Raw genomic sequence first — 71,943 nt, forward strand, 5'->3', positions numbered from 1 at the left:
CCTGCAGCTCCGGTTAAGTTGATAAAGTCGGAGGCGGAACCATTCTGCATGTACGAATAAGCCGTTCATCAGTAGGTGCCTCTTGGCAGTAGTGCACTGGACAGATGGTACTGATTATGTCCACCAAGATGCAAACTCCACCTGCTTCCGTATCTGCACTCAAAATGGAGTCAACAGCTGCCTGTAAAATGGAGTGTCTCAGAGCACGGCATAGCTGGAAAAACCTCTGTTTTGCACAATATGGAGTAATTTAGGGCAGGGCACAGCCCCCCTTGCTCAACACCAGGGGTGCAGGAATTCACATTGAGCCCAGAGCTAGCAGTACAGAGAAGAGAACTGTTCAATCAGTGTTTGATGTCTCAGGTTACCTATTTCTGGATTGGTGCATTTTTCTATGAATCATGTATTTACAATGACATGGCATATTTGCACTAATGGAAGTCATACATGAGATGGGATTTCTCCAGGGTCATGCACCGAGCTGTCTACTACCCTCATGCTATCTGTGTCACTTAACACCCAGAGCCCCTTTTCCTCATCTCCCTCTTATGCATGAGGGATTTGTTAGCTGTCACTTGGCAAATACGTTTTGCAGCCAGCTTCCCACAGAGGATGAGCCCAGCAGCCATCTTGGACAACCTGAATGCTGGGATTACAAGAGTGTTCCACTAAACCCAGTTCATTTGATTCAGACTTCATGCATGCAACCACTTTATCAACTAAGCTACCTCCCCAGCCAGGACTTTGGAGAATAGCTTCATGTAGCCCAGGCTGGCCCCAGGTTTCCATTTCGAGTTTGAAGTAGTAATAACTTGGAGAAAAGGAACGACTGCCTGAGGGAATTGCACGGGTCCCTGGGGCAGGAAGAATGATGGGGAGAAGTTGTGATGACAATCTAGATGCTGGACATGGGAGCGACTAGAGCTAGGACTGGCTTGAGCCTTCCTCCTCCCACACTGCTGTGGCTAGAGCGTCTCTAGCGAGTTCCAGCCACGTTTGCACAAACCTTTGTTACTCCTCTCTGAAATGGGTGAACACATTGAGAATGGAAAGAAGAAAAAAAAAAACCCACCTTCTTTCAAGCTCAAATCCTTCCTGATGCTTTTCACATTTTAACGTGTGCTGAGGATTTACACATGACGACCCCAGACACCATCCTGAACCCAGAAGAGAAGCCGAGTGTAATAATTCTCCCTGTAGACGTCCTCTCAGAACACGGTGGTGCAGGACAGTTTGTAAGAATGTTTTCTAAGCCAGGTTAGACTGAGACAAAGCCATCATTCTGTATACTCTGTTTGAGAAAATGACTTGAACATTGCTGTTGGGTTACTGATATCATAACCAACTAAGAGCAAGAGTTATATTAGGAACAAAGAAAATGATTTAAACCTACCCAGCCAATAAATATTATGAAAATACACTTATGAGGCATATACTGCATTGTCACCAAATTAATTTGTTTTCCAAGTTCGAATTTAATTTAAAAAGAGATATTTCTCTAACTGCCTCCAACAGCAGACTGTAAAGGGATTTTTGCATAGAGAGCACAGGAAATAAATATAGTAATGTTCAAGTAACCAACACAATGGCTGTACTCTTTTGCTTGTTGCTTTTAGCAACTTGCTGGTGAATTGGCTCTGGCTGGTGTGAAGTCAGGCTGGTGGCTGGTTCTCACCGGCTTTTATTTATTTTTTTCCCCCACTCTGGTCACTGTGTCCTATGACATATCTATCCGTTACTAAGACCTGCTAGATACTGGCCTGGGTTTCTCATAACTGGCCTTCATTTTTACTGACACGAGGTTAGGGTTTCTATTCCTGGCTTGCCGAAAGAGCCTTTTCCTTAGAATAACCCACAGGGCAGAGCGTCTTCCTAAACTAAGGCTTTCATCTAGCCACTTCTGTTATTAAAGCTTCAGGGATCCCATTGCAGATAGCCCGGCGTGGACACCGGTCTCGGAACTCCTGTTGTTCCAGCCAGACAAATGCATTAGCTTTCTTTGCAGTCGCTAATCTTTCGCATCTGGCATCTGCTCCCCGGAATCCTTGGCTCCTTCTGCCAGCACCTCCTTCCATTCCGTATTGAATTCACTTCCTTCAGGATGTTTTCCTCGCTTAGTAGCTACTTAGCAGATAAATAACTCTTGTTTTTGAGCTTTTAATCACATTAAGTGCTTTAAAAAATAAATGATTCAAGTCTACGGATAAACAGCTTAGAGAGATTTTCATTCTCTAAGAACCACCCAGGGTGACTTTGTCAGAAACAACTCAAATTTGCAGGCGGCTGTGTTTTCACATCTACCCTAGAACCAGAGCAAATGGCTCTTTATGGTGACCTCTAGCGGGCACCGGGCAGTCCTACAAAATTATGAAAGTGGAGGAGAAAGTAAAACCCTTCCCCAGGTACTCTGTCCCACCCCTCCGCCCTCCTTATTCATTCTTATATCCAGTGTTTGTTTTGCATCCAACATCGTCTCCCTTATATACAACTCACCTGTTTCTTGCCTTTGACGGGCTGGGCTGCCGGTGTCGCATGTGTGAACTGCTGTTTAAAATAATGCCTGCCAAGTCCCACTCCTCCAAGCCTTAACACTGCCTCTGCGTTTGGAGGGCCGGTGCCGCAGTCGCACCGGGGTGCAATGGGGAGGGAAGGAGTGGACATCGAGATAGCATGAAAAAGAAAATGCAAGATCGAGGCAATGAGACATTCTGGCCTTGCCAGTGAAAGAAGATTCTCTTCAGATTGCCACCCCACTCCACCGGAGGCATCGTGAGAGCGGTGTAGGACCCCGAGGCTGGGAAAGCGGGGGACTAGGGCGAGTCCGCTGGCCCATAGAATCCCTCAGGGAGCGAGGGGTGGGGGAAGCTTGGTGCGCGGCCGCCTTCGGAGCGCACTGCACGTGGGGCGCCCCACGCGCGGAGAGGAAGCGCAAAGTCGGCAGGCAAAGCCGCGACTGGGTTGCTTGCTTTGAGAAATCCTTTGGGGCGGCCTTAGAAGCCGACCAGGGTTCCCAACAGTCTCTGGCAAAGTCTTATCCAGACGCCGTCTGCTGCCTACTTCAAACCTCGCACCTAGGTCCTCACCTCTGCACCCCTCCTTCTCTCCTGTTTCGTCCCTTCGGGGACTGTTCAAAGGAGCCTGGGGGAGGTGTGCCCACCATCCCGATGGCTCCGGGGCTCCCCGCAGCTCGCATCACGCCCCGCGCACCCCTCCCGGCCACTGCGGGCGGGGGCGCACGGCGTCACGAGGCGGGGAGCCCGAGGTCCGGGGCGGGGCGCCGGGGAATCCCAGCCTGAGCGAGCCGGGAGGTGCGGGCGCGGGCGGGCAAGGAGGTGCGCGCGGAGGGAGAGGAGCGCGCGGAGCCGGCGGGCGAGGAGGAGGACGGCGAGGGAGGCCCCGCCCCCGCCTCCCGGAGCCCGCTCCTCGCCGCCGCCGAGCCCGCTCACTTTGCCTTTCGCCTCTGGACGGCGGCCGGGCTGCGTGCAGCGGGGACCCGGGAGACCTGCCCACGGCGCCTCGGCTAACGCTCGCCCTCCGGGAGACCGGCGCCACCTGGAGCTGCGGATAGCCACCCGGACTCCGAAGGGCGAACCCGGGAGCGAGGGGCGGCGGCGCTGACACCGCGGGGGACACGGGCGGCGCGGGGCGCGAGCCCCAGGGGAAGCGCGGGCCCCGGACGGCGCGGGCCACCCCGTGCGCGCGGCGGGCAGGCCCCCGGGGCGGCCAGCCATGACCTTCGGGCGCGGCGGGGCGGCCTCGGTGGTGCTGAACGTGGGCGGCGCCCGGTACTCGCTGTCCCGGGAGCTGCTCAAGGACTTCCCGCTGCGCCGTGTGAGCCGGCTGCACGGCTGCCGCTCGGAGCGCGACGTGCTCGAGGTGTGCGACGACTACGACCGGGAGCGCAACGAGTACTTCTTCGACCGGCACTCGGAGGCCTTCGGCTTCATCCTGCTGTACGTGCGCGGCCACGGGAAGCTGCGCTTCGCGCCGCGGATGTGCGAGCTCTCCTTCTACAACGAGATGATCTACTGGGGCCTGGAGGGCGCGCACCTGGAGTACTGCTGCCAGCGCCGCCTAGACGACCGCATGTCCGACACCCACACCTTCCACGCGGCAGACGAGCTGGGCCGCGAGCAGCCTCGTCCCACCGGGCCCGAGGCGGCTCCCTCCCGGCGCTGGCTGGAGCGCATGCGGCGGACCTTCGAGGAGCCCACGTCGTCGCTGGCCGCGCAGATCCTGGCCAGCGTGTCCGTGGTGTTCGTGATCGTGTCTATGGTGGTGCTGTGCGCCAGCACGCTGCCGGACTGGCGCGCGGCGGCCGCCGACAACCGCAGTCTGGATGACCGGAGCAGGTACTCCGCCAGCCCTGGGAGGGAGCCCTCCGGGTAGGACGCACAGCTTCTTTGCCCGTCCAGTCCGTCCAGTCCCGTCTCTCCGTACCGTCCGTCCGTCCGTCCGTCCGTCCAGTCTCCGTCCTGTCTGCCTGGCAGCTCAGCTAGGCTTTTTCTTGCCCCTGGAGGCCCCTGGCGCTCCAATCCAGGGATGTGAGGGATGTGTGGGTCCCAACCCCGCCCCTCTTTCCCAGGCATAGCCAGCGGGGTGTGCTTGGGTCTCACCTTTTATAGGAAAACCCCCAGGCGGTATAGTTTAGTTCTGACCAAATAGCAACCTGCTAATTAGATTTTCCAAACTTTTATTGCTAACATGCAATAATTTGCACGATAATTCAGTTTGAGCTAAGAGCTCTTTGAAATCTGTGCCAATGCTGGCGGTGTTTGAAAAGATGAAGTCTCATTTCGGTGAAATGTGGTCTGCTTCAGTGCCCACACATTTTGCACACCCTGCCCCTGGCGTAATGTGTGCTGGGATGGAGTTGCCGTGTTATAAAGAGGCTAATTTAGCGATAGACTCTGAATAATGGATGTCGGTGCCCTTTTTCTTCTCCTTTCCGACCAAGTGTGGACCTAGCAGATTCCTTTCCTCAGTGTGGTATTAAAGATTTAGGGTTTTATTCAGAGGGCCTTCAGTATGGGGAAGAAAACAAAAACATCTATTGCCCTGGGAGAGAAGAAAAAGCGAAACTTCCCCAAACCCAGAACAGGTTTGGGTCATTGAAGTGTCCCCACCCCCACTTTACTAGGGTGAAAAGAAAATACTTTAATCTCTCCTGAGATCCTGCTTACCTCTTAATGGTGATAACACTCTCCTGTTTTTAGAACGAGTGAGTTTATTTTGCATATTTGGTGGGAGGAATAAGCAGACTAAAGTTGGACTTACAGAGCAGACAGCCATTTTGGGCATAAAACCCCAACTGTATCTTCCCTTTTGCCATTTGTTTGATAACTCTTCTAAGAGTCCTCCCCCACTCATTTTCTGGCTTAATTTTTTTTTTCTCCATTCACTTTCAAGTCAAGGCTGTGCGCTGTAATCTCTTCCTGATGGGCCTGGGTATGCTAGGAACTGTGGCGTGTATAGATACAGCAGTGCCTGGCTTCCACAGAATATTCCTCTCTGTATAAGTCTTAGGTGTAACCACAGTGGACTGGTGGCACAGAATTCATTGCCAGCATGCCATCTTGGAGTGAAATCTCAGATCTATGCTTGGAAAAGAAGAGAATTCGGAAACATCTTGTTTTGTGTGTTGGGTTGGGTCTCCACAGATAGGAATTGCTTCCTTGGTGCTCCAGTCATACAATGGAATTGACTTCCCTATATAAATAAAGTGACCTTGATCATCTTTTTTTTTGAAAGTGTCATAGAAAAATGAGCTGCGAGTGACCGGCTTTGAAAGGACTCATCAGTAACTGTAGAATTCTAAGGTTAGTGATGGCCGGAGCTCATTAGCCAAGGCAACAGGAGAATTGACTGATAGATTTAGATTTCGAGAGAGTTGATCACAGGGAGTCAATCGAGTGGTAACTTTATGGAAGGAAGGAGGGGGTTTGGGGAGAAAAATGGTTCATGTTAAAGCGTTGGGATGAATACTAATTTTAGATAGAAGGAGAAGCTGGAGAAACCCAAAAGGGAGGGGACAGAGATAAAAGAGAGGCTGAGGAGGAAGTGAGGAAGACAGAGTAAGGCTCAGTGTGTGTATATGTATCTTAAGTATGTATATAATTATTCAAGTCAGACTGTTTCCTGGATACCCAGATATTTCAGGCATATGCACGTTTTTCTTGGCTTAATGGCCCAGTTTTAAGCTTCTTTCTATGAGTAGGTATACCAAAGCCCGTGTCTGTAATCCCAGATAAACCAGGGCAGGGCAGAATATTGAAGATGTCGTCGCATAGGAAGCCCCTTGCTGGCCTCCTTCCACAAGATCATGGCAGCTGGCATTTTATAGTTGCTCAGTGCCGGCCAGCCTGTGCCCACTAAAATGAGTCCACAGCCCTCTGATAGTTGAGAATTCCTTCCGTCCCCTTGGAGACCTGCCACTTACTTGGATCCCCAGCCCCAGAGCTCCCCATCGTGATTCACCTCAGCACAGTTTCCCGAGTGTCCGTCCAGTCACTGCTGCTGTTCCAAACACTGTAACTTTTTCTCATAAAGAAAAGTTGACGTAGGACTCGGCGACACAGTGGGTCCTCAGGAGTCGAATTATTCTGAGAAAGCCTGCAGGGTCACCGAGGATGGAACCAAGGCATCCTCGAAAGGCTGTGCCCTGTCCAACACTGGCAGGGGGCGTCACTTACATAAACTGGTTTATGCAACCCGCACAATCCTGTGTCTTGCTGAAGAGCAAAATAGGAGAGTCTTCTGGATAAAGGAACAGCGTAGGCAAAGGCATGAAACTTGTATGTTATGTTTAGGGACTGAGAACCGGTGGTAGAGTGAGTGGTGGCTGGAAAGCATATTTTAGTGATATGAATAACTGTTCTGCGGCAGTGCCTACCGATTGGCCGGTTTGTATCACTTGTACTGAGACGCTTATCCCTAGAAAGGAGAGAGTGTGTTAAGCGTGTACCACGATGGCAGAGGGAGGAGATGGGGCACAGGAAAGATGACCCAGCATGGAGGCTCACACCTGCCATTCTACCAACTCAGGCTCAACGCCCAAGGGTCAAGAGAGCCTGTCCCAAGCTATGTCACAGTGAGACCCTGTACCCTACCCCCATGCCCCCCAAAAATCGGGGCTGGAGATGTTAGCCCAGTACTAAAAGTACTCGGGCAAAAGTCCTTAGGTTTGATTCCCAACCTTGCAGATGTGAGCGTTGGAGGTCTTCGGCAGGGTCTGGGAGCTTGTATTGCTCTGTGCTTGTGAACACAGATACTCAACAACTCTGGTCCATACTAGGGAGAACTGAAATTCCTTCAGAGCAACTTAAAGACAAACAGAAATATAGACAGACAGACAGGCAGACACTCACACACACATGCCTGGAATCTCAGCAAGTGGGAGATAAAGTTAAGTAGGAGGATGAGTAAACCAAGGTTATCCTTGGTTACCCATCGAATCTCAAGCCACCGTGGGCCATGACACTCTGTCTCAACCCCATCCCCACCCCCACCCTTCTCACCCCCATCCCCACCAGAGAAAGGGAGAGCTTGTTTCGAGCTGGCGTGGTACTACACACCTGTAATCTCAGGACTGGGGAGGCCGAGGCAGGAAATTTGTCAGTTTGAGGCTGGGTGGTGGTGGCTTAAGCCTTTAATCCCAGAGTCCTGGAGGTAAAGCCGGGCCTTACCTACCAAGTGAGTTCCGGGACAGCCAGGGGTATACAAAGGAGGAAAAAAAAAAAAAAAGACTGACTCAAGAACAAAACTGGCGGTGTGGGGGATTAAGAATGAGTTCGCCTGCCTTCGAGGGCTTTTCATCAAGGCCTCAGTGTGGTTATGAGGAAACGCCATGGAGGAAGGCTACGACAATAGCATATAAATAGCACGAATCTGCAATCCCTCAGGTTTGGGAGGAGATATCTCATTCACTAGGGCAGCCGGAAAAGGCTGAGAACTGAGCCTGAGCTGAGCATGAATGATCCAGTTCATTAGGTTAGGAATGCACAGTGAGGGGCACGGAGGTGGATTAGGAACAAGAGAGGGGTGTGTGTGTGGAGAGCCTGCAGGTGGGGCTGAGTATTCTCAGCTCCTGCAAATCCACCTGGTTAGACACTACTCTGTGTGTGTGTGTGTGTGTGTGCATTGCCTGTGTGGGGGTGTATGTATATTCATATGTAAGAGTGTTGCATGTGTGTTTGTGTGCATGCAGAGACCCAAACTTGAGGTCAGGTACCTTCTTAAGTCACTCTCTACCTTTTGTGTATGTGTGGAGTGCAGCATGACTTTTATCGATGATGTTCAAAAGAGTAGGGAGGGCTCCCCAGGCCCCTCCTGTTATTATGGGGGTCTGGGATGGAAATTGTGAGGGAGATGCTCAATGTTGGGGGCCAAGTTGGATCAGGGACTACTCAGTAACCGACGGCCTCTCTCTCTTGCTCTCAGTATCCTTGCTGGGCTGGGGTGGGTGGTCCAGGGTTTCTTACTCCTTGGAGGTCATGTAGGCCATGAGGTCCACCACCCTGTTGCTGTAGCTGTATTCATTGCCATATCAGGAAGTGAGCTATAAAGTTGTCATTGAGAGCAATGCCAGCCCCAGCATCAAAGGTGGAAGAGTGGGAGTTGCTGTTGAAGTCGCAGGAGACAACCTGGTCCTCGGTGTAGCCTAGGATGCCCTTTTTTTTTTTTTGGGGGGGGTTCTTTTTTTCAGAGCTGGGGACCGAACCCAGGGCCTTGCGCTTCCTAGGTAAGCGCTCTACCACTGAGCTAAATCCCCAACCCCCCCAGGATGCCCTTTAGTGGGCCCTCGGAGGCCTGTTTCGCCACCTTCTTGATGTCATCATACTTGGCAGGTTTCTCCAGGCAGCATGTCAGATCTACAACGGATACACTGGGGGTAGGAACCCGGAAGGCCATGCCAGTGAGCTTCCTGTTCCGCTCTGGGATGACCTTGCCCATAGCCTTGGCAGCACCAGTGGATGCAGGGACGATGTTCTGGGCTACCCCATGGCCATCACACCACAGCTTTCCAGAGGGGCCATCCACAGTCTTCTGAGTGGCAATGATGGCATGGACCGTGGTCATGAGCCCTTCCATGATGCCCAAGTTGTCGTGAATGACCCTGGCCAGCAGGGCTAAGCAGTTGGTGGTGCAGGATGCATTGCTGACGATCTTGAGTGAGTTGTCATATTTTTCATGGTTCACACCCATCACAAACATGGGGGCATCGGCCAAAGGGGCAGAGATCATGACCCTTTTGGCCCCACCCTTCAAGTGAGCCCCAGCCTTCTCCATGGTGGTGAAGATGCCAGTAGACTCCATGACATCCCAAGCACCAGCATCACCCCATTTGATGTTAGTGGGATCTCATTCCTGGAAGATGGTGATGGGCTTCTCATTGATGACAAGCTTCTCATTCTCATCCTTGACTGTGCCATTGAATTTGCCATGGGTAGAACAATACTGGAACATGTGAACCATGTAGATGAGGTCAATGAAGGGGTGGTTGATGGCAACAGTTTCCATTTTGCCAGATGCAGAGCAGAAGGCAGATGCCCAGTACAGCCAAATCTATTCATATCCGCCTTCACCATTGTGTCTACAGGACGAGGCTGGCACTGCATGAGAAGATGGGGCTGTCTCTGGAACAAGGAGGAGCAGAGAGCCCACTCTCTATCTTTTTATCTGAGAATTTGAAACAGGGTCTCCCACTGAATCTCCTGGGTGTGAGAGCCTGTAAGCTTCAGGGACTTCCCTCTCCCATGTTGTATTACAGACCTGTGCTGCCATGTTCTGCTTTTTTTTTTTTTTTAAAGATTGTATTTATTTACTTCATGTAAGTGAGTACACTGTTGCTCTCTTCAGACACACCAGAAGAGGGGATCAGATCCCCATTACAGATGGTTGTGAGCCACCAGGTGGTTGCTGGGAATTGAACTCAGGACCTATGGAAGAGCAGTCAGTGCTCTTAACCGCTGAGCCATCTCTCCAGCCCCCCCATGTTCTGCTTTTATGTGGATGCTAGGGATCTGAACTCAGGTTCTCAGGGCTTTATGTCAAGTACCTTACTAAGAGCCATCCCTCCAGCTTGACATATGTCTTTTTTTTTTTTTTTTATAGCTTTGTTATAGCTGTTTGGGTAACAATGTAGATTAATTCTTTATGAATTGAAATACTTTGTTCCCCAGTTTAAAACCTCCATTAAGAGACGATCACAACTGCCTGGTGTTCTAACAGAATGCTGCCCAGTGTTCTAGCATATTTTGGTGTTTATTGAGAAAAAAAATATGATAGTTAAGAAATTATGAGGCTGGGGCATGGACCAACCTGGGCTACATAGAAAGAAATTCCAAGCATTCATCACCTAATAAGTTTCTGTGACTGTGGTAGGCTTTGTGGGTACACAAGTTCATAAGATGGAGTTCCTACTCTTTTCGGAGCTTTTAATTTGATAATAGTGGAGTGGAGAGACAGAACTCACCGTAAACAAACAAATACTTAAGAGTTTTCTATTGTAAAAGGAGTCCTTGAGAGCCAGCTGAAGGGACCTGCAGGGAAGTGCGTCCAGGCAGGAAGAACAGTAGATGTGAAAGCTTTGAGAGGGAATGGGCCCAGCTTCCCTGTAGAGTAGAAGGACCACCATGGGGTAGGCTGGCATTTATTCCAAAGACATCTATGGAAGAAGTTGACAGAGAACAGAGGACCTTTGGTGTAGCAGGAGCATGCACTTCCTTTCAGCATGACACGAACTTGGGAAGTTTGTTTATTTTTATGTACATTGGTGTTCTGCCCTAATGTATGTCTGTTTGAGGGCGTCAGATCTCCTGGAACTGGAGTTACCGTCAGTTGTGAGCTGCTATGTAGTTGCTGGGAATTGAACCTGGGTCCTTTGGAAGAGCAGCCAGTGCTTTTAACTGCTGAACCATCTCTTCAGCCCCAGAAAAGTGGATTTTGGGTGTTTTGTTTGTTTATTTAATATATGTTTTACCTTCGTAGATGTCTGTACCACACACATGCCTGCTGTTTGTGGAAGTCAAAAGAAAACATGGATCCCCTAGAAGTGAAGCTATGGATAGGTTTTGAGCTACTAGGTAGGTGCTGGGAATGGAGCCTGGGTCTTCTTTAAGAACAAGTGCTTGAGATATATGTGTGTTTATGTGCATATATGCACATGTATATGCATATACATGTGAATGTATATATATATACGTGCATGTACATATATATGCATATATGTGTATTATATACACACACACACATATATATATATATATATATATATATAAAATACACACACACACACGTACCCCACATACACACATATTATATGTGAAGACCATGCCAGGAAAAGGGTGGGCCTTCGGCATAGGGGTGTGGTTGTAGAGAAGGTAAGAGATTGGTTCAGCCAGTGATGGAGTTTAGGATATCTCCTATAACAGGTGCAGTACCCTTCCATCATTGGTAAAATACTGGAGAGGAACAACTTGAAGGATTGGTTTGTTTTGATTTATGGTTTCTAGGATTCAATCCAAGGCCATTCGGTCCTATTGCCTTGGGCCTGTACCAATGTAGCCCATCATGACTGGAACACAAGGCATGGGTCACTGCTAGCCTCATGTCCAGGAGGCAAAGGGAATAGGTTGAGTCCAGGTTTCCAATATCCCATTCAAGGGTACTACCCCAGTGGCCTAATTGCTTTTTCATAGGCCCTGCCTCCCAATGGCTACCCAGAGTATTCTAGGCTATGGGAACCAGTCCTGTAGTCCCTGGCCTTGGGGATCTTCATTATGTAGGGTGCACTGGGCTAGGAAGGTGTGATGTATTACTGAGGTCCTTGGCCTGTAGGCACTGGGGTGCTTCTGACTTGACTACTTTAGCCTACTCTTGAGTACTGAATAGAGCCCTCTTCTATGGGGTCTGCTTCCTGTTTGATGATATTGTGAGGAGGACCCCTCAGGGTTGGTGAGAAAGAAATCAGAGAGTGTTTCCCATACCGTATGACTGAAGCCATCTCGTCCAGAGGACTGTGATGTCACGTTGGTAAAGATCTGCCATGAACGCACTCACAGGCTCCTAGACTAACACGTGTATTGTCAATCTTTGGGTGGGCGTGTGGATTGATGAGATAAGCAGATTCTTCCCACTGGGGAGTACCCTTGAATGGGATATTGGGACCCTGGCCTTTGCTTCCTGGACATGAGGACATGTGTTCCAGCCATGATGGACTGCACCGCTACAGGTCCAAAGCGACAGGACCAAAAGGCTTGATTGAATCCTAGAAGGCAGTGTTGCCTCCTGCCCAGAGTCTCCTGACTGCCAAAGAGATTTGGGTTCTTTTTGCAGCTTTAGCAGGCAGACAGATTACTAAGCGTCCATCTGGTGTGGGGGCGCTTGGACGGCTGAACCAGGAAACCTGCAAATTTGAGACCACCCTGAACTATGTGGTGAGACCCTGTATCAAAAAAAGGGACTGGAGAGACGGCTCACTGGTTAAGAACACTTGCTACTCTTGAAGAGGACCTGGAGTCTGTTTCCAGCACCCACGGAGGCTCACAAACATCTACAATGCCACTTCCGGGGGATTTGCTGCCCCCCTTTGGCTTCTGATGGTACTGCATGTATGTGGAACACCAGCGATACATGGAGGCAAAACACTCATACACACAAAATAAAAGTAAATCAATCCGTTTTAAGAAATAAAAAATAGTACTAGACATTGTTGTCTAGTTTAGGAAAACGTGCCCTCTGATAGCTGCTCGTGACGGGTCGGCTGCTGTCGGGATAGAGCTGTGTCTTGGTCCTTTACCTGTGGACTTGCCTACTCTCCGTTGGTCTCAGAAGTGTCCTGAGATTTTAATCAGACATTCACAGCCTTACGATAATTCTGATCTGTTCTTTAGCAGTTCTTTGTTACGTGTGGGGATTTGAATCTTTAACCTGCATTACTTTGTTGCGGTGATAAGAGTTCGAGGAGAATGTAAAATGTTTAACTTTCCTTGTTGTGTTATTTTAAGCAGGCGTTAAGGAAATTTAAATAATCAAAAAACGGAGCAGCAGGGTGATGGAAATTTAAAAATCAATTGTGTTATTTCCATTGCCTTTGTGTTCAATATTACATAAACCCAATAGGCTTTGCAGCGTGTTAGAAATAAGAGCAGTATTTGAAATTGCAGACGGAAGGGCTACTGGCTTTCGCTTGGCAGATAAGGTGGCTATTTGTAGAAGTCGGTTAATTAATAGATCTCTGATAAGATTGGACGGGAGCTGGGACCTCAGTTAAACCCTGGTCTTTCATACTGGACTTCGAAGTGTGGGTGGGTCGTATGCCTGCTGCCAGGTTTACAGTTCTGTGGAGAATCTGTTTTGTCATCACCTTCTTCTCTAATAAAGTGCTCTTTTACTCATCTTGGGGAAGAAGTCATTTTAAATACTCCCTTTATTCATGTATTTTTAATGAGAACTGCACCCATTGGGGAACGTAGAATGACAAGCTGTATCATACCCCGCTCTCCTTGGACCCCATGCAGTTTCTGGGCTCTCTTCCTGGCCTCGGGTTTGCTGTGTAGCTGAGGATGACTTTGAACTCTTGATCCTCCTGCTCCGCCGTCAGTATCTGAGTGTTCAGGAATGTTCCATGTACTATAAACACAGACATGCACACATACGTGTGCACACATGCACGGATAGAATTGTGTATTATATACATGTTAAACGTATGTGTAACTGGATTTGCTCTTTAATCTTGCTGAATAGTTTACCTTCATAAATATTTCAGACTAATTGTGTGTGTGCCTGCGCGTCTCTGGGTGCCTGGGCGTGTGTTTCTGGGTGTGGGTATGGGCACATCTGCAGAGGCCAGAAGCATCAGGTCCTCTGGAGCTGGAGTTACAGGTGGTTGTGAACTGCCTGGTGTTGGTGCAAGGAATCATACGTGGATCCTTTGCACCAGCAGTGCACACTCTTAATTGCTGAGCCCCTAAGAATTTCTTTCTCTTTTTTTTAAAGATTTATTTATTTATTATATATGAGTACACTGTAGCTGTCTTCAGACATGCCAGAAGAGGGAATTGGATCTCATTACAGATGGTTGTGAGCCACCATGTGGTTGCTGGGATTTGAACTCAGGACCTCTGGAAGAGCAGTCAGTGCTCTTAACCACTGAGCCATCTCTCCAGCCCTGTTTCTTTCTCTTAATGATGCATCTTGAAACTCTTTCCACACCAGTTCATTTTTTCCTTTCTTTCTTAACAGGATCTGGCTGTAGATAGAGCCCACGTTGGCCCTGAAATTCTGATCTTCTCTCCTCTTCCTCCCTAGTATGGGGTTATAGGCATTCGACACCATGCCTGGTTCTCTCGTTCTTCTAATGGTTGTACAGTATTCCAGTGCATAAGGAAGCCAGGATCCACTTAGAGAGCACGGAGACTGTCTCATCCAGACCGTTTCAGTCATACAGTGTGGAAAATGGACTCTAACTCTCCTCTCACCAACCACTGCCTGGGCTTCTCTCTGCTGCACACTTCTCATAAAACCCTAACACGGGAGGCAGATCTCATAGAAGAGAATTGTGTTCTCTGTTCAATACAAGTAGCTGTACCAGAGGGACACTAATACCTATGGGCCTGAGAACAATTTCACTAATAGGAAGTAATAGCTGTAATATCGTGTGTGTGTGTGTGTGTGTGTACACCAAATCCTTAAGTAGATTTTAAAATTTCTTGACTTTAATTTTTTTTGTTACACTATGTCTTAATATTTATCTGTCCTCTCTCTCTCTCTCTCTCTCTCTCTCTCTCTCTCTCACACACACACACACACACACACACACACACACACGAATGACCGAATGATCGTTTTCTACTGTGGAGAAAGTAGCGACCCATACTATTTTAATCATATGGTTTGGTTAGGAGTTTACAGACGTATAAGTCGTGCCAGAATGGTCTGTGTGCTTCACCACACCCAGCTCACTGGTTGGACTTTTTACATAGCAAAAGAAAAAGAACTAGGTCTGTTGGTGTATAAACTTGTAAGTCTCAGGCAGGAGCATTGCATCAAATCAAAAGCCGTAAACAATTTTAAAAATGAACCAAAGCAAGACCGATGTGCCTCGTGACTTAATGCTGTACGGCATTCAGATTTCAGTATCTGTGTTAGGTTTTATTGAAAAGCAGCTACAACGATTCTTTTATATGGTGTCTGACAGGATCGAGCAGCCGTCATGTCATATGGCCTTTAGCACAGCATGGTGCACGCATGCCTCTAGTCCCAGCGCTTGGGAGACAGAGGCAAGAGGACCAGGAGTTCAAGTTTGAGGCCAAGCTGAGCTACATGAAAAACATTAGAAACAACCCCCTGAAAGAGGCAGTTCATACCTCAAAGCCTGGCTGGATAGAGAGGAGGACACTTGCCGGCCCCTGACCTTCTGAATAAACTCAGATCTGGGTTCACATGTTTTGGTGGTTCAGGGGGCCTAATCCTAGGAGCTTGCCCATGCTCGGTTCTACCTTTTTTTTTGGGGGGGGGTTCTTTTTTTCGGAGCTGGGGACCGAACCCAGGGCCTTGCGCTTCCTAGGCAAGCGCTCTACCACTGAGCTAAATCCCCAACCCCTCGGTTCTACCTTTGAGTTGTATCCCTAAATATTTTTTGGACATTTATTTTGACCCAGAGTTTTACTAGGTTGCCTCAGCTGGTCTTGAACTCACTCTGTAGCCCACTCGGGACTTGAACTTGTGGTCATCCAGCCTCAGCTGGGGTCACACTCTTACCCAGGCCTGAGCCAAGCTTGATCTATTCCTCTGTGTTCCGTGGAGTCCTCAGGCTCAGCGGTTCTCTAGGCCCAAGTTTTCTACTTTGTAGAAATTAGCATAGCAGTTGCACTAGTAATAGTAGGGTAGGTATTAATATACACAAACCCATGCCCTGTGGTGTTTTCTGAAACAGGGTCTTGCTATTTACCCAAGCTGGCCTCAAACTCATGATTTTCCTGCCTTGGCCTCCTCAGTGCTGAGAATCTAGGAGGGAATCACCACAGTACGTTCCACTTCCTATTTCTTAAACATACTTAATATTCATATAAAATCATAAGCATTTTTTATTTGTCTGTGTATGTGTGTGTACCCATGTGTGTGTATGCATGTGTGTGTGTGTACCCGTGTGTGTGTGTACGCATGTGTGTACATGTGTGTGTGTGTATGCATGTGTGTGTGTGTGTACTACAGCATGCATGTAGAAATCACAGGCCAATTGAGGGAGTCAGCTGTCTCCTTCCACTGTGTGGATCTCAGGGATCAAGCTCAGACATTCAGATCTTAGCATCAAATGCTTTTTCCCTTTGAGGCAGTGGTTCCCAACCTCTGGGTCACTTTCACAGAGGTCTGCCTATAAAATATTTATGTTATGATTCATAATAGTAACAGAATTGCAGTTACAAACTAGCATGAAAATAATTTTATGGTTGGGTGGTCACTACAACGTACGGACCTGTAGAGAGTCGAAGCATTAGGAAGACTGAGAACCATAGCTCTAAGCCAGGTCAGTGGCCCCAAAATCATAAGCTTCAAATATAGTGCTAAGGGGCCTGGCCCTGATTTAACAGGACCTAGCTCGTGAATCCAAATTTGGTTTTCTGTGCCCTCCCAACTCACCACAGGCATTTACCAGTACAGAGTATGTGATGGCTGAACTATGGGTGCAGCCTCTAACAGCAAGAGTCAATTTCTTTCTTTCTTTTAAGATTTATTTTATTTAGTTTACATATGTGAGTACACTGTCACTGTCTTCAGACACACCAGAAGAGGGTATCAGATCCCATTACAGATGGTTGTGAACTATCGTATGGTTGCTGGGAATTGAACTCAGGACCTCTTCCAGTCAGTGCTCTTAACCACTGAGCCATTTCTCCAGCCCAACAGAGTCAATTTCAAACTGCACCAATTGTACCCTGACATCTCACAATCAACTCCCACACGGGGAACCTCTGAGGTCGCTGAGGTGGAATCCAGGCGTACATTTCTGTGGAGGAATGGTATAAATGAGGGCGCGTGTGGATATGATCAAAATGCCTTGCATCCGTGTATGAAATTCTAATGTTTAAATTTTAAAAAAGTTGAGAGAGAATGTGTGTATATGTGAGAGAAAGGAGGGGGCTCATTATAAATGAGCTAACCATGATGGCCTGTGCAGAAGCCTGAAGTAGGAGGATGATAAGCTTGTGGCCTGCCTGGCCTACATAGAAACTTCTACGCCAGCCTAGGCAAATAAGAAAGACCTTGCCTGACAACTAATACCAAAAGACTGGCATGAAACTGAGCCTAGCAGGACACAACTTTAATCCCAGCATTCACGAGGTGGACAGCAAACCTCTTGAGTTCAAGTCCAGCCTGATCTAAATATAGTGAGACCCTGTCTCTAAAATTTTAAAATAAAATAAAATAGACTGATAAGTGCTCTTTTTCTGCATGCTTGGAAACCCCAACACTGCCACTAAATAAATAACTATTAAATGTGAGTTAGATCAGGTGTGATGGTACATGCCTTTAATCTCAGAATTCTGACAAGGCTGGTGGAGCTCTGACTTTGAGGTCAGCCTAGTCTACATAGTTAGAGCCTGCCTTGAAGGAAAAAAAGAAGAAATAAATGTGAACAAGGTAAATCTTAATTATTTGGTGTTAGCTTATGAAAACTTGTTTTCCCCTCCCAAGCACAGAGAGTAAAAGTTCTCAGAACACCCCAGCTAACTGGATAGTAAATTCTGGTAGGGAGAAAGAAAACAGAAGGATTTGTAGGTCAGGATGCCTCAGGAGGATCCAAGGGCAGCATCTAATATCAGACTCGACAGAAATAACTCAGTCATTAATCTTCTCAGACACCCAAAAAGAGGTTATAGGGTGATCCAGCCCTGGTCCTCAGCCACTTTCATCAGGTAGAAGAGCCGAAAGGTCGCTGAGGAGGAGACGTGGTACCGCTGTGGTCAGGAACACTAGAGGAGGGCAGAACTGGGCTCCAGAAGGGCATTGGCATGAACCAGAATCCCCCAGTGTCAGGCACACGGACACCATCAAAGCAGCATAAACAACCAACCTGTGTCGTGCATTGTATTCTCCACCACTGTGGACTCAGGTTTCCAAAACAAGGTCATCTAAGAGTGTCCTAGACAAAGCAAACAAACCATTGATTTTCATCATACCTTAGTACCTGTCTAAGTTAGGGTTTTACTGCTGTGAACAGACACGGTGACCAAGACAACTCTTATAAAGGACAGCATTTAATTGGGGCTGGCTTACAGGTTCAGAGGTTCAGTCCATTATCATCAAGGCAGGAACATGGCAGTATCCAGGCAGGCATGGTGCAGGAGGAGCTGAGAGTTCTACATCTTCATCCGAAGGCTGCTAGCAGAAGACTGCCTTCCAGGCAGCTAAGATGAGGGTCATTTTTTTTAAAATAAAGATTTATTTATTTCATGTATGTGGGTACACTGTAGCTGTCTTCAGACACACCAGAGGAAGGCATCAGATCTCATTACAGATCGTTGTGAGCCACCATGTGGTTGCTGGGATTTGAACTCAGGACCCCTGGAAGAGCAGTCAGTGCTCTTAACCACTGAGCCATCTCTCCACCCAATAGGATGAGGGTCTTAAAGCCCACATCCACAGTGACACACCTACTCCAACAGGGCCACAGCTTCTAATAGTGCCACCCCCTGGGCCTAGCATACACAAACCATCACAGTGCCTATCTGTAATTTAAAAACAAATGCAGTGTCAGAGAATGCCTGGCTTTGGCTTACAATCATGGGCTCTGCCATTGCACACCAACCCTGGCGTATGTTTTTAAATAATCTGTGTGAAGATGCGGGTGGTTGCAGAAGTGCTTCTGTGTGTGATGACAGATTTGTGATTGTCTCAGAGGAGAGCACTTTGCAGGTGGCTGAGGTGTGGGCTGAACCAACAGCTCCCCAGAACACCACCGATATTCTGATAGTCCTCATTTATTCAGAGTTGAAGGCAGAGCAGATGGATTTCTCTGAAACGAATTCGGTAACTGCTTAAGGAGAATCAGATGCACTCCTGACGGTAAAAATTAGTAATTCTACAAACTTCCTGGCCGTGGTGATGTGAGCTTGTCCCAGCACTCAGGAGGCTGAGGGGTTGAGAATTCGAGGTCAGCCTAGGCTACATAGTGAGTTCCAGGCCAGCCTCAGTAACAGCACTAAAGACTTCATACAGCCCTGTCAGTAGTTAGTAATCCGCACCACCCAGCTCGTTGGTATATCCTAAGTGACCAGCCCCAGATGTCACAGAGATGTGTTGCAAAAGAACCCAGTCCAGAGGTAGATGCTTTCCCAGATGCATCTTATTAAAGATCCTTAGAAAGTGGGACCTGGAAAGATGCTCACTGGTTAAAAGCTCACACTTCTTTTAGTTCAATCCCTAGCACCCACATTTGTTGGCTCCCAACCACCTGTAACTCCAGGTCTGAGTGTGGGGAAGGAGGATGTCTGTAACCACCATGGGCACGGGTACTCACGTGCACACATAGACACACAAATGTATATAGTTAAAACTAAAACATGTAAAACTATGCAGATGTGTGTCTGTGTGGGTAAGCGCATGTGAGTGCAGGTGCTGTGGGGGCCAGAAGAGGGCGTCAGATGCCCCAGAAGTGGAATTCCACACAGGTAATTGTGTGCTTAGCTGTGTGGGTTCTAGAAACTGAACCTAGGTCCTCTGGAAAAGCAGTGAGCCTGTTACCTGCCGAGCCATCTCACTTGCCCCGTTGTTGTCTATTGTGCAGGGTTTTATGGTGTACACAAAGCCCACGTGTCACTCAGAGATAGTCCTGCCTCGGCCTCCTCAGCTCCGGGATTATAGATAAGGGCCACAGGGCTGGTTGATGCAATGAAGGAATCAAACTCAGGAACTGGTGCATGCTGGGCAAGTACTCTACCAGCTAAACTACACCCTCAGACCTACTTATTACTATTTAAAATTAATCAACAAATAATTTAAAAATTCCTACCTTGTATCTAATAGGTATTGGTGGGTATAACCTACATGAAACAAAAATGTCTTGAAACCAGCAAAGTAATGCCTCATCCGAGCCCGTCCTCTGGAAGCTGTGGGAATTCTGACTGTTGCCCTTTTCTGAATGCTTTTTCTCATAAGCACTCTGTTCACCCTTCCTGAGATAAAAAAAAAAAAATATTTGGGGGACTGGAGAGATGGCTTAGTGGTTAAGACCCTTTGTTGCTCTTGCAGGGGACCCAGGTTCGATTCCCAGCACTTATACAGAGGCTCACACCCATCTGTAACTCCAATTCCAGGAGTTCCGGCTCCCTTCTTGACCTCTGCAGGAACCATGTGTGCACATGCACACATGCACACTTATGGAGGAACAACCTGCATACATATAAAAAAAAAAAAAAAAATGAAAGGAAAAAAATGTAACTTTATCGGTGTTGGATATGGTGACCTTCTCTCACCTTTAATCCCAGCACTTAGGAGGCAGAGGCAGGAGGATCTATGTGAGTTCCAGGCCAGCCAGGGCCGTATGCAGTGAGACCTTTTTCAAACTCTGTGTGTGTGTGTGTGTGTGTGTGTGTGTGTGTGTGTGTGTGTGTGTGTGTGTGTGTGTTTGGAAGTTAGAGACTGATAACTCTCCACATTAATTAATTATTAATTAATTAATTAATTTTGAGGCAGAGTTTCTCACTAATCCCGGAACTTACCAGTTGGCTAGACTGGCTGGCCAGGAAACCCCAGGCATTCTCTTGCCTCTGCTTCCCAGCACGTACAGATGCATTGCCTGACTTTTTATGTGCGTATTGGAGATCCAAACTCAGGTCCTCATGTTCGTGTAATGACGTACCTTACCCGCTGAACCTTCTCCCCCGTGCCTGGTACCTAGAAACTGGAATGTAGACCAGGCTGAGATTACAGACATGTGACACCATGCCCACGTCAAACGGACACCGCCAAGCGGAAGAGCACAGTGTGTCTAGCAGTCAATGTAAGTTTTGGGCTAAGCAGTTTTTTATGCATCATTCCCAGCAAAGTGAGAGAGTGAATGAGCCCACGGTCGTCGACAGACCCTTCTGTAAGTCAGAAGATCGCCAGGCCTTCGGTTTCAGCACAGTTGAAGAATGAAATTGATTGGGCAGAAAATATCATTAGGGCTCATTGTTTCCCTTTAAAAAAATTTTTATTGTGGGACTGAGGCAGAGGCTTGGTGAGAACATTTGCCTGGCTTGATTCTCGGCGTTGGAAATGTGTCCCAAAGGACAATAGTGACTGTATTTACAGGGTCCAGTTGACCTTGTATGTGCTCACATTGTGGGATCTTTTTGTTTTCAAAGCAGGGCTCTCTGTGCACCCCTGGCCGGTCTAGAACTCATTGTGTAGCTTTCCCGCTTGCAGTGATCCACCCACCCCTTCCTCCAGAGCGCTGGAGATGCAGACTGTGGCATGGCGCTCAGGCTACATTGTGAAGTTATTTGTCAGGCTAACTAACACGTCTGTCGCCTCATGTGCTTGTCATGTCTTTGTGGCGAGAACTCTGATGCTCCGTTTAATCTGTCCACTAATAAGCAATCATTTTAATTTTTTTGTGCTGGGGTTAGCTTTCCTTTTGTCTCACTGGCCGAGAAACCTGTGCTGTCCTTGAACTCTTGACCCTCCTCCCGTGATCTCCCAGGTACCTGGTTTATTCAGAGCTGGGGATGAAAGGCCCTGCTTTGTGCACAAAATGCAGGCAAGCAGTCTGCCCACGGAGCTACTCCCAGGCTAGATTCATTTATCCGTTTAGATGTACAGGATTTTGTTTATGATATAATTTATATACTTTGCAACTATCTTAACTTTAAAAAGACGTGTCAGGCTGGGGAGATGGACGGCCTGTAAGGGCGTTTGCTGGGTAACCATGAGGACCTATGTTCAGATCTCTAGCACCCAGGTAAAACCAGGCGTGACTGTGAACACCAGGAACTCCAGTGTGCTGTGGTTGGGGGGGACTGGAGAATCTCTGGCTGGGTGGTTATCCAGCCAGCTTAAAACAAACAAAACAAAACAAAAGAAAAAAAAGAAGACAAAAAAGGCAAGTTTTAGGTCCAGTGAAGACCCTCCCTGTCTTAAGGGAATAAAGAGATAGGGTAGGACCTCAGTATCTCTGGCCTCTATCCATGTACAGAGATGCACATGCAAGTGTGTGCACGCATGCACACGTGTGTACACACACACACACACACACACACACACACACACACACCGTTGTATCAGAATAAAAATGTTGGAGGGATATATAGTTTTTCTAAGCCCTTCCCAGGGTGACCAGCTTTGAGAGCACCATGCGTTAGCTCAGTAGAGCCCAGCAAGGGCTGCAGGATAGTTTAGGAACCATGTTGCTATAGGTCAGTAGTCACAATGATGTCCCAAGTGTTCACAGATGAGGGTGGCCAGCGAGGACATCACATTAGATGACGTGCACCACAGGCATTAAGGTGGGGACACCATGACAAGGAAGAAGGAAGCCCTTTCTACCACTGAGAAGGCCAGGGGACATCGGGCTTCTGCCTTTCATGGAAATCCCATCTTTCGTTCCTTTGCGTACGGTGTGTGGCCACAGATGATACCCAAGGACGTGACTGTGACATTGTATATGACCCACTGGACTCAAGCAGGCAGTTCTATTTTTGTCCCATCGCCATGTGAAGACCTTTGCTCCATGCACCCGTGTGTGAGAGGCAGAGAGAGTGAAGTAAATGTGGTAGAACTTCTCCAGCAATGGCCTGACTCGCCGTAGGTGCCCTGCTACGTCAGAATATGCTCGGGTAATGAGTGTCTTCAGTTCAGGGGACACCATGGGGAAGTCGGTGGCATGGGTGATGTGGTGGGGGAGGAGGGTTGGGGGACACCAGCTCCTGGCTCCAGAGTGCGCTCCAGCACAGTACACTCTGTCTTTGGTTGTATAAATGATGCATGGGGAATTTTGACTCATATTACAAAAGCCAAATTAAAGACCAAATTGAACCTAATTGATAGTTATTGTTATATATGTCACTTAAGAACTAACTTCAGTGAAAAAGATTTTCTTCAGGCCCTAGAGAGATACAGATTAATTGTAACTACTTAAAAGTACAATCCACAATGTTTCTTTTAAAGAGATTGTTCCAATTTCTCAATTAGCCTGTGTAGCTTGTTTAAATGTTGGTAGTAAGTCAGTATAGTAAATCTTCTGAAGAATTTTTCTTAAATATGACAGACTTGAAGATAAAACAAAATTCAGGCATTTTTTTTTTAAGATGTAGGATTTCTCCTGCCGATCAAAAATGTGTTTTCTTTGAAAAATAGTCACCAAAAGTTAAGCAGAACAAATGGGCATGTGGAAGAAAAGAAACGTGTTTTACAGAGGGCACATCAGTACAGGGCTGTAATCCCAGCGCTCCGGAGGTGGAAACCAGAGGGTCGGGAGTTCAAGGTCATCCTTGACTATATAGACATATCAGGTCTAGGGCCAGCTTGTACTACTCGGGATCATTTCTCAGAAGGGGTGCAGTGGGGGTGGAGAGCAGGGTGTTGTGGGGAATATGCTTTTAAAACGTTGGAGGAGGAAATCATGCATACAATCATACAGCCCTGGCTTTTCTGGGTCTATAGTGAGAGGGTAAGTCATGGTAGAAGCATATGGTTGAGCGAAATGGCTCACCTCAAAGCTAGAAACAGAAATGGAAGAGGAAGAGACTGGGATTGAGCTTTTCATCTCCAGGTTATGTCCTCGGTGACCTACATACAGACGATAGAGCTGGTGCAGCCATGTGAACATGGTCTAACCCTTCAGAGGCCGAGGCAGGGAAATTGCCTCAAGTTCAGAGCTGGCCTGGTCTACATATTCGTTTCAGGAATGCAAAGAAAGACCCCTGGCTCAAACAAAGGTATAGATTATAGAACAGCGAACACCCATTCCCCCATTAGGTTCATCTAATGGCAGCCTCTTTGCTCCTGGAAACCTTCCCTTCACCACAGCAATGGCTTCCGACTTCGTGTTCTTATTTCTGTGCATTAAAAGTGCATGTAAGGGCTGGGGAGGAGGCTCGGTGGGCAAAGGCTGCCGAGTTCCATCTCTGGATCCTGACACCCATACGGTGGAAGGAGAGGACGGACTCCCACGAGCGGCCTTCTGAGCGCCTCACAGGTGTTCAGGTGTGCTTGTCCCTTCTCACATACAGATGAGTAAACTGTGTGTGTGCGCTGCGTTCTTCTAAGCTGAGGGTGTGACCCAGGCCTGTCATAGTATGTATTCACGTACATGTGTGCTTGTGCCTGTTAGCTTTCTATTACTGTGATAACCGAGACAGTCAGTCATCTTACAAAGAGACTCCCGCTTTGAGAGGTTTTTGGTCTGTGCCTGGTTGGCCCTGGCTCTTCTTCTGTGTCTGTAATGAGACGGTAAGTCATGGTAGAGCCTATGGTGGAGCGAGATTGCTCACCTCAAAGATAGAAAGCAAACAAACAAAAAGACTAGGATCCTGTTTTTCACTCCACATTATGTCCTCAGTGACCCAAAGGCCTCCCGTGAGGCTCCACATTGTGAATTCCCACCACCCTCCTATGATGGTACCAAGTGGCTGGCCACGCCTTTAATGTGGGCATGTACTGTGCATCCCATACTCGGACTGTAGTGGAGTCTCTACAGCAATAGGAATGACAGCAGGGCCCAGCCTGCTGCCTGCTCTTCTCGTGCTGTTGTTGATTTCCATAGCTGCAACTTTAACTATAGGAGGTAGGTATCTGTACTTCTGTCTGTAAAAACCTTCCTTCCACTGCTGTGGTACTGCAGTGGACAGCTCTGTTCGCGACTCAGCGTGCAGATAGGACTGATGTGTAGACGGGAAGGTATGCACGTCTCTCTCAGCAGCTGCTGGTGTTGGCAGGCTGATTGATGCTCTCACCAACAGGCAGTAATTGTCTCAGTGCTCAGCGCCCTAGCTGGTTCCAGGTATCAGATTCATGCTGCTGATTTGGTGCACATGAAATACCCTTTAAAATAAAATTTATCAAGATATCATTTATGCAGTGTTTTCAAGGGTACGGTGTGTTGACATCAGACAAATGTCTGCTTGGAGGTTTCTGCAGAGGCGGAGTGGCTATGCTGGGGAGAACCTGGATACATATGCCACTGTCATCTGAGGGTATATCTCTCCATCTTTACAGTGGCGATCCCAGCACTCAGAGGTGGAGACAGGGGGATCGGTAGTTTACTGAATACAACTGCAGCCTGCTTTCGTGTCTCTAAAGACCAAAACAGACCTTGTTTTCTGCTGGCCTGTGGGGGGTTGGCTAGCATGCACCTTCCCTCCCTCAAGCTGTGCAGCCTCCTGCCTCCAGCCTACATGCTGGGAGTACAGACTGCATCCCACGTGCGGCACCTTGTTTTTATTACTTCCTCGGGTTTTCTTTCTCTGTCTCACCCTCCCTGCCGTGCTTTTGGCTTCCGAGTTCTGCACAATGTCCTAGCACAAAGGCACACTTCAGAGACTTAGATTTTGAATGTGCTTTCTACATTCTGGGACAACAGAGGTCCACAGAGGCTTCGTTTGGTTGAACACCTTGTTTGGGTTTGATCCTTGGTCCCGTGAAAACCAATTCCATATTTGACTTTGTGACCATGGCCTTATCCGTTGCTGAGCCAGGAGAGCTGTGTGAGTGCCCTGTGGGCATCGTGTGTGTGTGTGTGTGTGCCTGTGTGTGTGTCTGTGTGTGAGTGTCTGTGTGTGTGTGTGTTGCCTGTACATATGTGTGTGTGGTGCTTCTCTGTGTTTTTTATTTCTCGTTCCCTTTTTCATTTTTAATTTTTGTTATTATTTTTCTAGACAGGGTTTCTCTGTGTAGCCCTGGCTGTAGACCCTCTGTAGACCAGGCTAGCCTCGAACTCAGAGATCCACCTTGCCTTGGCCTCCTTAGTGCTAGGACTAAAACTGTGCACTATTATATTTGGGTAGTCTCTCCCTCCCTCCCTTTCTCTTCCCCTCCCTCCCTCCCCCTCTCCCCTCCCTCCCTCTACCCCCCTCCCTCCCTCCCTCCCCTCTCCTTGCTCCAGCCTTACCCTGTATCCCAGGACTGCCTGCAACACATTGTATAACCTAGACTTTCCTCAAGTTGATGCTAATTCTCCTACCTCAGCCTCCTGATGGTAACCACCATACTAAAGTAATTTTAGTTTTCTTGATGATCATAGCCAGGCAATGGTGCACACACACCTTCCATCTCAGCACTTGGGAGGCAGGTGGATCTCTGAGTTTGAGGCCAACCTGGTCTCAGGACAGCCAAGGCTACACAGAGAAACCCTGTCTCAAAAACAAAACACAACAACGACAAACACAAACAAACCAAAACAGCCTGGATCATGTCTTTTTTTCAACGTGCATACTAGCATTTTATGTACCTCACTATGTGAAGTGCTTGTCCAAATATGTACCCTGCTTTTTTTTTTTTTTTTTTTTTCCCCAGAGCTGGGGACCGAACCCAGGGCCTTGCGTTTGCTAGGCAAGCGCTCTACCACTGAGCTAAATCCCCAACCCTGCACTCCTGCTTTTTAAAAAAAAAAAAAAATCTTTATTTCTATTTTGTACGTATGGTTATTTTAGCTACACATATGTCTCTGCACTGTATGTGTGCAGTACTTGAAGAGACCAGAAGAGGGCGTCCATTCTCTTGGAACTGGAGGTACAGACAGTTGTGAGCTGCTGTGTGGTTGCTGGGAATTGAACCTGGGTCCTCTGGAGGAGTAGTCAGTGCACTTAACCACTGAGACGTCTCTCCAGCCCCTGTAAGCTATTGCAGAATGGGTATATTTCTATTTATTACTGGATCTTAGGAGTTTCTCATACATCCTGGATGTTAATACTTATGTCAGATGTCCTGTAAATTCTTCTAGTCTCTGTTAGACTTACCTAGTCATTTTCATATGTGCTTGCATACACATACGTGTGGGCCTGTTTACACCTGTGTGGATGTATGTGTGTGGAGGTCAAAGGTCAGCCTTGAACATCTTCCCCAGGAGCTGTGCACCTTGCTTTGTTCTGGGGGAGGAGTTGAAAGTATCCTGATCTTTGGCCACAGAGTCTGTCACTGGGACCTGGGGCTCCCTGACAGGGCTAGGATGGCTGACCCCAGAGCCCAGGGACCCTCTAGTCCCACAGGGCTTAACTTTGTCCTCAGAGCTGAGGACCACATTTTGGTCCTGGTGCTTACAGAACAAGCATCTTCCTCTCTGATCTCCGTTTGCTCAGTTTCTGAAATGACTTTTGTTTGACGCAGTCTTGTTATGCAGCCCGGGGTGGCCGGTCACTTGCTGTGTAGTTTAGCTTCTAATTGTTTTCTATCTTTTTAAAGATTTATCCATTTCTTTATTTCATGTGTCTGAGTGTTTTCCCTGCATGTGTGTATGTGTGCTGTGTGCATGCCGGTGCCTAGAGTTTAGATGTCTGATCCCAGGAACTGGAGTTACGGATGATGTGAGCCACCACACGCGTGCTGGGTCTACATGAGAGCAGCAGCGCTCCAAACGGCTGAGCCGTCTCTCCAGCCCCTTAATTGTTTTTTTTTTTTTTTTTTAATAATACCCATATCCCCAAACACATTTCATTTTGTCCTAAGTATTCACTAGACTGATGAAACAGCTAGATTCACAAGTAATAAAATTTCTTGACAGCATTTATGTATTTAAATACATCACTCAATCCAATTATAAGAAAATGTAGTGCTGGGTGTGGTGGTACACACTTTTAATCCCAGCACTTGGGAGATGAGCATAGAGATCTCTGAGTTTGAGGCTAGCCTGGTCTACAGGACAAATTCAGTACAGGGAACCCATGCTTTAAACACACACACACACACACACACACACACACACACACACACACACACACACACACACACACACACTCTCTCTCTCTCTCTTCAGTGGGAACAAGCTGACTGCCAACACAGAGGAACCATGCTGGGGGTCAACACTCAGGCTCTACAGGAGGTCAAGCTTGAGACCAGACCATGATAACCGAGAAAGATGGACGTGTGTGGAGACAGGAGGCTTGGGACGACAGAGACTGCCCTGCTTCACGACTGCTGGGGCAGCAGCAGGCCAGGTGGCTGTGACTGTCATCGTGTGGTAGCTTTTATCTTGTGACAGTTGGGTGTCAACCTTACTCTGTCCTCAAAGCCGATTTTGCTACTTTGCGTGCTGTGATTTGGGCTGTGGTCTCAGAAGATCCACCCTTGGTTACTTTTGTCCTGTGGGTCTCAGGGCCTGTGGTTGGACAGAACCTTGGGGTGGGTGGGGCGCCTTACCGTTCAAGTCTGAAATGACCTTCATGGGCTTGTGTGTTTGAACACTTGGTCCCTAGGTGATGATGCTTATTTTAGGAAGACCGTAGAACTTTAGGAAGTCAGCCTCACTGGAGGCTACTGGGGGGTGGGTGGGGGTCCCTGGGGGTGTGTTAGCCCTGCTCCTTTCTCTCATGTGCTCCAATTCTTGGTCTGTCATATGACTGAGGATCCACCTCAGAATGACCTTACTGCCATGAGCTTCACCGTGGCTTCTGCACATGGCGTATGATTTTCTTCCTAATCTGAGCCAGCATGAACTGCCCTCCCCTGAGCCATCCCTGTCTTCCGCTTTATTACAGCCATGAGGAAAAGAACTAATACAGAGAGCGCTTGATTGATGGATTTTTCTTTAGGTTGGGACCTTTCTTCCTAGCCCAGACTATAGAGGAGCTCCCTACATAGGTCAGGCTAGGCTCACGCTTCTGAGTTCTGCCTCTACCACGATGTACACACAGGTCACGTGACGCCTGCAATTCTCAGGCCCTGTTTAAACTGTTTTCATATGCATATTGGAAACTGTCTGCAGACGGTCCTCCACCCCAGCCTCTGAAGGATAATTGATGTCTGTGTGTCTATAGCGAGTGCCTACCATACAGAAATTAAACGAAAATATTCTCTGGATGCATTACCTGTAGCTAGAAAATGGCAAACAAGGCCAGTCTAAGGGACTTCGCTTTTAAAAATTACTCTCTTGAAGTTTATTTTCTGCATTTATAGCTACAGTATTTATTTATATCTCCATACATATTCTACAGTTGCTCTGTAGCTATGAAGCTATAGTTGGAATCAAACTGGGAAGATGTTATTAAAGACAAGAGTTGGTATCAGTCTTTATAAGACCTTGTTTGATGAGGGGGATGGGTGATGTCCCTTGCCTTGTGATTCTTTTATGAGTGAATTGCCATTTAAATGCATGGAGAGTACAGCTCTGTATGGAAAGGGAAGGGGCAGTCTTGTGTTGACGGGCTTTCTCCTGGCCTCCTTGAGGGCAGGGTAGCGTCTGTATAGGGAGCACCTTGTGAGGAATCAGGAAGTCGCTCTATGGAGCTGAGCGAGGACCCAGGCGGATGGAGAATGAGGCCTGGGAGGGCACGTAGCGGTGGTCTGTGTTTTTATGACTTCTAGGAATCTTTTTAGAACCACAGATTTGGGCTTGTGCTCCGCGGCTGCCCGCCTAGAACATGAAACCCAGTCTTCTGAAACCCAGACCGTGGCTTTACTGAAAGATGGCCCCCAGTTCTTAGTCAGTCAGACAGACTCAGTGTTCCTGATTCTTAGGCACCAATCCAGAGGTAAGGACAAGACAACCCAAGCTTTCTGCAAGAAGGCCGTGGGCCAGCCAAATGATGGGGTTGATGACATTCCTACGTTAGTTCTGCCCCTAAAAGATGATTGCTGCTTTCCCAGCTGTTAGGAAAGTCAAGGGAGGCCGGCGAGATGACTTAATGGCCAAAGTGTATGCTGCACAAGCCCAGGTTTCATTCCCAGGACCCATGTAAAGAAGGAAGGAGGGAAACCACTCTGAAGAAGAGAAAATGATTGGCCGTGGCATGAAGTACAATTCTAAGTGAAGTTTGCTTTCCTCACTGCAGCCTTTCACTTTACAGAGAGCCTCAGCGGCTCTGCCTGGCTCCACTCCACAGACGATATAAGACAGCAAATAAATGTCCATTTCGTGCCCGTGTGTTTGGTATGGCTGACTCGCAGCCTCCCCACCGTGACTGCGCTGTGCACCGCCATCCAGTGGCAGGGTCTTGTTAGAGACTCCTCAATGTCCCCTTTGTTTTTCCTCATTTCCTGTCTAGCATTTCCAGTTTGGCCTTGTGTTTCCCTAGTGAGCACTGGATGCTGACTGATGGCATTTCCAGCCATCCCAGACTGCCCCACCCTGAGTATCCCACAACCCTCTGGCATCCTACCTCACGGGCCTGCCACTGGGGCTGGTACATAGTCAGTGACGAAATACTGAATGAGTGGATGGACCCACCTACTGTCAGGTCTTTAATGGATTCTCCGTGCCTTTAAGGAACGATACAGCTTGACCTTCAGATCTCTTTGCTAGTCAAGCATCAGTGTCTTCCTTTTGTACATCTTATGTGGCCACTAAGGACTCTGGGGTGTCTTGAGGTATTGTCACTCCCTTCATAGCTCCCACAGCTCTTATTTCCCATAGTGATTTATACCACTCTCTCTCTCTCTCTCTCTCTCTCTCTCTCTCTCTCTCTCTCTTCCCCTTCTATTGTGCTAGCCTTCCCAACTAGCCCTCTACCCAAAGTGAGGTGTCCATGACCAAGTACCCCAGCTGTGCCTGGAGCCTATTGCTTTTTTCCTCGTCTGGAAAATAGGAATGACATCACAACAACAGGAAACTAGGGAACAAAACAAACTAACAAACAAACTAGGGGACCCCATGGGGGATTGTAATATATACCTAAAGGCCTGGTTTGTTTACTTTTTAAAAATTGTATGTGTGTGTGTGTAAACATGCACATGGCCATGTATATATGCACATCCAAGCACCTATGTGTGCACATGTGAAGGTCCGAGGACAGTTTGTTGGTTCTCTCCTTCCGTGATGTGGTCCTGGAGGATAAACTCAGGCCCTCAGGCTTAGCAGCAGGTGCCTGTACCTACCAAGCCATCCTTGCCAGCCTTAAACATTATTTTTAAAAATGAAATAGTCCAGGCTGGCAAGATGGCCCAGAGCACAAAAGCTTTCGCAGGCCTGATGACCTGACTTTGAGCCCAAGTGGAAGGAGAGAACTGACTCCCAGACATTGTCTCCTGATGTGCACACGCACATACAAACACGGAAATAGCATGTTCATTTTACAGCACTTTCCAACCGTGAAATTCAGCTTTTCACGAATACAGTAAAAGGTAGATTCCTAAGCTTTACTCTGCAGTCCTCCCGCCTACCGGCATTTATGGTAACCCTACTGTCTCAGTCAGCATTCTGTTTCTGCCAAGAAACACCAGGACCACAGCATTTCGTGGAAAGGAAGGCATTTAATTGGGACTGGCTTACAGGTTCTGCTTACTGTTGGTCATCATGGCGGGAAGCATGGCAGTGTGCAGGCAGACAGAGTGCAGGAGAAGGAGATGAGAGTTCTACATCTGGATCCACAGGTAGGAGAAGAGAGAGACATTAGGCCTGGCTAGGGGTTTTGAAACCTCAAATCCCACCCTGCAGTGACACACTTCCTCTAACAAGACCACACCTCCGAATCCACCCCACTGACCGAGTATTCAAATCTCTGAGCCAGTGGAAGCCATCCTTATTCAAATGACCACAGCCAGTCAGTGACTTGATTATCTGGCTAGTGCTTACTCACAGATGTGACCTAATATTCTTAAGACGCCCCAGGCATCAGCTGCCATTTCAATGAGTGGTCCCCAGTATTCCGGCTGCTAGCTTTAACTTTCCTTTTCTACCTCTGTTACCCGTTACTTGTTACTCTGTTACCTCCCCCAGGGGATTTTGTTATTATTGTTATTTTCTTTTCTTACTTTAAAAGTGTTACTACTTTAGCTTCTCCTGGGATACCCAGCTCTTCCCTGATTTAGCCTGTGCTCCCTCCAACCCCGCACCCTTCCACTCCCACCTCCCCACCCCCACAACGAACTAAATAAATTTCATCATTTTCAAAGCTTTTCTAAGTGCTCAAGTAAAGGAAAACTTGCTATTTTCTCAACTCAAGTATGGTACTTACTATATTTATCATTTCTGTCTATTGTTTACGCTCTGCTTTACTTTATTGGTATTTTTATTGGTAAGGGGTTTCATCGCTCAGGGTGGTACACAGGAAAAGAACTCTAAGGGGAACTAAGTTAGCCAGGTGAGAACATGTTTCCTTCTGATGAGAAATCTGTCCCAGTGTGACAGCCAGATTCATCTGTCATAGCTTTATCTGGGCACCACTGAAGGCTGGTTCGGAAGCCACCAGGCTTCTGGGAGCAAGGACAGCTCTCACTTAGACAGTGAGTAGAGGGTCCAGGACCGAGTAGCGAGTAGCACCGCCAGCTGCTGCCAGACTACCGAAAGACTTCACTCCTGAGCCCCTTTGGTGTCTGTCCTGCAGGAAGAGCCTGTGACATTCTGGACAGAAGCAATTTCTGCCCACTTTTTTCTTGAGTTTGTATGCCTGGACTTGTTCGCTATTCTGTGGATTCTTTCACGATGACTTAACTCTTTTTTATTTTTAAGGGTGTATTTGTTTTCATTTTATGTGTACGCGTGTTTGTCTACATGTATCTGCACGCACCACACACGCACCTTGTGAAGCTTACAGTAGGGTGTTGGCTAGAGTAGGGTGTTAGCTTTCCTGAGACTGTGAGCTGCCTCTCGTGTGCATAGATTTGTGTATTTCTCAACTCTCAGCCAAGAAATCGTTTTATTATTGAAACGTAATCAGCTAATACAGTTCACACTTTGGGCCTGTCGCTGGACCGCCTTTTCCTCAGGCTCTTCTCTGTTTCCATCCCTGTATTTCTTTCAGACAGGAAGAGTTATGGGTCACAGTTTTGACTGTGGGTTAACAACCCCATCCCTCACTTGATGCCCTGTCTTTCTGCTGGAGGTGGGCTCTACAAGTTCCCTCTCCCCACTGTAGGGCATTTCATCTAAGGTTCCTCCCTTTGATTCCTAAGAGTCTCTCACCTCCCAGGTCTCTGGTACATTCTGGAGGGTCCTCCCACCTCTTTCCTCCTGAAGTCACCTGTTTCCATTCTTTCTGCTGGCCCTCAAGACTTCAGTCTTTTCCCCCAACCCAATAGCAAATCATGTTCCCTCTTCCTGTCCCCTCTCTGATTTCCCACCCATGTCCCTCCCTCCCCTCAACCCCTTGTGTTTGCTTTCTTTTCCCTCCCAAGTGGAACTGAGGCATCCCCACTCGGGCCCTTCAGCTTGTTGACCTTTTTGAGTTCTGTGGACTGTATCTTGGGTAGTCTGTACTTTTTATTTTCTTGGCTAATATCTACTTATAAGTGAGTACATATTGTGCACGTCCTTTTGGATCTGAGTTACCTCACTCAGGATGATATTTTCTAGTTCCACTCATTGGCCTGCAAAACTCAGGATGTCCTCATTCTTAGTAGCTGAGTCGTACTCCATTGTGTAAACGAACCACATTTTCTGTGTCCATTCTTCTGTCCTGGGACATCTGGGTTGTTTTTAGTTTCTGGCTATTACAGCTAAAGCCGTTATGACCGTAATGGAACACGTCCTCCTGTGGCATGGTGGGTATATTCCCAAGAGTGATATTGCTGGGTCTTCAGGAAGATCTATTTCTAGTTTTCTGAGGAACCTCCAAATGGATTTCCAGAGTGGTTGTAGCTGTTTGCAATTCCACCAGCAAAGGAGGAGTGTTCCTCTTTCTCCACATCCTCACCAACATGTGCTGTCACCTGAGGTTTTGATCTTAGAGCCATTCCGACTGGTGTAAGGTGGAATTTCAGGGTCATTTTGATTTGCATTTCTCTGATCACTAAGGACTTTGAACGTTCCTTTAGGTGCTTCTCAGCCATTCAAGATTCCTCTGTTGTGAATTCTCTGTTTAATTCTATACCCCATATTTTGATTGGGTTGTTTGGTTTATTTGGTGGTTAGCTTCTTGAGTTCTTTATATATTTTGGGTATTAGTCCTCTATCAGATGTGGGGTTATAACGTGAACATTTTTTCCCTAATCTGTAGGTTGCCGATTTGTCTTATTGACTATGTCCTTTGCCTTACAGAAGCTTTCCAGTTTCATGAGAGCCCATTTATTAATGTTTGATCTTAGAGCATGAGCCATTGGAGTTCTGTTTAGGAAATTTCCCCCTGTGCCAGTGAGTTCAAGGCTCTTTCCCACTTTCTCTTATTAGATTCAGTGTATCTGGTTTTATGTCGAGGTCCTTGATTCACTTGGACGTAAGCTTTGTACAAGGAGATAAGAATGGATCAATCTGCATTCTTCTACATGTTGACCTTCAGTTGAACCAGCACCATTTATTGAAAATGCTATCTTTTTTCCATTGGATGGTTTTAGCTCCTTTGTCAAAGATCAAGTAACCATAGGTGTATGTGTTCATTTCTGGGTCTTCAATTCTATTGCATTGATCTACTTGCCTGTCTCTGTACCAATACTATGGAGTTGTTTTTGTTTTTTGTTTTTTGTTTTTATTTTTAACTATCGCTCTATAGTATAGCTTGAGGTCAGGGATGGTGATTTCCCCCAGAAGTTCTTTTATTGTTGAGAATTGTTTTCACTATTCTTGTTTTTTACGCCTTTCCAGATAAATTTGAGAATTGCTTTTTTTATGTCTTTGAAGAGTTGTGTTGGGATTTTGATGGGGATTGCATTGAATCTGTAGATTGCCTTTGGTAGGATGGCCATTTTTACTATGTTAATTCTGCCAATCCATGAACATGGGAGATCTCTATACTTTCTGAGATCTTCATCAATTTCTTTCTTGAGAGACTTGAAGTTATTGTCATCAGATCTTTCATTCATTTGCTTAGAGTTACCCCAAGATATTTTATATTATTTGTGGCTATTGGGAAGGGAGTTGTTTCCCTAATTTCTTTCTCAGCCTGTTTATCATTTATATAAAGGAAGGCTACTGATTTATTTGAATTAATTTTGTATCCAGCCACTTTGCGGAAGTTGTTTATCAGAAGTTCACTGGTAGAATTTTTGGGGTCGCTTATATATACTATCATATCATCTGCAAATAGTGATATCTTTAATTCTTTACCAATTTGTATCCCCTTGACCTCTTTTTTTTTTTTTTTTTTTGTTCTTTTTTTTCGGAGCTAGGGATCGAACCCAGGGTCTTGCGCTTCCTAGGCAAGCGCTCTACCACTGAGCTAAATCCCCAACCCCATCTTGACCTCTTTTTGTTGTCTTCTTGTTCTAGCTGGCACTTCGAGTACTATATTGAATAGATATGGGGAGAGTGGGCATCCTTGTCTCTGATTTTAATGGGATTGCTTCAAGTATCTCTCCATTTAATTTGATATTGGCTGTTGGTTTGCAGTAAATTGCTTTTATTATGTTTAGGTATGGGCCTTGAATTCCTGATCTCTCCAATACTTTTAACATGAAGGGATGTTGTATTTTGTCAAATGCTTTTTCTGCATCTAAGGAGATGATCCTGTAATTTTTTTCTTTGAGTTTATTTATATGGTGGATTACGTTAATCAATTTTCATATATTGAACCAACCTTGCATCCCTGAGATGAAGCCTAGTTGATCGTGGTGAATGATGGTTTTGGTGTGTTCTTGGATTTAATTTGCAAGAATTTTATTGAGTATTTTTGCATCAATATTCATAAGCGAGATTGGTCAGAAGTTCTCTTTTTTGGTTGGTTTAGGTATCAGAGTAATTGTGGCTTCATAGAATGAATTAAGTAGTGTTCCTTCTGTTTCTATTTTATGGAAGTTTGAGGAATATTGGTATTAGGTTTTTGAAGTTCTGGTAGAATTATGCTCTAAAGCCTTCTGGCCCTGGGCGTTTTTTGGTTGGGAGGTTTTTAGTGACTTGTATTTCCTTATGGGATATGGACCTGTTTAGATAGTTTACTGGTCCTTGATTTAACTTTGGTGTGCTGTCTAGAAAGTCATCCAGATTTTCCACTTTTGATGAGTATAGGCTTTTAGACTTTTGTAGTAGGATTTGATGTTTGTTTTTTTTTTTTAAATTTCCTCTGTTTCTGCTGTTATGTCTCCCTTTTCATTTCTGATTTTGTTAATTTGGATGCTGCCTCTGGGCCCCTTAGTTAGTTTGGCTAGGGGTTTATCTATCTTGTTGGTTCTCTCAAAGAACCAGCTTTTTGTTTTGTTGATACTTTGTTCTCTTTGCTTCTACCTGGTTGATTTCAGCCCTGAGTTTGACTAATTCCTGGTGTCTGCTCCTCTTAGGTGAGTTTGCTTCTTTTTTTTCTAGAGCTCTCACATGTGCTGTTAAGTTGCTAGTGCAGGATCTCTCCAGTGTCTTTACCAGTGCACTTGGTGCTGTGAATTTTCCTCTTAGCACTGCTTTCATTGTGTCCATAGGTTTGGGTATGATGTGTCAACATTTTCATTAAATTCCAGGAAGTCGAGTGTTATAGTTTGAGTCCTGACTGCCCATCCCCCAAAGACTCACTCGTTGAGGGTGTGGCCATTAGTTTATGTGCTATGAGAAGGTAGGAGACACAAGTACCCTGGTGGAAGGAGATTGGATCCTTGAAGCATGATCTTTCACGGACATTGACCTCCTTCTCTATTTTTTTTTTTTTTTTTTCCTACCTTTTTGAGGTAGAAAGGCCTTCTCTCTCCCAAGCAACATTCTCACAGGCTAGGGTTTACTTAAAATAATTTATGAAGAGGGAAAGGGGTGGAGATAGACGGAATGAAACTGGATATAGCCCGGGGTGAATGGGGCTGGGTATTTGGAGGGTCACGATACCATTCTTCCTTTTGGTTGTGTGTTGAGTTCTGCACTTCGGAAGCTTGGAGAAAAAAGCCCATGCAATGACAGAATCAAACCCATCCCTTTTGTGAAACATTGAGTCCATCTCCAAGTTGCAGAGTTCCTAGCAAGAAACTTCCTTGGGTACTGTCTACATGCCCTCAGGTCATATGTTTGGGTTGACGATGGAATTATTTATCCCAAAAGGAGAGAGAGGGGAGGTGAGGGTTCTTAGCTATTTACCTGGGGTTTTTCTTAGGACACATGTCTTGATGTTGGGTGGGTAGCCCCACTCTGAGGGCTGCGGCTGCAATCTTTGGGTGTCCAGACAGGAACTCAGTTGTTCCTTTGCAGAGGGCCATCAGTCCCTGTTTGCCAGTGGAAAGTGTAAGACCCACATTTATGTTGTCAAAACAGAGAACAGAGGACATAGGGAAATCTGCAGTTGGGAGGTGGAGCCTAGCTCCCCAGGGAGATAGCCAGAGTGTTTCTGTCTGAGGAGACAAGGGCAGCCATTGGAGATGGATATAAGAAGGAAGAGGTTTATCTCCTTAAGCCTCTGCACAAGGAGCCAATCACCACAGTCAGACAAAGGTAGCTTTTAAATCAACTGTTATCCTACCCCTGCCTGGGATCTTAAACTGCCCGCATACCCACAGAGCTTAATTACTGTTATAGCTTTGGTCCCCAGCTTGGGAGGTGGTAGGAACTTTAAGATCTGGTGGAGCATGGAGGTCTTCAGGGCCTGTGAAGGCCTGCCCTTGAATGGAATCGTGAGGCATGTCCTTCCTGCTTCTCTTTTTAATTTCTAGCTATGAAGTGAAGACCTTTGTTCTCCCGTGAGCACCTTGCTGTGGTTGTGTTTCAAGGGTTCAGACTCAGAAACAATAGAGCCAGACAGCCAGGGGCCAAGGCCTGCAAAAAAAGGAGACAAAATAAACCTTTGTCTTTGTAAACCAGGCGGTAATTGTTATAGTAACCAAATGTCTTTGTAAACTGGGTGGTATTCGTTGTAGTAACCAATGGCTGACTTAGCAGACGTCATGAATAAACAGTCTTAAGCAGTGGACTTAAAGTTACAAGTGTGCACTAACTCTAGCTGTAAGAAAACGGACTGCCGCTCAGCAGCTAAGAGCAGTCCGCTCTAACAGAGGACCTGAGTTGGATTTCCAGCACCGGCACAGCAGCTCACAGTTGTCTATAACTCCAGTTACAAAGAATCTGACAGCCTCTATCGAACTCAGAGGGTACCAGGTGCATAGATATACAGGCAGACAAAAACACTCATACACATACAATAAACGTAACTGAAAAAAAATTACAAAAAAGAAAACACGAATCCCCACGAGGCTGTCGTAGGTGACACACCGGATGGTGTCCTGGTGATCTGTTACAGCAGGGAGGAATGGCTGAGTTTTCTCAGCTCTGTGTGGGGATAAAAACTAAACCTGTCAGGCGAGCACATTTGCTGTCAGAGTTAAATGAAGGGATACATACACATTTAGAGGAAAGCAGTTCGCCGTTAGAGAAGCGCTCAACTCTGTTTATCTATATTTCCATCAGTGTGGGGCCAGAGATAACTGATGGAGATGTTTGATTTGATTTTTTTTTTTTTCATTTAAGGTAAAGTCAAGAAAAGAGTTGAGTGTAGAAGAAAAGTCCATCCCCACTGAACTGATTGTGACAGAAAACACAAAGACATAGGAAAGACACTAGGTGATATGGCAGATTCTGGTGAGGTAATGGCTGGAAATTTTGTTACACTGTGTGCTGTTACGCTACATCTGCCTGATGAAAACGTGATTGGAAGCCAGGTAGTGATGGTAGCAGCGCTCAGGAGGCAGAGGCCAGCGATCTCTGAGTTCAAAGCCAGCCTGATATACAGAGTGAGTTCTAGGGATACACAGAGAAAAACAAAATGGGGGGGGGAATACTTCACGTTGTTCAAAGCTGGGGATGGGTGGGGCAGCCCTCCCTTTTGCGGCTCTCCGAGGGTTGTCTGAGTTGAATCCACCTGCTGACAACTCAATCGTGATGATTGCTTTTCTATTTGGCTGTGCTTTTTATTTTTGAAAGCGTTTTTAAATTGGAAAAATAATGTGTGCACCCAGTAAAGCATTTAATGGTAAAAAGAATAGAGCAAAAAGTGAGTTTTCACTGAGCATCGGGGCTTGAGGGTTGCCCCTCGGGGACACTGTTGTTGACAGTTCACTCTCCCCCTTCCCCTCCCCGTTCCCCTCTCCCTCTCTCTTCCCCACCCCCTCTCTCTGAGGCCAGGTCTCACTGTACAGTCTAGGCTGGTCTCAAAAGTCACCATCCTCCTGCTTCAGTCCTCCAGAGTGCTTGGATTAAGGCATGTGCCACCACAGCTGACTTTTGAGTGTGTCTCCAGTGCACACCCATGCACGCACTTGTAGCATGTCATTTGTGCTGTTCTGTGCCTCACATAACTGCATCTTGAAGAATCTCCTATGTCAGCATACATCTTTCTCCTCCTCGTGACTACATGGTCTAAGGCAAGACACCTGCTCATGGCTGCATGACAGAAACCGGGGTCTTTATTTTATAATGTCACACAGTTTGAACCAATAATAACTTTTAGAAATATACTTACACAACCCGTCTCCTGCAGGTAGACATTTATATATCTTTATCCTTGGGTATTGTAAGTAATGGCCCTCCTCATATGTGTTCTTGGGAGCGTGTGGGAGCGTGTGTAGGATGAGTCCCCGAGTGGGTGGCTGGTGCTCCTGTGCAGTGTTCAGCTTATAGAGCTTGCCAACCGCTCTTGTAAGGCATTTGAACAATGTGTGCTGCAACTCTCAGTGTGTAAGAATATATGCCAAAGCCTTCAAAGGATTCTGCCTTAGTCTGCTTCGTGCTGCTGTTGCAGGAGACCGTGGATTAGGCAGTTAATAATGAAGACTCAGGGGTCCATGTGTAGTCAGGGCATTCGTTCATGCTGCATTTTCCCACCAGGCATTGCGGATAGAAGGGCAAAGAGAGAAGAACTTCCAGAGAGCTGAACCCACTCTTGTGATGGTGGCTCTTCAGCTTTGTGTGTGCTTGAAGAGATGTGTGTGTGCAGGTGTGCGCCCCTCCACATGTATGTAGAGGCCACAGGCTGACATCGGTGTGTGCATGAGGAGGTGCGTGTGTAGGTGTGTACCCCTCCACATGCATGTAGGGGCCACAGGCTGACATCGGTGTGTGCATGAAGAGGGGTGTGTGTGTGTGTGTGTGTGTGTGTGTGTGTGTGTGTGCGCGTGTGCGCTCCCCCAAATGCATGTAGAGGCCACAGGCTGACATAGGGTGTGTGCATGCGGAGGTATATATGTGTGTGTGTGTGTGTGTGTGTGTGTGTGTGTGTGTGTGTGCATGTGTGCATCCCTCCACATGCATATAGAGGCCACAGGCTGATATAGGTGTGTACATGAGGAGGGGTGTGTGTGTGTGTGTGTATGTGTGTGTGTGTGCACCCCTCCACATGCATGTTGAGGCCACAGGCTGACATTGGTGTGTGCATGAGGAGGTGTGTGTGTGTGTGTGTGTGTGTGTGTGTGTGTACCCCTCCGCAGAGGCAGAGACTGACATTGGTGTGTGCGTGAGGAGGGTGTGTGTGTGTGTGTGTGTGTGTGTGTGTGTGTGTGTGTGTGTGCACCTCCACATGAATGTAGAGACAGAGACTGACATTGGTGTGTGAATGAGGAGGTGTGTGTGGTCAGGTGTGCACCTCCACATGAATGTAGAGACAGAGACTGACATTGGTGTGTGAATGAGGAGGTGTGTGTGGTCAGGTGTGCACCCCTCCACATGTATGTAGAGGCAGAGGCTGACATTGGTGTGTGCATGAGAAGGTGTGTGTGGTCAGGTGTGCACCCCTCCACATGCATGTAGAGGCAGAGGCTGACATTGGTGTGTGCATGAGGAGGTGTGTGTGCAGGTGTGCACCCCTCCACATGCATGTAAAGGCAGAGGCTGACGTTGGTGTGTGCATGAGGAGGTATGTGGTCAGGAATGTACCCCTCCACATGCATGTAGAGCCCAGAGATTTTCCTGTCGTTTTCTACTTTCTCCTGCCACTGTTGGTATTAATCCATTTACGAAGGTAGAGCCCTAATGACACACCCCTCCCAAAGGCCCGTCTCCTGAGACCGTTGCAGTGGCAGTTCAGGTTCAGGTGAGTTTCAGGCAGCGAGCCACAGCCCCTTCTCTTTGCACTCAGGAAGACATTAAAATGATCTCCTTTTGTGAGTGAAGAAACAACTGTGAACGGCCAAGGGACAATGATAGTAGGAGTGTAATGACGAGTCTGTGATAGCCACGGTTTATTGAGCATCTAGTACATACCAGGGTGTGTTCTGGGCTCTTAGTTCCCAGGCTTCTGGTCCTGTGCGTGTTAGGAAGGACTTGCCACTGAGCAAGTCCCCACCTAGTTGCCCACTTTGGCATACTGAGTTTTATTCCAGTGCTGCTTCCTGTGTGTGTGTGTGTGTGTGTGTGTGTGTGTGTGTGTGTGTGTGTGTGTAAGTGTGTAAGTGTGTAAAACCCACCACTCTTTTGAGGTAAGGAACAGCAAGCAGACCACCATCTTTTGTCTTCCTCTGGAAGGTGGCGTGGCTCTGCAGTAAGGTGCCAGGTTACGGCTCCGGGTTAAGTGACAGGGTGTGGATTGGACTCCCATTACTGCCCATTATTTTTTTAATTGTGGTTTTAAAAGCCCACATATCAAATTTTACTTTTTAAAAGACATTTTAAAGTGTACAGTTGAGTGGTGCTAAGTAGTCTCATTGTTATAAAATAGACTTTCAGTACTTTGTCAACCTGTAAATCTGAAACTATATACCAAACAGTATATCAAACAGTTCCCCAGCCTCTGCTACCCACAATTCCTCTCTGTGTTTTAAATTAACTATTTAGTTTCCTCATATCAACAGACTTGCCTAGCATTTATCCTTGTGGGTGCCTTAGTTAAGGTTTTATTGCTGTGAAGAGACACCATGACCATGGCAAGCCTTATAAAGGCAAACATTTCATTGGAAGTCCTGCCTGTTATCATCACGGTGGGAAGCATAGCAGTGTGCAGGCAGAAAGCGATTGCATTTCCACACTGGGCAAGTACGAGGAACCCTCAAAGCCTGCCTCTTCCTCCAAGGCCACACCTATTCCAACAACACCACACTTCCTAATAGTGGCACGTCCCCTGGGCCAAGCATATTAAATCCACCACAGTGGGGTTCAGTTATTCTTACTTAGCTTAAAGTGCCAGAGGTTTGCACATAGCAAACATATAGCTAGCATACATAGAATTTTCTTTCCCTTTAAAAGCAGGACAAGGGGCTGGAGAGATGGCTCAGTGGTGAAGAGCGCTGGCTGCTCTTCCAGAGGTCCTGAGTTCAATTCCCAGCAACCACATGGTGGTTCACAGCCATCTGTAATGGGACCTGATGCCCTCTTCTGGTGTGTCTGAAGACAACTACTGTGTACTCATAAATAAAATAAGTCTTAAAGTAAAGCAGGCCAAGGCTGGAGAGGTGGCTTCCCAGGTGAAGGGCTTGTGTTAGAGTCCAGATCTCCAGCACCCATGCCAGAGCTGGGCACAGTGTTGTGTTACCTCTAACCCCAGCACTTGGTGTGGGCGGGGACGGGCAGACCCTAGGGCTCTCTGGTCAGTCAGTGAAGGGACAAGCTCTAGGTTCACTGAGAGACCCTGCCTCACAAAACAAGGGGAGTAGTGACCTAGGGAGACCCGAGGCTGCACTCTGACTTCCCACGCGCGTTTGCACAGGGCTGAGTACGCCTGCTCACACAAAGCTGGATGAAGTTCCTGTGAGTCTGTGAGGATCGCACTTGCTTTGTCCTTTCACAGAGGTGAAGCTGGTTCTTCCTTCACTTTTCCTGGAGGAAGCACTCTTTTCCCATAGTAGATGCTCCGTCTTATGGTCCCATTCCCGCTGTGGGGCAGCCATGCCAGGCCTTCATGTACACCAGAGTCACTTCTCCTGTGCGGGACAGGCACCTGCTGTGTGCTCGCACGTGTCTGATGGATGTGGGGAATGACGCAGAGGAAAGAGTCAAGCAGAGAGCTCTGGGCAGCATGAAAACTCTGACTCCATAGGCGTTCAGGTTAAACGTGATGATGCCTGCATCGTCATGACACTGAGAACTGGGCGTAGGCCTGCGAGATTTAAGAAGAAACACACACTCGGGTCATTCGTCTTAAGAGAATGCCGTCCGGGCTTTACTGAGATCTCCTTATATACCAGAGGCAAAAGCGGTGGAAAAATAATAAAGCAGGTGAAAAAACCCAACCAGGAAAACAGGAAAAATCTGTGTCATGGAAAGTCCTGGCCCCAACACAGGGCCGTAAACAACTTCTTAACGACAGCAAGCTGGAAGGCTCAGTGAGGGGGAAGGGCATCATGGAAAGTCCCCGTCCCAAATCAGGGGCTGAGAGCAGCTGCCAAGCGTGTAAACAACTTCTTGCCATAGCAGGCTGAAAGACTCAGCGAGGGGGAAGGGAAACACCCCAAGGTAGGGCCCAACAAAACGTTTGTCAGAACTCAGCGAATGTAGCTTAAAGTGTGAGCATTTCACTGTATGAGGTTTATATTAAAGAGGAAAAAAATTAAATATCAACTCCAGTACTCTGAGTTCTGGGAGTGGGGGAATGAATTGATGTCTGCACTAAAAATGACATTAGTGTCAACCAACCTGTACTCCTCAGAGCTCTCAGAGACTAAGCCCCCAAGGAACAAACATGGGCTGCTCTGTGACCCCGGGCACATGTGTAGCAGAAGACTGCCTTGTCTGGCCTCAGTGGAAGAGGATGCACTTAATTCTGTGGAAAGTTGGTGCCCAGGGAAGAAGGATGCTGGTGGGGATGGGTGGGCAGGTGGGGGAGCACCCTCTCAAATGCAGGGGGCCGAGAGGGGGTGAAGAACTCGGGGAGGGGGGAACCAGGAAGCACGCAACATTTGGAATGTGAATGAATAAAATAATTTTTTAAAAATGGGGAAAAAAATTAAGATGGGTTGGAGAGATGGCTCGACCGTCAGAGACTAGGCTCACAACCAAAAATTTAAGAGATTAATGACCAGTTAGAGAATTGGCAATAAGCAATCTCAATATATTTAATTAAGATAGTTCTTGTACCTTGAGCTCAGAGTTAGAATGCTTGCCTAGCATGTGCAAGACACCACACTGCCAAAACCAGCACACAGATGTGTAAGTAAAATACTTACCTGCATTTTGTATGTTTGAAAGGTTTTGGTAATGAAATGTTGCAGGGAGAAGATGAAGAGAGGACCTGTAGGCTGTGACCTCCCTCCTGACTGGCAAACTCTGAGGTCTTTGTTCTCTAGTGGGATGGAGACAGGTTCTGGTTAATGCAAAAGAGCATTGTCTTCCCTTAAGAGAGCCTTTGTGTCACTCCCAGAGGTGCCGCCTGCCTGCCGTGAAAGACAGACCAGCAACTAGTAATGGCTGGTGTTTGTAGGTAGTGATGAGGGTCCTCCAGGACCAGAGAGAGGAAGACTTTAAATTGTAACAGTGGCCATCCATTTTCTAATACTGTTACAGAGTATCAGACAGATGTTTCCGTGACTCATGAGTTTCAGCAGGGAATTAAAAAATCATAGCCCCGGTATTCCGAGGCCTTCAGGCTTCCTCTCAACATGGTAGAGGTTGATTCTTCTCTCATCAAGTTTGAGATAGCAAACTGCTTATGAGCTGAGAAGCCATAAGCTTGGTTTTGTGTGTCAGCTTGACACAACTTAGAGTCATCAGAGAGAAGCCTCAGTTGAGGAAATGCCTCCAAGAGATCCAGCTGTAGGGCGTTTTCTCAATTAGTGATCAATAGGGGAGGGTCCAGCCCATTATGGGTGGTGCCATCCCTGGGCTGGTGGTGGTCCTGGGTTCTGTAAGAAAGCAGGCTGAGCAAGCCACGGGAAGCAAGCCAGAAAGCAGCATCCTCCATAGCCTCTGTGTCAGCTCCTGCCTCCAGGTTCCTGTCCTGACTTCCTTTGTTGATGAACAGCAATGTGGAAGTGTAAGTCGGATAAACCTTTTCCTCCCCAACTTTCTTTTTGGTCACGGTGTAGGTATAGACAATATGGTTTGGTCTTAGGCCGTAGAAACCCGAACTAAGACACCATAGAAATGAAGATATAGAAGCAAACCATTCCATATCAACAGTGGACACTGTCATAAAAATCATTAGTGTAATGGGATGTTCATATCGCTCTAAAGACCTGCAGGTCTGGGTTCTTGCCTGTGCCACTGCAGTCCCGGTCTTGGTTTTGCCATTCCTAATAGGGATATAGGGGGAATAATCCTAGATTTCTGGAAAGGGTTACTCAAGATGTCTGTACAGTGCTTAAACAAGTATCCCCCTGAAGGGCCTCAGCAAGTTGGGAACGTTTTTTATTAGCAACACAGTTAGAACAGGCTTCCAAGGCATGCATCCCCAGTCTCATCTCAGTTCTGTTTGCATTTGATGGACGTAGCATTCAGAAGTGCGTCATTGTTTGCCACACACGCTCGGCAAACAGTGCCGACTTTCCCCACAGTTGTTGGTGTGTTGGTGAGAGCCGTGTGGAAGCCTTTGGAAGCTGGAGGGATCTTGGCAGGCTTCAGGTGTTTGTTGATGGAGGTTGCCTTGGCATAGTCTTAGGAGCTTGGGGTTCCTGGCTGATTCATCCCTTCAGAGTGGATCTAGAGAGAATTCATCCGACTTGGGGGGCAGGCAGTGAAGCCCCCAGGACCTCATTACAGACAAGCCTGCCTCTTTGAATTCCCTCACCGAGAGATTATTCCACATCATTTGAATTTCCTCTGTTTTAATCTAAGCAACTTTGGCTGCTGGTGGAAATAATTAGTCAGAAAGTGTTCTGGTTCTTTGGGCACAATTAGGAATTTTGCTCTTCTGAAAGTAATAGATGTTAGGATTTTAGAGTCGATGGGGCCCCAGGACCATCCAAACACTGGTACTTAGTGGGTGGGGCTCACCCATCAAAGGAGAAGAACATGGGCTTCCCGCCGTCAAGTACAGCACCCTGCTCACATCTGGTGGGAGAAGACACAGTCCACAGAAAGCAAATCAAAGGACTGAAATTGTTACTGGTTTGCCCTTTATCCAAAAGGCTCCAGACCAAAGGTGGTTGGGATTTCAGATTCGGTAATGTTTCCAACTCCGTCGTGTAGTAGGTTAATCAAAGGTAAATCCACAGTTCACTCATGTTTCCTATGTATCGTATGCACATAGTCTGGAGGTGATCTCATGCAGTACTTGTAGTGTTCCGTGTTTTAACTGTGACCTGTTGTATGAGGTCAGGTGTGGGGTTTTCCATGTTGAGCATCAAGTCAATGCTCCAAAAATGTCCCAATTCTTTTTTTTTTTCTTTTCTTTTTTTTTTTCGGAGCTGGGGACCGAACCCAGGGCCTTGCACTTACTAGGCAAGCGCTCTACCGCTGAGCTAAATCCCCCAATTCCCGGCTTCTGGTTCCTCAGATACAGATTGTTATCCAGTACCACAGTGTCTTCCTGCAGTTCCTTCTGGGTGCACAGGTTACTGGAGTCCCCGATTTATTGCCATCCTAGGATGGCAAGCACGCTCGAGGCCCCAGAGGCTCAGCGCAGCAGACGTTTAGTAACTGATCCGTGCAGGGTCCAGTCTGGGTCTGGGTGGGAAGTACTTATGCCCCACACTGCACGGAGAGTCAGAGAGGAGAGCTGGTCGAGGTCCCACCATCCTGCACCGAATCCTTCAGAGTACTGGCTCCCAGGCTACCTCAGTAGGGCAGGAATGCGCTACACCCACCCCCCCCTCCCCCCGTCCTCGAGACCTTGCTGCCCATTGGCTAGAACAGGTCACATGACCTTGCCAGCCTCAAGGAGTCTAGAAATATGGGGAACGAGTGGGACATTTTATGAATGTAACCAGGTAGACATGAAACTATGTTACACTTGTTCAAACAGTGTCTTTGAGATTCCCATCTCTTCCAAGATTTATGACCTGCTCAGTTTTCTTTTTTTTTCCTTTCCTTTCCTTTTTGTTTTCTTTTTTTCTTTATTAACTTGAGTATTTCTTATTTACATTTTGATTGTTTCTGCCCAGTTTTCTAAGCCCCCAGATTTACTGACGCCTTCATGGCGGCAGCTCCGGTTAGTCTGGTGAGGATAAGGATGCTTCGGTCAATCTAAGAGTCCATGAGTAGAACAGCAGATCCACAGGAGAGAAATGGCAGGCCCCGTTGTGATGTCATCTGCTTGGCTCCCTCACCAGAACATCAGGTTCCTTGACTGTTCTGGCGACTGTGTGTGGTGGGCTGAAAACACTGTCATTTACCCCCAAAGAGACAATCAAGGTCCTAATGCCCAGGCTGGGACCTTTCAGAGCCATTTTAATTCCGTCATGACCACTCGGCTCGGCCAGTGTAGATGAAGAAAGCATGAGCTGATGCAAACTGGATTGGCTGTGCTCCAGAGAGACTACGGCCACAGAGAGTAGTTTCATGTAGTTAATACATGCCATTGTTTCCCCCTCCAACTATATATGTACGTACATATGCATGTAAAAGACTGCCGGAAGTATTTAGACCACAGGCAGCAGAGCTGTTGTCTCTCCTGTGACAGATTTATAGGCAAGGCCTGTGGACAGTTTTCCAAGACTGAGAGGTAAACAGACTTGCTCTGACAGTCTGTGTGCCCTGAGGTATCCCCACCATGTGTGCGGGTAGATCAAAGGCCTGGAGCAAGCGGCATAGGTCACGGCAGAGTGTTAGCACATGAAAATATCCCCAGCATCCTTTCAGACCAGACCGTGCCTTCTGGGTCAGCCTGGCGGAGCTCTCCGGGTCCCGTGCTGCTTCACTTTGGGGTGCTGTGGGCACTGTCGGTGTTGCGGGTGGGAGGGGAGGTTAGTATAATCCCTGTGGGGGTAGTTGGGCAAGGTCTAGCAAAAAATGTCTCCCAAGTCTAGGATTTACAGAAATAGGAACTGATATAGAAGCAAAGATACTGGGCTGGGCCTAGTCCATGGCCCATACTTGTAACTCTGGACACAGGGTGCTGAGGCAGGATTGCTGTGAGTTTGAAGCCAGCCCGTGAGAGCCTGTCCAAACCGGAAACTTGTTTTGGGAGTCAGGGATTAGCTGCTGCCTGCCTGAGCTAGGCGTATACAGACATTCAGGCATTCTGTGGAGCCACATTTAAGCAGTAAGCGAGCTTTTACGTTTGTTTTGCTTTTAAGTTAGGTAGCTCTTGGACACCTTCCTGATCCTTCTGCCTCCCAGTTGCTGATACGAGTGTGCCCAGCTGGCCCAGATGGCTCTTTCCCTCCCTCCCCGCCCCCCAAGCCCACCCTTTTTCTCCCCACCTTCTCTCCTCCATTTATTATTTACTTAGATATTTTTTCATATGTATTTATTTTATTTTGGAGGCAAGGTCTCAACATGTATGTCCTGCCTATGCCGTCACACCTGACAGTAATTGAGAAAGCTCAGGTGCTTTAGCCCAGCGGTTCTCAACCTTCCTGATGCTGTGACCCTTTACCACAGTTCCCTTGTGCTGCCTGTCCCCAACCATAAATCACGCCGTTGCTACTTCATGACTGTAACTTTGCTACCGTGATGAATCGTGTGTAACCACCTGATACATAGGGTTTCTGATATGCGACCCCTGTGAGAGGGGTCTTGACTCACAGGTTGAGAACTTCTCATCTGCCGTGAAAGTGTGGGGACCTGAGTTCAGATCCCCAACACACGTGTAAAAAAGTTGATTGTAGCTGTGGGACGCACACACAGCACACACACACACACACACACACACACACACACACACACACACACACGTAATTCTAGTGCTGAAGGGTGGGCAGAAACAGAAGGATTAAGGGGGGCTTGCTGGCCTCTGGCTTTGCCCTAGGTTCATCGAGAGTTGGTGTCTTAAGGGAATAGAGGTAGAGAGTAATCTATGTAAACGTACCCCCATGTATACATGTGCCCTGCCCATCCCCCCCGAATTGGGTCAAAAAGAAATGATCCCTAAGAGATGCTTGGGACACGCACTACAGAGATTATTTATTTATATCATACATAAAATAACTCTGTAAGAATTCATAAGAAACTACTTTATTTCTTGCCTCCCAGGAGGGTAACTGGTGACTTGGAAGCACAATGAGAATGACAGCCTCTGTTTTTAGAGTCTTCTTGTGGCTGGTCCCTATCTTTCGAGCCATGGTGATTCTTCTTCAGCCTCATGCTGCAGGGCCTACAGGCACACATCACCATGACAGCAGGGCCTACAGGCACACATCACCATGACGGCGGGGCCTACAGGCACACATCACCATGGCTGTGGGGCCTACAGGCACACATCACCATGGCTGCGGGGCCTACAGGCACACATCACCATGACAGTGGGGCCTACAGGCACACATCACCATGGCTGCGGGGCCTACAGGCACACATCACCATGACAGCAGGGCCTACAGGCACACATCACCATGACAGCGGGGCCTACAGGCACACATCACCATGACAGCAGGGCCTACAGGCACACATCACCATGACAGCGGGGCCTACAGGCACAAATTGTGCCTGACTAAGATTTTTCTTTTTGTATTTTTTTGTTATGTGGCAGATGCCAGTCCTGAATTCCCAACCTTCTTGTGTCCACCCCATAAATGCTGAGACCACAGACATGCACAGGCGTGCCTGACCACTTTGTAGTTTTGAAACACGTGAATATGAATACTTATTAAAAAAGGAAAAATTAATAAAGTTGGTGTTTGTGGCTCTGGAGAACCTTATAATAAGGTTATGGTTGTTATGGTAATAACCTGGTTAGTTGAATTCACTCATTGGGTTCTGTGGAATGGTCTCAAAGTGATTCCTTTTCTAGTGTTGTCTGTTTGCTTCCATCCACTGCCTTGATTACGTGAGGGATGGACTATTAATGATAACTTTAACTTGGAATTGCAGTCTTTAAGTCAGTTTACAGTTTACCTCTGGATTAGCTGCCCCTCCCAAGTCAGGCTTCCTGCCCCTTAGCTCTAGGATGCTCTGCAAATATTACTTTCAACATGGGCAGTGGTATAGGACATTGAGAAATACTGGCTCTGTGCAAAACTGTATTTTAAAACTATACTCAGAGACCGAGGAGATGGCTGGGCGTCAAGAACACTGGCTGCTCTCCCAGAGGATTCAGGTTGGATTCCCAGCACCCACATGGCGGCTCATAACTGTCTGTAACTCCAGTTCCAGGGGTGTCATGCCCTCTTCTGGGCTGTGTGGGTACTGCACACATGTGCACATATATATGTGCAATGTGTGCAGGCAAACAGCCATACACTTAAGATAAAAATAAATAGATCTTAAAGAAGCCTATATGCTACATAAAAGTCGTAGTGAAAGTAACAAACCACGTAGTTATGGTCTTTGGGGAAGATCACAGTACTGGTTTGGTCCAGCCCAGGAATCATTCATCTGTTTTTCAGGCTGAGGGAGGTGGACATGGTACTCCCCTGCAGTGGGTATCCATGCTGTTCCTAAAAGCTTCCCCCAGCCACAGTGTCTCCCACACAAGCCTACTTCAGGGTAGGGAAGAGTCACATTTTAGGACATGTTCCACCTTGTGGGAACAAAACCTTTCCTGTCCCACCCTCCAATGATAAACTCATGGTTGGGGACCATTGTTCTCAAAGAACACGTGAAATCTTACTTGGTGATTAGATCAGCTTAAGCTAAATTCACACCATCAAATAGGACAGGTTTGGTTTTTTTTTAAATTTTCGGGAGCTAATGATGGGAGGGGACCTACTCATTTTTAATGGTATTTTGTGTAGGCCAGTGCTTGAAATCCAGTTATGACCTAAACGTGGGTACTTCTTGTCCTGTTGCGTCCTCGTGGCTCTGACGATGTTAACACTGTCTGTTCTTCATGTTTTCTGGAACTTCGACTGAATTAATATGTCAGTGTAGTACTATCTGAAGAATACGAGAGCTATTAAAATGCTTAAAAATAAAGTGATCAATTCTCCCTTTGTTCTCCTGACAGGATAATTGAAGCTATCTGCATAGGCTGGTTCACTGCGGAGTGCATCGTGCGGTTCATCGTCTCCAAAAACAAGTGTGAGTTTGTCAAGAGACCCCTGAACATCATCGACTTACTGGCAATCACCCCCTATTACATCTCCGTGCTGATGACAGTGTTTACAGGCGAGAACTCTCAACTCCAGAGGGCTGGGGTCACCCTGAGGGTCCTCCGAATGATGCGGATCTTCTGGGTGATTAAGCTTGCCCGGCACTTCATCGGCCTGCAGACCCTGGGCTTGACTCTCAAGCGATGCTACCGAGAGATGGTTATGTTGCTCGTCTTCATCTGTGTTGCTATGGCGATCTTCAGTGCACTCTCTCAGCTCCTTGAGCACGGGTTGGACCTGGAGACGTCCAACAAGGACTTCGCCAGCATCCCCGCTGCCTGCTGGTGGGTGATTATCTCTATGACTACAGTGGGCTATGGAGACATGTATCCTATCACAGTGCCTGGAAGGATTCTTGGAGGAGTTTGTGTTGTCAGTGGGATCGTTCTGTTGGCATTACCTATCACTTTCATCTACCATAGCTTTGTGCAGTGCTACCACGAGCTCAAGTTTAGATCGGCTCGATATAGTAGGAGCCTCTCGGCTGAGTTCCTGAATTAATGGGTTGCAAATCAGTCCTTGTGCACACTTCATCTGGTAGAGTCGACGCTACTTCTTATTCATGTGTTTCTCCCTGGGTGAGCGCTACATGGCATTGTCCTCCTGTTGGAAGGGTGACATTATCCTTTCCAGCTAAAGGGATAGAGCAGTTTACTTACAGAGTAGTCAGGACTGGGACCACACACACAGGACAGTGACAGGAGAGAGAACGCTAGGGCCTGGTTTTATTCGGTCTCGTGGCCACGAGACCTCACACAGTTACCATGTTGTAGGCTGTTCCTAAGCACAGGATTTGAACACTCTAAAGCAGAAAGGCACTATTTTCCCAGTGCTTTCCCGTCTTAACGAATTCAGAAGAAGCTTGGAACTTAACGGTGTTATTTTTGAGACTAACATTTTCGTTTCTAAATGTTTTATAATTTCTCATATCAATGTCAGAAGTATCCTGGAAACATATGTCACATGTGGGAACTGTTTAACAAATACTTTAAAAAGTTGGCCCAAATTTAAACTGTATCACGGAACTAGAGACAAGCAAAAATATTATTTGAAAAACTTTGCACACTTCTCTATCCTCGGCTTAGTTTTTGCGCCTGTCACTTCTCTTGTCTTACGATTTCATGGAACCTTAAGTGCGTTTTCTCTTTCCTGTTAGGCTTCCACTTAATTGAAATAACTTCCAAAGAATACATGATAAGAGAGACCTTGTGTCATTCAGTGTTTTGTTGAGTGATGTAAGAGTTGTTTGCCGGGACTCAGAGTCCTCGCATTCAGATTGCCAAGAGCATTTCTATCATAAAATGGTGAGAGAGACGCTGTGATATTTCAGTGTTTGAACCCCAAGTTCTCTGCTGCAGCTTTTCTTCCTCAGAAACGCGAGGCCCGTAAAGAAGAAAAGATATTTATTTAGCTTTTTGGCACAACAGCCATACTTAGGCGCTGTCTGTCACTTGTGGTCATCAAAGAAGAAATGCTGTTGTCTTAGCTCAGTGTCACTAAGTCGCTAAGCAGGGCAGATGCTCTCTGGCCTGACCCCCCGTCATTGTGAATCACGATCACACTGGATCTCTTCTTGTAAGGGTATCAGACAGCGGGCCATGTTATTCCACCCAGATTGCTGGGTGTGCAAAAGTGGTGTCTGTTCACTGCTAAATTTCTACAAGTATGAGTTAGAATATTGCTTTTTCAATAAATTGTAATAAAGAAATCACTTGAACACACACACACACACACACACACACATCAGAGTTACTGATTCATGAGTACTTTAGTTTGCACACTGTGATTATCAGGGTTGAAGGAAATGGGTTGGGACTGGGATATACTTTTCAAAGAAGGAAATGCCAGAAGTGTCCATTAAAGGAATATTAGCCATCAGTCCAGCTTTCACTATTACGGGTAGAAAAACCAAGGCACGAGAGTGTGTGGTGACTATGGAGTTGGGGCTGGAACCCCAGTCTCCTGTAAGCAGGCCCAGCAGTTTGCTCTGCACACGCCTCTAGGTTTGGCAGAAACTGTCAGAGCCACATTTTGTTCTTGTTGCCGTGGTCAGTCAATAATAGTAAAACCATTTCCTTTTTACCTCAATTCCCTTCTTTGAATTTATGTGATACTGCCCATTAAAAAAAAAAAACTCACCATTTTTTCCTACTACCTTCCTTGGTGTGCTAACTTTACACACTAGATTGTTATTTATGTATTTTTTTTGTTTCATTTTAACTGAACATATGGCATAGTGTTATTTATTTTTAAGCTTTGTGATTTATGCAAATCGTATGCAGATGATAGCTCATCCATATTATTAGTAAGAATATGGTAGCCTTTCACTTTACCGGCACCGAGACACCTCGTGTGAATATGTAGACCATCTCTAAGCAACTTAGTACTCCAGTGAGATGGGACCCTCGAGGGCGCACATAGGTTACCAGGTCCTCACAGTATCTGTCACAGATGGACTGATGTACAGCAGAAACTGGTGTGAAGAGGCGAGAAGACCAACATGCGTGAACATGCATGAACATGCATGTGGATAGCCATGTGTGGGAAGCCACAGGAGCTCTGAGTTGCTTTTAGGTAGCAAGTGATGCTGCTGGACTTTTCATGGGAGCTGGTTTTCATTAAGAAACATCTCAGTGTTGCTAACATCAGTCAAGCTACCTACCCATTTATAAACAAGGAGATGAGGCATCATAAACTGGTTCATCCGTAGGTGAGAAAATACAACAAACTTGTTTTGTCCTTGAAGTTGGAGCTTCTTAGGAACACTTTTTTTTTGCAGCTTTCTCTGAATATTACTAATTTGTTTCTTTTTATTTATTTGTTTATTTTGGTGTTTGTTTGTTGTTTGTTTTGAGATAGAGTCTCTGCCGTGTAGATAAAGTTGACCGTAAACTTGTGACGATCCTCCTGCCTCTGCCTCCCAAGTGCTAGAATTATAGGTACATGTTACAACATCCAACTGTTTTGGAAAACAAAACCTTAGGACAGATGGTTCAGTGTTTAAAAGCACTTCCTGTCCTTGCAGAAGATGAGTTCATTCCCAGCACCCACATGTTGGCTCACAACTGTCTGAAACTCCAGTCCCTGGGGGATCTGACGCTCTCTTCTAGTCCCTGTGAGCTTCTACACAACTCATACCCACAGACACAAACACGCACGCACACGCACCCTACAGAAATTTTAAAAATAAATAAACCGTATTTTTTTAATGGCTGAGGTGGAGTCTCCTTCTTAGCTGTCCTTTTAGTCTTCACAGTCTGGGCTTTATGACAAATGCTTTCATGAGGACCCCACCCCCACCCCAAGAAGTCAGATATCCTCAGAACACTGAAGAAGGAAGGACCCCCAGGTCTTCATCTTGTGCTCACTTTGTTTGAGCATATACAGTCCCTCTTACACATAACTTGATTTGTATTCCCTGAAATAAGAGAGTAGGAATATTGGGAAACAAAATTAGGGAGCCTATAGCCCAATAGATTCTCTTATTTTGTTGTTCAAGGCAGAGTTTCTCTGTTTATCCCTGGCTATCCTGGAACTGCCCTGTAGACCAGGCTGGCCTTGAACTCAGAGACCCACCTGTCTCAGCCTCCCAAATGCTGGGATTAAAGGCGTATGCCACCATGCCCAGCCCTCCCCCTACCCCTTTTATTTATTTATTTTTTAATTACCGCTGTAATTGCCGGTTCAAACACTTCCTTTTGTCCTTGGGGCTAGTAGTTACATGTGATTGCACATTTGCAAATTCGTATTTTAAAATGTTAACATCTATTCACTTATAGTGACTGTCGGTATGTCAAAATAATCCTCTTTTAAAAGTACATGTACTTATTCTATGTGTGTGTAGAACACGTGCGCATATGCATGCATGCATGTGTGTGTGAGTGCATGCATGCATGCATGTATGTCAAGGTCAGAGGACAACTTACAGGAGTCTGTTCTCTGCATCTACCAGGTGGTTTCTGAGGACTGAACTCAGTCAGGCTTGGAAACCACCATCTTTACCCGCTGAGCCATCTCATCAGCCCTTTTAAGTCTTTGGATTCATGTCTTGCCTTCTTCTCTTGTGATCCTGCAGAGTGGAAATGGGATGAATCAATGTTGATGCGAGGAGAATTGTCTCAGTTGGTTGGATATTTTGTAGGAGAAGCTTGTTTTCCTTTTTTCATAGACATGAAAATAAAGAGCCGAAAACCCTAGTTCTGTTATAAGCTAAGCTTTGCGACTTCAACTTAACATACAGAGGCAGAGTAGCCCCTCTGGCCTGACCTGGGTATGTGTTCTTCGTGTAGCACAGCAGACCGATCTCCCAGTCAAACTGACTGCAGTTAAGTCAGAGTTACAGGGTTACAGGAAGTCAGGACTAAACAGATGTGGGCGGCCTTCTGGTCTACCTCACCCCAGACTCTAGCAACAGCTGAGTCAGTTCCACTGGGTTTCGGGTCGGAAATGGTTTTAATTCTGTCAGGTCGGGATAGGCAGCAGAAAGTTGATTCCAGACTGCTGGTTCTTTTAGTGGCTGGAGAGATGGCTCATCAGTTAAGACCACCGGCTGCTCTTGTCAGTGACCTGGGTTCAGTTCCCTACCATCCCCTTAGCGGCCCACAGCCCTTCCTAACTTAGTTCCAGGGATCCAACCCTTTCTTCTGGCCTCCAAGGGTAGTAGCCACACATACATATGGTGCACATCATACATACATAGATACATACATGCATTCATATGTATACATACATACATACATATAATCTAAAACATAGTTTTCTTCAAATTTTAGAGATCCCTTCTTCACTTTTAGTTCTAATTAAACACAGTTATTTTTTTTTTTAGAGGCCTTAATGTCAGAAAGGAGAACTTGGGATTGTGCAGTGCATTTGGGAACTCGGATTTTTATTTTGTTTGTTTGATTTTGGAATTTGTGAAATTGGATTCCGCATATCCTAGTCAGCTTGCACTTACTTTCTGTCTGTCAGTCTGTCTGTCTCAACAAGGTCTCGTTATGTAGCCCTGGCTATCCTGGAACTATGTAGACCAGGCTGGCTCTAAATTCACGAAGATCTGTGCCTCCTGGCCCCAAGCTGGTCTTGAACTAGTGATTTTCAGGTCTCTACCTCCCAAATGCTCAGATTTCAGGCATGGGCCACGGTGTACCGAAGGAATTCATACTTTTAAGAGATGTTTTGTCTTTGTCTTTCTTGTGATCTCTTATCCCACTGTCCCTCCCTGAGCTGAAAAATGACCTTACACATGCTAAGCAGACATTCTCACCACAGAGCCACCCTCCTGCCCTTTAGTAGAATATTCAAAACGGCGCATGCATGCACGTACAATGTGCATTGTGGACAGTTGGTTACTGTCATTGCATTGTTTAGGAGAGCACCACAGCTGTAACCAAGAACCCTGGACCGGCTCCAGTTGGTTAGGGAAGGTTGCATACGATGCTCTGTTTGTTCGGCAAGCATTCATACGGTGTTTGCTTCCTGCCTTTCAAGAACCCCTCTGCATCCATGGGGATGGGCACAATGGTTCTTCTTCAGAAAGAAAACTAGTGCTTCACCGCCCAGTTTGTTGCGGAACCATCCCTAGACTTGTGAATTGTCGCTGAGTATGGTGTTGATGCTCTGCTAGGTGACAACTTAACTTGTACACTTTTTAGATTTCCCAGTTCTCTCAGACATTCCCAGGAAGCACTTTAACCCTTGTTTCTCCTACTGGGGATCGAACCTAGGACCTCAAGCATGTCAGTTAAGCGCACTCCCACTGCGCCACATTTCTCAGAAGTGCACTTTAGCTTCTAGCCTTCTGTGTAGGCTTAATGGCCACTTTAGGGAATGGAACGTGATAATCTGCATTTATGGTGCACTTTATTTTATGGTGTTTTTGTTTCTTGTGTGTAACCAAGGCTGGCCTCAACTGTGTAACAATGCTCCTAATTTATAGACATACGCCACCACACCAGTTCTTGTGTGTGCTGAAATTTCATTTAGTAGCTCTGGTGGGTATTTAACAATATTACCACGAATCCAACTGCATAATCCAAGTCAAAGCATAAAGGACATGCAGTGGGTAAAAGCCATGGAGAATGCTATTTCACGTTCACCTACAAGCAATGACTCTGTCCTCAGTTATTCCTGGTCCACTGAAACTGCAACTCCCATAATGCTGCCATAAAGAGAGATTCCTTTTGTTAGACTTCAATTACTAGTCGTGTTTTCTGTGTCTGCAGTTCTGCCCCTGACAGAACAGAGGCATTTGCAGGGTATGAATGTCAAAAGTGCTTTTTTGTTTTGAAAGAAAGGAAACGTCTTTGTTAGGGCTTCTGTTGCTATGAATAAAAGACCAGGACCAAACAGCAAGCTGGGGAGGAAAGGGTTTATTCAGCTTACACTTATCATCAAAGGAAGTCAGTTGGAACAGGAACTCAAGCAGGTCAGGAACCTGGAGGCAGGAGCTGATGCAGAGGCCATGGAGGAGTGCTGCTTACAGTCTTGCTCAGCTTGATCTCTTATAGAACCCAAGACCACCAGCCCAGGGACAGCACCACCCACAATGGACTGGGTCCTCCCCGCTTGATCACTAATTGAGAAAATGCCTTACAGCTGGGTCTCATGGAGGCATTTCCTCAAGGGAGGCTCCTTTCTCTGTGATAACTCCAGCTTGTGTCAAGTTGACACAAAACCAACCAGTACTGGAAGCATAGTGACAGATTGATTTTTTTTATACTAATATACAGTGAGTTAGTAAATATACATTTATATCTGTGGCTTATGTACTCATCTTTCCAGTGAGAGTCAACTTTAGCCAGTCGCCCGGATAATTTCACTTACATAGGGAAAAGTAATATTCCCAGTTTCGGATGCTAAATTCAGATGTAAGCCAAGTGTTTGTTTTACGGTTGTTGAACCACATCCTTCCCAGTTATTTCTACAGCAGAAACACACAGAAGATAAAGCTTAGTGAGTTTAGAAATCAAGAAATAATCTTTTCAAGGGGTCGGAAAGATAGCTTGCAGTTAAGAACACTGTCTGCTCTTCCAGAGGTCCTGAGTTCAATCCCTAGCAACCACACGGTGGCTCACAACCAGCTCCTATAGTGTGACCTTATGACCCCTCTAGCATGTAAGTGTACATGCAGATAGAACACTCACACCTAAATAAATCTTTTTAAAAAGAGAGAATTCAAGAATTTTGGCTGTTCTTGGTCTCTTGCATTTCTATATGAACTTCTATGTCCTTTTTCTTTTTAGACTTAACTTATTGATATTGTATATGTGAGGGACACGTGTGGGTGTGGGTAACCCTCAGGAATCAGATATCTTCCTACTGTGGCATCTTGGCATGAAACCCAGGTTGTCAGGCCTCAATGACAAGCAACTTTACCCACCAAGCAACCTCACTGGTCCATTGTATAGTTTCTCTTCTTGAAAGACAGTTAGGATTTCTCTTTGTGAAAAACATTTTTTTTTCAGGGTCTAACTAGCCTAGGATGGACTTGAACTTTCTGTGTAGCCCAGGCTAGTTTTGAACCTAGTCCTCTCGCTCTTGATAGCCTCAGGAGCTTTGAAATTGCAGGAATTTCAAGAGTGCTCCACATGCAGGGGCTGATAGTTAAAAAGTTTGGCCTGGAACTGATCTCATCAGATCTCTGAATCAATTACAATGGTGTCTCTGTGTTAATAGTACTAAGTGTTCCAGTCTGTAAACATGGGCTGTCATTCCATTTGTTTCTTGGAACCGAGATATCTACCTTTCTGTGTGCACTTCCTGGGTTTAATTCATCCCTGGCTATGTTGCTATTTTTGATGCTTTTTGTAACTTAGACAAAGTGTCACTTAAGTGGCTATGGCTAGCCTGGGCTTCACTGTGTAGACTGAGCTGGCCTTGAACTCAGAGAGATCCACCGTCCTCTGCTTGAAAGTGCCATCACACCCAGTTGGCAATATCTGGATTTCATCTTGAGAGTGCCCATTGCTAAGGTGTGGTAATTCCGATTGCTTTATATTGGTCTTACATCCTCTAGCCTAGCTGAATTCCCTGTCAGCTCTCACAGCTTCCAAAGCATTCTTTGGTTCTTCTCTGCTATTGTGGTCGTGACATCCTCAATGAGGTAGTTTTATTTCTTTCTTTGCAAACTAGACACTTCCTAATTCTTTCTCTTGCCTAATTGCCTCTGTTGGGACTTAGTACCATGTCAAATATAAGTGGCTTGTGCGACATCCTGTTCTTACTCCCAGTCCCAGAGGGAAGTTTCCACTCTTTACCCTTGGTATAAGGCTGGCATTAGAGCTCTTCATACTGGGGAATTTTCTTTGTATTCCTAGATATATGGTGGTTTTTTTTGTTTTTATTGTGACAGGATATTCGTCCCTAACAGTGTGTTTTCATGAACAGATGGGAAGGCTTTATGGGGAGCTGAATTGTGCTGCCTGTGTCAGGAAACGTTTTGCTGATGAGTCTCTGTGTCCCTTACAAGGTACTAATCAAGTAGAAAGACACAGAAGTGCTCACTGATGGCATTAAACAGTTCCACAATTGATATACATTGAATGTGTTCTGAGTCTATTAAGCTGACTCTCTTCATTAACCCAAATTAATTTGAGTTTGTGTTCACTCGCCTGAGGATACGGAGACACTAGGACCTAGATGCAAGATGAGGTTTCTTTTGGTTGGGTTACTTTGAATACTTCTCTTTTACCTGACCTTGGATTCTCAGAGATTCAGACAAGGGAGGTACCTCTGTCACCCTGAAAGTAGTGAGTTCTCGTTCTCTCTCTCTCTCTCTCTCTCTCTCTCTCTCTCTCTCTCTCTCTCTCTCTCTCTCGTCTCTCTCGTCTCTCTCTGTCTGTTCTGTCTGTCTCCCTCCTTCTTTATCTCTCTGAATTTTTTTTTTTTTTTTTGGTTCCTTTTTTCGGAGCTGGGGACCGAACCCAGGGCCTTGCACTTCCTAGGTAAGCGCTCTACCGCTGAGCTAAATCCCCAGCCCCTCTCTGCATGTTTTAGGGATGCCACTATAGAAAAGCTTGAAAATTGAGCTTCCCGGTAGAACTGAAGTCTGTATCTATCCGTAGTCGATTTCTACAAAGGAAATGTGTTGCTGAGTTCTAAGGGAGGCATCTCAAAAATAAGACTTAACAGTTAACCTGCCTTAGGAAAAAATTAAATGTGTTCACAGGTGTCTGGCTAATGTTTTTCTTTAATTCTTTTAATCATGTGTTCATAGTAGGAGCATTGACTTAACGGGTGTTGTTTCCATGTGAAGCCACTATATGTTATAATCCCAATACTCAAAAGACTAAGCAGGAGGATTCCAAATTTGAGAGCAACCTGGTCTACATACAGTCTTTATGTCAAGCCATGAAGAGTGTGGCCACCGTTGCACAGAGATCACTGTTAGCTGCCCTCACACTTGCAGATACTGCCTGAGAAAGCTTTGTACCTTGAAAAGCCCTCTGCCTGTTTTAGTCTAAAGATCTTCCTGGGGGTTGGAGAGATGGCTTAGTGGTTAAGAGTATGTATTGCTCTTGCAGAGGACCCAAAGTGGGTTCCCAGCACCTACATCAGGAAAGTTAAAACCACCTACAACTCCAGCTCCAGAGGATCTGATGGCCTCGCCTGGCCTCTGCAGATACCTTCGCTCACATATACAGCCTACCCTATAACTATTATTTTTTTTTTTTTTTGGTTCTTTTTTTCGGAGCTGGGGATCGAACCCAGGGCCTTGTGCTTCCTAGGCAAGCGCTCTACCACTGAGCTAAATCCCCAACCCCTATTATTATTTTTTTTTTAATCTTAAAATTTTTATACTGAGGTGTTTTAGCATGACAGACTTCTAATAGATTCCTGCTGACATTCTTTTGAGTCTACACTGCTTTGAGTTCCCAGTGAGTCCGCTGTGTGCACCCTCCCAGAAGCTGTCTCAGATCCATGGATAAAACACACACATACACACATGCACACGCACATGCACACACACACACAAAATATGCTTTTAAGCTCAATGGTCGGGCAGTTCTAAGCCTCACATGACTGACCTGCCCTTACCTTCACTCCCAGCTCAACACCTCTAAATCAGCTTAGCTACTCAGTTACCTTCTGTGAAGCCTACTGTTGCTACTACCCAAGACACTCTCCCTCTCCTCCTACATTTTGGAAGATCTCCTCTGTAGCTCAGACCCTATCCAGTCTTTCTTTCCCAGGTATCTCAATTCTCTTTCTCCTTGCCTGAGAGAACATGGAAGTCCCGCCTCTTTCCGCTCAGCCATTGGCCACTGGTATCTTTATGGATAGATCAAGAACCAATTGGGGGAGGGGGAGTGGGCGGGAAGACCTTCAGTGTCAGTAAACAGATTCCCCCATCAGGCATCAGAACCACCCCCTTACAATTCTTCGGGAGTAACACACTAATGTAGTATTTGATTGAACATCACATTTCTCTAATTTCCTACACATGTCCTAAAAGGCTTTGGCTAATGGCTATATTTTAAATAAATCTTAAGACTATGCTAAGCAAATATTACTGATCTTCAGTGCAAACATGGAGAGGAAACCTAGAGGGTCTTAAACCTAGACTTGGGTTACACTGATGGGAAATATATTTATAAAACACATTTTGTGGGAAAAGCTTTCATAGAGATATACTTTGTTGTAACTGTAGGTAAATGCATCCAGTACTATTTATAACAATTGTTCGTGAAATCAATAGGGTCCCCAATTCTTAGTTATCAAACGCTTGATTAATGGCTACAATTCCTAGCATTTAGAGAGTAATGAAAATTATAGCAACTTTTTAAAATAACAAATAATGCAACGATGTTTTATTATTTCTGTTTAATATTCATAAGTATTCCGAAAACAAATCCCTGACCCTACTTATTGTTCTAATAAAATTTGTCTAGAGAAAAGATTATTCTAGCCAAAAGTCTCAGAAATCCATCTTTTCGGGGCTGGAGAGATGGCTGCAGTTAAGATTACTGGCTGCTCTTCCAGAGGACCAGGCTTTGAGTCTTAGCATCCACAGGGCTACTCACAACTGTCTCTAACTCCCAACTCCAGGGGGTCCAACACCTTCTTCAGGGAACTGCACGCGTAGTATACAGACACACATGAAGACAAAACACCCATACACATAAGAAACAAATAAATGTTAGAGGTATCTTTTGCGCTGGAGTTTAGCTCTGTTGTACAGTGCAGCAGAATGCCTGCCAACGGTGCACAAGATCCCGGGTTAGATCTGTATCCCTCATTCTGTTTTGGAGACAGTCTCAAATCTGAGATTAGATAGCCCAGTCTGAACTTGCCTTTGAAATCCTCTTGCTTCAGCCTTCCAAATGCCGAGGTCTCGGGCAAGTGCTACTCACGCTGTGCGCGCGCGCGCCCGCAATGACAATATCTACAACCCTATATTTACAGTCTCATTTGTTCCAGGGACACAGGTGTTACTGTAGGAACTTAGAGCAGCCACCTGGCTGAGTGTGTCCCCTCCTGCCCCTGGGGGTCAGGGATCAGGGCTGGTATGATCCTGTACCACGCAGCATCTTGACTTCTCTTCAGCGTCTTCGCCCTTTGGTTTCTCCTGGAGGGTTGCCTTCGCACGTTTCCCCTTCTGATGGTCAGCGGCATCTATTTGGCCTTACCATTACCCAGGTTGGGGACGAGGTTTTCCACAACCGGGCAGTTTTAGGGGGATGAGAAAGCCACCCTAGGTGGTTTCCTTTACAAGAAAATGTAGGGGATGTGTAGGGAGTACCCTAATGTGGCCCCTGGGGACACTAAGCAAGCCTATATCCTGGCCACCATACTGATAGCATGTGACACCAGGCACAATGAGCAGGAAGTAGCAAGTTGCTTAGGCCCGCCTGCCACATCCAAGAGTAGAAAGTGGGTTTTATTTAAATCTCCTAATTGTTCTCCTTATACAGTTTACAAGAAGAATGACTCATTCCATGGGCAGAAGGTGTGGCTGGCTGGTATCTGTGTCTGGAAGTGCTTGAATTGAAGTGGAGGGCCTGTTTTTAATTACTAAATCAGCAGACTTCAGATCTTTCCAGCTAGAGGAGCATACACTGTAATTGGCCTCACCCGCCTTCACTGTTAGCACATGACAGCCTGGGAACAGCTCTGGGGTGGGTACCAGTGGTACCCGAGGATGCTTTTACATCTGCCTACAACAGCCTCAGCGGCGACCTCACAACCTGATGACAACTGGCATCGTGGGCCAGGGGAATTTGCCTTGTGAATCTCTGCAGTGCTCAGTGTGCAGGTCTTTTAGTGTTAGCAGCAGCAGCAGCACCACCGCCACCACCACCATCGACATCATCAGTTTTATTTGTCCAGCTAGGTCATCTTAACTTTTTTAATCTGCTTTGTTTCTTTTATTTTGATTTAATCTGGAAACATAAGCAGTTCCTGCCAAACCTACCCCTAAAACAATGTTTCTCCATGTTATATGATTAAGTTATTGGGCAAAAAACAGAATTTTTTTTTTTTTTTTTTTTAAATTTATTCATTTATTATATATAAGTACACTGTAGCTGTCTTCAGACACACCAGAAGAGGGCATCAGATCTCTTTACAGATGGTTGTGAGCCACCATGTGGGTGCTGGGAATTGAACTCAGGACCTCTGGAAGAGCAGTCAGTGCTCTTGACCACTGAGCCATCTCTCTAGGCCCCTAGAATTTTTTTCTCTTAATGTCAGCAAGAGTTTTGTCAAGGAAATGAGTGAGGTAACCATCCAACTTTTTTAAAAAAGCTCTCCCTTATCATTCGTTTGTTGATTGATTAGTTTATCTTTGTATTGGGAGCATTGTGGGACTAATTCCCTTTTTTAAGAGAAACATTTTGAATGTGACTCTAGTTGGTAATCAGATTCGTTTTTACTGACTAGCGTTTCATCACTCTGTTCGATAATTAAAACAACATAGACTAAGTCTTGGGTTAGAGCAGAAATCTCCCGGTTTTTCTTCTGTGGTGTGTGACATCTGCCACTCTTTACCTCTAAGGTTCCAAACTGACAGCTTACACATGAACACACCAAACGGCCTGGGCCTCAGATCTGTGTTACTCTCTATCTTAGAAAGCCATTACCTGGAAAGCCCAAAGAGAACCTGTCAGGCCTTTTCTAACTTGGAAGTAGAGGTCTACTTCTGTAAAGTTTGCATTACACAGGTTTTTTTTTAAAAAAAAATTTAACCTACATGTTCTAGTTGACTTATATGTAAAGGTAAAGCGTGTGTCTGTTCTGCACTGAAGCACGTTCTGTTGAACCGTCCGTGTCGTGACAGTTCCGTTCTAAGCTCAAAAATGATCATTTAATTCTGTGTATTTCAATATTGCTTTTGGATTAAGTATAACTTCCACAAGTCACCCTGACATCCCTCATGAGACCAAGGCCTCTCTCTTTAGTGCAGAATTAGCTTGAGTGTTGGTGCACATTTTCGTTATTTTCAGGAATTCTGTCCAAGTAACCTTGTAGCAAAAGGTAGCCTTATGTGGAAAGCCTTATTGCGGAATATTGGAGCATTTAATTTAAAGTACTTTTTCTAGAATTCAGACTTGGGTATTTGGGGTCATATACAAACATTTGGAAGAGTTCTCATTTAGCTATGTGTGGGATGTAGCCATGGATGTCTATGTTTGATATGTTGTAGTTATGTTGAGAGTATGTTGTTCCTCAGGTTCCTATCTGGGCCTGTCATATGATATTGTCCATAGGTGGATGGATTGCGTGTGTGTGTGTGTGTGTGTGTGTGTGTGTGTGTGTGTGTGTGTGTGTGTCTGTATCTGTGTGTGTGTGTGTGTGTGTGTGTGTGTGTGTGAGAGAGAGAGAGAGAGAGAGAGAACTTGCCTTAAATATAGCCCAGTATGGTACAATAGACTTGCCTATGGCTTATCGTTCCTTGTGCCTCGTGAGTCAGGCCCAGCAGAATCCCTGCACACAGGAGAGAATCACATGTCTTACTGTGGTAATCTAAACCTGGATTAAGTATTTCACCATTTAAGATTTTTATGGAAGAGGCAACCTGTGTGCGCTTTGGCCTTTGTTGTTAGAAGACAAGTGATCAAGCGGGTTAAAAGAGGTATTTGGTTTTAACCACTTTTAATCGATTCCTTTTCTTAATGACTGAGGTTCTGCAAAATGCACATGTGGTCAATCTTGTTAATTCCACTACTGACAATCTCCATTAATGGTCACCACATACATCACGAGAGGGGTCAGATGTACTGTGTCACCCTGTAGGAGATGACATGGAGGGTATAGTCTGTGACTTAAGGTAACTACACTGTATGGTTAAGTCTTAGAGAAATGATGGTTCATGGTCATAGCTTTTGTCATCTAATAAAAAAGCCCTTAAATCAACTTAGTCTATGTGATGTAACCGTGTTTTCTACCTTAATACAGATGTAGTAAAATGTGTGATCACGCGGGTCACAGTTTTTCTTGGCTGTGTTACATGCGTATTTATGTCAGACTTTTGGTACTACCTATAGATGTGTATCCCATATTTAACTCATGGTTGAAGCTTTTTGGCCTCTTCAGTCCTTACGGAGATAATATTTTATTAAACATCAACTTTGTTTTGACGTAAACATGTTGTATGCACATCGGCAAAACAGAATTTGTATAGCTTGAACATTTGAAGAGTTAATAAATCTTGACTTTGAGACCCAGCTCTCGTTTGGATGAGATGCACGTTACTGTGTTGAGCTGACTGACTCACTTGCTGTGTCCCTCCTTGATTGACTTAATTCTCTGAGCCAATGCTTCACTGCGCACTAAAGGACTGGTAGATAAAGCGTCCTCTTTCCCAGTACTGGGATGGGCCCACGGCCTTGTACAGGCAACATGGGCACCCTGCCGTTGAGCCAAGCCCTCAAAAGCTCCCTCCCGGCTATGGTACTGCCTTTGTTGTTGGGTTGCCATGAGCCAATCACGTGGTTCCTCTGGTTCATGGGTTTTCTCTTTCTTTTAACTACTCTTCTATGGTAAGAACATGATCAATGTTAGATTCCATACGCATAGGCATGAACTGTGTGTGAACTAGAATCAGAAGTCTCAATAATTATACTTCCGGCGTTGCCGGTGTTCAATCTGTTGCCAGTGACAGCAATGCCTTCCAGTTCTTACAGACAAGTCACATGACTGTCCCCTCCTCACCTCTGTTCTCTCCGCACCATCATAACCATCCCACCAACACACACACACATACATACACACACACACATACATACACACACATACATACACACACACACACATACATACACACACACACATGCACACACACACACACACACACACACACACACACACACACACGGATTCTTTCACCAGCATAGCAGACACATCCACGAATGCTGGCATCAGGTATCGCTTTCCTGGAGCAGTTCTGCCTGCTTCAGCTCTCACAGCGGGTGCTGGCGTTGGGCTTCACGGTGACTTCAGAGGGCAGAGAAATGCCATCCCGAAACTCCGAGCTAACAGGGCCCAGCATCCGTCCGGGATGATGGGGGCTCCCTGCCTGCGACATGAGCGTCTGCCTATATACCAGAAGAGCTTTCCCGTCGTTTACTGCTATTAAAGTGACTGCTTCAAGAACTTGGCATAAATGCTAAGAACAGTGGGTAACCGCGGGGAAATTGTGCTAATTACATTTAAGATAGGAGCCCACGAGGCAGGTAACCCTCGTGTGCTGTTAATCACAGTGACGATTGCTTTAGCCACGAGCTCTGCTTCTTGTCTGAGCTTTTTTTCTCCCCTTCAGGTTTTATTTTTGGAACTAATCACGTTTTTGTTTTTCTTTTAAGAAAAAAAAATAGTGGATGTTAGAGTGAAATATATATTTTTTTTTCATAAACTTCAAAGAAGTGTAAGCCCAGTGCACATGGTTGAAGATCATGACCACAGAAGATCATTGAAGTTTTGGTAAAATGGGGGAGGGGAGAATTTCCAAGGATCTCCCCTCCCTCCCTACCTCTTACTCACATCTCAGGGAAGCATGGCGTTAGATGTGGGGGTGGGGTGCTACCATTCCTATCTATAAATCTGACACAAGGCCTTTCAAAGTACATCTTTTGTGTTCAGCCTGTGAATACAGGGAAGCCCTGGTTAATATTTGTTCAAAAATGTGTTTTGGCACTAGACTACAGGAGCAGTGCAGCCTTTCTAAAGCCAAGGAATGTGTGCATGTGTGGGTGGTCCTCCTGTCTGCTGAAAACGTTGAAGCAAGCCTTTCTGCTTTGCCCAGTCCTGAGTTTGTGGAGCTCAAGTGTGGTCTTAAGGAGCTAGAGGGCTCCTGAGAGAGAAGAACTTGAGCTAGACTAGCCCTTGGGCCGCAGGACTCTGTTGTTGTTTGAGACAAGGTTTCTCTGTCTGTCCTGCAACTCACTCTGTAGACCAGGCTAGCCCCAAACTCACAGAGATCTGCCTGCCTCTCTCTCCTGAGTGCTGGGATTAAAGACATTCACCACTTTACTGGCCTTTGATTTTGAAACGTACAGAGATAGCACAGTTAGTACATTGGACATGAAAGAACCAGGAAAACAAGCATATCCAGTCCAGAGTGTCACCTCCCTTCTCACCTCACTGCCCTCGGTACCCTGAGCTGGGGACCAAGACCAGGGAAGTGGAAGGAAGTTAAGCGGCTGTTATGAGATCCCAGAGGGCAACCCTTTCACTGGGAAATCTACAGGAGTGGTTCTCAGATTCATTTAGAGATAGACCCAGAAGGATTCGTGATGCATATTAGATTGGGGGTCCTAAAGCAAGAGTGCATTGGGGCTTGTCTTGGTACTCCATTGGCTGTGTGTCAGGGGCACTGCGCGATGCATAGAGACCTAATTTGCAACTCCTCGTGCCAGCTAAGGAGGTGGGCTGGAGCCTGCAAACAGAGAACCGCTGAAGGATGCCAGGCGGTAGCATGGCATGTCAGGGCTTGTGTTTAGGAAGCTCACTGCCAGCTATGTGCAGCTTATGGAGAGACTGGGGACCAAGGGATGAGTTAAGATGCTGTGGCCATTGTCCAGCAAGGAAAAGGTGCTAAATAGACCCAGTAGAAGGGGTGAAAAACACAGGGCATGAGCAGCCTGTTAGTTTACATGGTGACTTGGCAGAATCCTAATGGAGACATCCCACAGGCTAGTGGCTCTGCCTGGAGCCCTGAGAGGAGACCTATCCAGAGGATAGGGAAATCCTTGGCTTGGCCATATAAGTAAAAACTAGTTTAGAAAAGAATATTGGCGAGGGGAGAACTCCCAGGACTGAGAGAAAAGAGGAAGTTACTCATGTCGGTCCCTAAAAAACACAAATGGGGCAGTGGGAGAAAGGGGTCCAAGATGGGGTATTAACGTGGTGTTAATGTCTCCCTGTGAACAAATGAACTCCAGGACTAAGAGATGTCCACTGAATTCAGTGATAAGGGACCACTGTGGTTTGGGGGAATGCCATTCTGGGAGGCATCGGGGCCAATGAAAGATACAGGTGTGTTTATAAGCCAGGACATGAGGAGGGCGGGCAAGGCAACAGCAACATTGCCTCTGACTGTGAAAACTCCCCAGCCAGTGTGTGTGTGTGTGTGTGTGTGTGTGTGTGTGTGTGTGTGTGTGTGTGTGAGAGAGAGAGAGAGAGAGAGAGAGAGAGAGAGAGAGAGAGAGAGAGATTTTTAGAAACAACCCAAAAACATCTTAGTTGGCACATGTGTGAATGCAAGTGCATATGTGTGTGCCCACTAAAAGCCCAAGATTAATGTCAGATGTCCCCCTTTTTGCTCTTCATCCTGAATTTGAGACAGGGTCTCTCACTGACTCCCAAGTTTGTGCTTCCTGCTAATCCGGGTAGCCATCTTGCTCCAGGACTCTGTGTCTCCCTACCCTGCCGCCTGGGATTACAGGCAGCCTCCTAACCCACACAGCACCAGTGTGGCTTCTCTGGATCTGAATAGCAAACGCTCTACCCACTGAGCCATCTCTCCAGCCCCCATTTCTGTAAGTTTGCAATGCTGTCACACTGCCTCTCAGGAGGGGCACACGAAGTCGTGGCATCACCTGTAGTGCCTGTGGTTGCTTCCACCACTCTCCAGCCAACATTGGATTTTACCTCATTAAATAATTTCCCCCAGCATAACTAGTGAACTATGGTTTCTTGTACAGAATTATAAATTTTTGTTACCGATGAGCATGTCTTATTTTTAGTTTCTGGCCAACCAGATCAGGGACTTTATATTGGACTGAAGGTTTTAGCATTGAAAGAAAAAATAAGTTGTCATTCTGTGTGAGCATGGCTGTGGGGCTGACCACTCCTGCACTAAATGCTTGAGTAATCTCTCTGGGTCTGTGTTTTAACCAAGAGAATCGACTACGGTTCTTTCCCATTATTTACTACAGATTCTGGGCTCCTTGGTTCTGTTCTCTACTTGTTTCTCCCAGCCTGCATCTGGCTCCAGGTGAACACTAGAAGATTGGCTAAAATGTGTGTGAGTATGTGTGCGAGTGTGTGTGAGTGTGTGTGTGTGTATATGTGTGTATGTGTGTGAGTGTGTGTATATGTGTGAGTGTATGTGTGAGTGTGTGTGTGTGTGTATATATGTGAGTGTGTGTGTATGCGTGAGTGTGTGAGTATGTGTGTGTGTGGTGTGTGTGTATATGTGTGAGAGAGAGAGAGTGATGTGTGAGATGTGTGTGTGTGTGTGTGTGTGTGTGTGGGAATGTGTGTATGAGTATATGTGTATGTGTATGAGTGTGTGTATGTATATGTGTGTATGTATGTGTGAGAGAGGTGTGTGTGTGTGTGTGTGTGTGTGTAAGCATGTGTGTGGCGTGTGTGTGTATGTGTGTATGTGTATGTGTGGAGAGAGAGAGTGTGTGTGTGTGTGTGTGTGTGTGTGTGTGTGTGTGTGTGTGTGTGTGTTGTTTGTTGGTTTTGAGACTATGTCTCAGTGTATCCCAGACGGGCATCAAACCCACCGTGTACCTGAGGATGACCCTACACTTCCATTCCTCCCGCTTCTGCTTCCAGAGTGCTAGGATTAGACAGGAGTCACTATGCCAAGCTTTTGTGGGGATTTTTCATTTATCTGTTTTTGTTTTACATGTAGCCCAGGCTGGCCAAGAACTCATTTTCTGCCTCAGTCTCCTGTGTATTGGGATTTTAGGTATGAACCTGTCCGCCAGGTTTTGACTAAAATATCTTTGCTATGACTAGAAAGGCATTGCCAACAGAACACTTAAGATGGTGGGCATTATGTCCATTAAGAAAATATAAAACCGGCCTGGAGAGATGGCTTAGCGGTCAAGAGCACTGACTGCTCTTCCAGAGGTCCTGAGTTCAATTCCCAGCAACCACATGGTGGCTCTGTAATGGGGATCTGATGCCCTCTTCTGGTGTGTCTGAAGACATGAAATAAATAGATAAATTTTTAAGGAAAAAAAAGAAAAGAAAAGAAAATATAAAACCAGGTTTGGTGACTCAGGCCTGCAATCTCAGTGTGCCGAGGCTGAGACAGGATTCCCACAAGTTTGAGGTTATCCTGAACCAGAGAGACATAGCAAGACTCTCAAAAGAACAAACCAAGACAAACAAAATCCAAACACATGGGAAAGCTGAGGCAGGAGGATCAGGAATTTGAGATGGGCCTAGGCTGAATAACCAGATCTTATATTAAAGAGAAAAGAAAAGTCAGAAGAGAGAGAGCAAGAGGAGGGGGTTACAGAAAGGAACAAGCTGGACACAGAGCACACGCCTGCAGTCCTGGGACTCCGGAGGCAGGGGCATGAGGGGTATAAACTTGAGCCTAACATGGGCTTTTTTAAAACTTGAGACATCAGATAATCCCTATGGAGGAAAGTCAGCAGCGTCTGTAGCGCCCATCTCCACGGACTCCCTGAGTTCAGCTAACTCCTCCTTCCGGCCTTAGTATAAATGCTTCCTCCCCTGGGGACCACTGATGGATCATTGTCATTAGATGGCCCCACCGCCCAACTCGTCCTCCCTTATAGCTCAGGCATAACAGATCAGTGTTTCAGCAGGACAATGGCCTTATGTTCTGGTTAAGTACTGTATTCCTAACATACAACCCAGGGGCCAGCAGGTCATGGGACTCAATAAATGTTGAATATCATGTAAACCTACACAATTATTTTTAACATTTTGGTTTGTTTCCTCCTGGGCCTTTGCTGAGTATGTGTGCCAAGGTGTTTTTCTTAGAATGAGGTCAGTCTTTTACTCTTGTTTACTTTCCATTCTTGTTAAGTCACTTGGGGCGGTAGCCAAGCATTTTGTAGTGATCCGTGTGCACTTGTAAAAGGGCCTGTGTGAGCAATGGCGGGTCTAGGTTAAGAATGCCTACTGGGACCAAGAAGACTGAAAGAACCAACCAAGTCAGTTTTTCAAAAATTGTCGGAGGCCAAGTGTCTTAGTCAGTGCTGTGTTACTGTGAAGAAATACTGTGGCCACAGCAACTTTTATAAAGAAAAACATTTAACTGGGCTAGCTTACAGCTTCAGAGATTTCATGTATTAGGGTGGGGAGCACGGCAGCACGCAGGCAGACACATGACGCTAGAGAAGTAGCTAAGAGTTCGATATCCAGACCCAGCAGTAAGAAGAGAGAAATTCTGGGTTTAGAATGGACTTTTGAAACCTCAAAGCCTACCCCCAGTGACGGGCTTCCTCCACAAGGCCACACCTCCTAATCCTTTAAAACAGTGCCACTCCCTAAGTATTTACATATACGAGCCTATAGGGGATGTTTTCATTCAAACCACCACACCAAGGGAGATGGGTCACTTGGTAAGACACTCTTGCCTTGCAAACATGAGGACCTGGATTTGATCCCCACTACCCACGTAAAACGTTGGCCGCATGCTTGTAATTTCAGCCACGATGAAACGGAACGTGGAGATACATGAATCGCTGGAGCCCTCTGACCGCGTAGCCTAGTCTA

At 46.3% G+C, this 71,943-nt stretch overlaps 1 protein-coding gene across 2 annotated transcripts; it reads left to right on the top strand.

Moving 5' to 3' along the window:
* Window positions 1-3,368: 3,368 nt before the first annotated feature.
* On the top strand, window positions 3,369-51,755 carry Kcng3 (potassium voltage-gated channel modifier subfamily G member 3). Of its 2 annotated transcripts, none has more exons than XM_032908766.1 (2): window positions 3,369-4,385; window positions 50,868-51,755. In XM_032908766.1, exons 1-2 carry the CDS (start codon window positions 3,730-3,732, stop codon window positions 51,511-51,513), a joined length of 1,302 nt encoding a protein of 433 aa, XP_032764657.1. In that variant the 5' UTR covers window positions 3,369-3,729; the 3' UTR covers window positions 51,514-51,755. The 2 variants fall into 2 exon arrangements, with proteins under 2 accessions (XP_032764657.1, XP_032764658.1); XM_032908767.1 differs by having other exon boundaries at window positions 3,369-4,352.
* The last annotated feature ends 20,188 nt before the right edge of the window (window positions 51,756-71,943 follow it).

The sequence above is a fragment of the Rattus rattus genome, chromosome 7, assembly GCF_011064425.1.
Source record: "Rattus rattus isolate New Zealand chromosome 7, Rrattus_CSIRO_v1, whole genome shotgun sequence".
NCBI classification, from domain to species: Eukaryota; Metazoa; Chordata; class Mammalia; order Rodentia; family Muridae; genus Rattus; species Rattus rattus.

Coding starts and splice junctions, on each gene's coding strand:
- Kcng3 (XM_032908766.1), top strand. CDS start 3,730: ATGACCTTCGGGCGCGGCGGGGCGGCCTCGGTGGTGCTGAACGTGGGC. Junction 4,386..50,867: donor CCTGGGAGGGAGCCCTCCGG/GTAGGACGCACA, acceptor TTCTCCTGACAG/GATAATTGAAGCTATCTGCA.